The 64,570-nt window shown below is 36.5% G+C and overlaps 2 protein-coding genes across 6 annotated transcripts; both read right to left on the bottom strand.

The window, feature by feature from the left end:
- Positions 1 to 11,586: 11,586 nt before the first annotated feature.
- On the bottom strand, positions 11,587 to 31,662 carry LOC120347010 (uncharacterized). 3 transcript variants are annotated; one of them, XM_078118005.1, is made up of 20 exons: positions 31,504 to 31,662; positions 29,473 to 29,586; positions 28,843 to 28,992; positions 26,396 to 26,506; positions 26,137 to 26,298; positions 24,649 to 24,759; positions 24,390 to 24,551; positions 22,901 to 23,011; positions 22,642 to 22,803; positions 21,165 to 21,275; positions 20,906 to 21,067; positions 19,385 to 19,495; positions 19,122 to 19,283; positions 18,748 to 18,858; positions 18,489 to 18,650; positions 17,093 to 17,218; positions 16,518 to 16,673; positions 15,971 to 16,243; positions 15,036 to 15,236; positions 11,587 to 12,378 (listed from the first exon to the last, which is right to left on the bottom strand). In XM_078118005.1, exons 2-20 carry the CDS (start codon positions 29,549 to 29,551, stop codon positions 12,200 to 12,202), a joined length of 2,802 nt encoding a protein of 933 aa, XP_077974131.1. In that variant the 5' UTR covers positions 29,552 to 29,586; positions 31,504 to 31,662; the 3' UTR covers positions 11,587 to 12,199. The 3 variants fall into 3 exon arrangements, with proteins under 3 accessions (XP_077974131.1, XP_077974130.1, XP_077974132.1); XM_078118004.1 differs by lacking the exon at positions 31,504 to 31,662 and adding an exon at positions 30,150 to 30,328; XM_078118006.1 differs by lacking the exons at positions 18,748 to 18,858; positions 19,122 to 19,283; positions 31,504 to 31,662 and adding an exon at positions 30,150 to 30,330.
- A 6,569-nt stretch (positions 31,663 to 38,231) lies between these two features.
- Positions 38,232 to 62,127, bottom strand: LOC120347012 (uncharacterized). Of its 3 annotated transcripts, XM_078117724.1 has the most exons (15): positions 61,971 to 62,127; positions 60,609 to 60,722; positions 59,806 to 59,958; positions 58,553 to 58,663; positions 58,306 to 58,455; positions 53,415 to 53,525; positions 53,160 to 53,327; positions 48,520 to 48,639; positions 46,125 to 46,286; positions 44,708 to 44,833; positions 44,122 to 44,280; positions 42,553 to 42,852; positions 41,742 to 41,942; positions 41,079 to 41,260; positions 38,232 to 38,940 (listed from the first exon to the last, which is right to left on the bottom strand). In XM_078117724.1, the coding sequence occupies exons 1-14, from the start codon at positions 62,086 to 62,088 to the stop codon at positions 41,082 to 41,084; spliced, it is 2,172 nt and encodes a 723-aa protein (XP_077973850.1). In that variant the 5' UTR covers positions 62,089 to 62,127; the 3' UTR covers positions 38,232 to 38,940; positions 41,079 to 41,081. The 3 variants fall into 3 exon arrangements, with proteins under 3 accessions (XP_077973850.1, XP_077973852.1, XP_077973851.1); XM_078117726.1 differs by lacking the exons at positions 46,125 to 46,286; positions 48,520 to 48,639; XM_078117725.1 differs by lacking the exons at positions 53,160 to 53,327; positions 53,415 to 53,525.
- Between the last annotated feature and the right edge of the window lie 2,443 nt (positions 62,128 to 64,570).

Raw genomic sequence — 64,570 nt, 5'->3', positions numbered from 1 at the left:
CAGCCATTTTATCCACTTAATGCCGGAATTATGATCCGCTGAGAGAAAAAAATCGCCGCTTCGGTTATTTGCTAATTCAAGGCCGTAGAATACGAATTCAAACTTATTTTTTTTATTTTACCCCCCATTTGGGAGAAAAATTTTTGTCACGAAATCGATACACTCGTCCACGTGATGAATTTATTGTGTCAATACTCACACGTATTGCGACTGATACGAATGGAAATATAACAAATTCAATTCAAAATAAACGAAATCGGACAACAGAAAATGTTCAGTGGACCGTACTGTTGGTCATTAATATACGCCATGGTACCACGCAAAGCAATTTTTGGCTTTGTTTAAGCATAAATATACTCCGCATTTGGTACATCTGATTACCGGCTTGCTATCACACCCAGGGAAACGACATCGCTGTCTCTTAGCTTCTACCACAGGCCAATGGCCAGTGGCGTCGGTTCTAACCTCATTGTTGGGATGTGGAGTAGCTATTCTTCTGATTCGTGGTGGGGTAGTAGACAATGGCCTGCCTCGCTTAAGCGGAGTCGATATTTTCCCAAGCTTGCAAAGAGATTCTGCCACCGAACTTCGAAACGATAAAAGATCTCGCTGCTTGTTACTCGCAACTCCCAGGGACTTACAATCTCTTCTGTATAGGATCCAGCTGTTTACAATAGCCAAATCAACCAGGTGGAAGAAGATCCTCAGGTAGTACTTTTTTGACCGAATGCGTATTCTATAGTAGGCTATAAGCGCATCTAACAAGTCTACGCCTCCCATGCTACGGTTATAAAAATCTACCATAAAAGGACGAGTCACCATTATGTGCTGTTTCGTGACGTTGTCCCATCTTCGGACTTCTGATGTGGGCATGGCGCTGGCAAAAGAACTGGCAATAGCTACACTTCGTTTATCATACCACTTCACAACTCTTATTTCAGTCTCCTCAAGACATGACGTCTTTTCCTGATAACATCCCCGTCCTCTATTTTTCAAATCTTTGTCAGATTCCAGCTCGCATCCCAATAACCGATTTTGTCTCGCCGTCCCTATACAATAGATCTTCCTTTTGGCGAGAACGGACATCAAAGGTATGGATGTAAACCAATTGTCAAAACAGAGTATGTGATTTACATCATTCTCCACATTATCGGTCAGTTTGATGACTATGTTAGCACTAGCTCCGAGATCAGGGTAACCAGAAACAGGATGTATCTTTCCTGTATATATTTCAAAGTTGTGTACCAAACCATCTGTTCCACACAACATAAAGATTTTATACCCCCATTTGTGGGGCTTTTTGGGAAGATATTGTTTCAGCCCTGACCTCCCAGTAAACGGAACCATCTGCTCGTCGATACATAAAACTTGCTCTTGATGCAGTGGTTTGAATTTTGCTTTAAGCATTTCTAACGGGGGTCTGATTTTAAACAATCGATCTTGTGGAACATCAGAATCGCCATGAAGTAAATCGTTGTTATTGAAATGGAGCATCTTTTTTATTCTTTCCCATCGATCACGGGTCATTACATCGGCAACGCAGTTAACCTTTGTTTCCACAGCCCAAAACATACGTGTTCTCGGTAGACGAAAAATAGACATGTAAACGACACAACCAAGAAACTTCTCTATTTCTGGAATTGTAAGGTTTAGTTGTTTGGAGGGATCGCTTTGGCTCGCATAGATATTGGTTTCCGCAACTATTTGGTGCATTACATCCGAGTCAAAAAAATATTTGAAATATTCAATTGGTGCTCGCACTGTTTCCGATTCATACTCACGGCCTTTCCATGCAGGCAGCTCTCGTGCTGATTCTGGGTCACTTTCCTGTACAATCCTCCATACGGGCTTCCTACGTGGGATATTGATTCCAATACACACCTCGACTTCAACCACGGAAGAAACTGACATCTCGCCTGACCCTCTTGCTTCCTGATCACTTTCTCCTCCCTGGTCAATGGATATATCCTGACTAGCAGCTTCGTCATCTGAACTTTCTGACAACAAGGCATAGTCTCTAATCTTTTTCGGTGGTACATATTCATCTTCGCTACTGCTGCAGTCACTGTCTTCGCTAACATCCCCACTAGGTGGAATACGGATTCTCCAATTCTCCATCTCATCCATTTTTCATTATTTGAATAAATTACTTCTACCACTAAACAATTTGAAGAAATTCCTGCATATTACTTTAGCCAGTCAATATCAGAAGCAAATCTTGATCAAAATATTATCATTACTTTAGGCTTTAGCCAGTCAATATCAGAAGCAAATCTTGATCAAAATATTATCATTACTTTAGGCTTTAGCCAGTCAATATCAGAAGCAAAACTTGATCAAAATATTATCAGGTTTAGAGGGAAAGACATTATTTTAACTAATTAAACCTCACTATATATAAATTTCGATAACAGAGTTACACATACTTAAAACATATTAGATTATGTTCCTATTTCTGCTCTTCAATTTCAAGTGTCTTGGTTTATGAAAGACAACTTAAACTGCAAAACATGGACGGATGGGACGATTTAGTGACAGTTGGGAAAACTGGCGTTAGCAGTAAACAACTTATTGTTAGGCAAAACTCTTTTTACCAAATGAAAGTACACATAACGGCCTCTTACTGTGATTTTTTTCGACTCTCTGGGGTAAAGCTTTATACCCCAAAAAAGACGACGAAATCCGACTGCTACCGACATCACATTTCAACCGACATCAATGTAAACAAAGATGGCTGACCACAAAATATGAAACATTTGGTGGCGCTAAATAGGCTCAAACGAGAGAGTGGGTACAGACGATTTCGGGACAATCGCCGCTTTCTCTCTAGCTATCCTGGTTCGTACTATGGGGTGCAATAAAGTCAATGTCCCGAAAACGACCCCGTCGTCGTTAAGTGGTTATTGTAACCACGAATGTTAAAAGCAAATGGCGTTTCGCGGAATTTTGCGATATTCAGTATTAGCTAGTCTAGTCATTCACGATAAATCAAACTCAGACCAGGGTCAAAAATCGATCTAAACTATTTCCTCATTAATATGCGAGTAGGGGTGGGCAAAATCGAATATTTTTTCGAATTGAATATTTTTAACGAATAAGGAATATTTTTTATGCACAGCAGGAGTCTAGACTCTAGAACGTCGGTCGAAAAATTAGCAAGGAAGCCTTTTCTACTGGTTAATTTCGTTATTATAGCTAATTGTTTTTGTCACCGCAATCGTTTTGGCGACTATATACTGGGTTTGGCAATCCAGGCTTACGCGTGCGTTCACATCGGCAACAGCTGTTAAGGGCATTAACGACAAATTTCAAAACCAAAATAAACATTTGCGTTGACTTGATATTACCTATCAACGTTTGTAAATTCACTGTCCCAATTTTAAGCGAATGGTATTATTATTATCGATGCCGGAATGCAGATATTTAAGACGATAATTAACTTTTATAATTTTTTTATGGTGTCTGCATTAATTTACAGATAAACCTCGCAAATCTCAGATTGTGCCAATCCTGAATGTTGATTTAAAATTGTGATTAAATAATTCGGCAATAAAGGCATTTCTGCGTGGCCATAAGACGAGATGACTTTAATAAACAGCACTTCTTTAAGGATATTTGACATATGCGACTAATGCTAAAAACATTGGGCTCGAGTGCTCTGGTGCCTAATCAGGCGCTAATTGCAACTAATTCAACTCAAGTTTCAACGACTTTTTTCGTCTTCACGATATGTTATCTTTTTTATTCGGTACTGATAATGATAAATAAAAAATGTGTAATTGTTGATTGCAATTCCGGAAAACGTATTTTCCTTCCTCACCATGAAACGAATTTAACCGCGGTTAACCGCGCATTGGAAAGCAAAACACAATTTATTAACATTACTTCACAACGAGTTACGGGTAAGAATTAACCAGACGGCTATCGCTAACATGTAGAAACAATAAATTTGAAACGATTTTGTATAAAGCGTGTCAACATCGTTTATGTAAATTTAGAAACGTCGATAAGTAAGACAAGTAAATAAGTATTTTATGGAACTTTCATGAGATATTGGTGAGAAATATTATTTTGACCATGTCGAAATGCCATTATTGCCGATTTATTCACGTGTTTAGTTACTATCAGTGTTTTAACCCAAAGCTGAGATACGTAAATACTTAACACTGAGTTCTCAAGAGATAACCAATTTGCGGAGTTTTTCAATTATTATTTAATACGAAAGTAACACGGACACGATCTAAAATTAAAAGCATAGAAATGTCAACTATCTGCTTCACAAATATCCCATCCCGGGGTCAGTAATAATATTATTGTTCGCTTAAACTCGGGACGGTAATTTACGAACTGATACAAATCCTACACAGAAGATAAAAATCAGAACAAAATCAATTTTCGTTGTGAATGTGCTCATTAATAGTTGTCTTTAAAATCTTCGCCGATGTGAATTCACAATTCTATCCGAAATATAAAAACCAAACTACGATGTCCGCCGTTACGTGAGAATTAATATTTGCTAGTGAATAAAAACATGCTTTAATATAGTTTAACAACACGATCGCGGCGACAAAAAATTTACTGCAGCCTTCGATTATGACAAAATTATGAAATAATCATTGAATGGCAATAAAAATTTAACTCCATTAACAATAATTTTCAAGTAATAGTTTCACATTTTCATGATTTTGATCGTCGCTACATGCGAGCGTGTTTTTGTACATATAAACCATGATGACACTACTGACATCTGCGAGTTATAGATCTCTCCAAATTTAATTTTCGCGATTTTTAATGTTTCATTTCTAGATGCGGATGCCCGCTGACTACGGATAAATGGTCGATGTTTTAAAATAGGACTTCGCACCGTTGGGCAAAGAGAGGCGGGCTACACGTAACTGCGAAATTTCGCCGTGAACGACCTTACATTTTAGTTATAAACGCATTACGTCGTCGCGAATTGCAGTTTTGGTGTAATGTTTTAACTTCCCCCTAATCCTGGCTGCGCCCCTGCCCGGTGATAATTCTAGCTAAAATGTTGCAATTTTATTTACGGAATTTGCAAATTCACCATTTTGATAATCACGCCCTAATTATTGGTGCAAAAATACTCAAAATATAACGAATTTAATCATTTCCGATGTTAATAGGCGCAATTCATGACGGCGACAGTGTGCGTTGTTACATCGAAATTCACGATTGATTTTACGTTATACTCTTGTTCACGATTTCAACACTCCACCGCCATGCATGGCTGAGTGGAAGGTTCACATTTTCGAAACATTACTTGGCCAAGGATGGGAGGAATCACTAACGAGCTAATTGAAAGCACATTAAAAGGATTATGACTTGTCATTTTTTTCTGGTTATAGCCTGTACATGTTATACCATGTGTGGGCTCTCGGAACGTCAATTTAACTTTTAATTTTCGACAATCAATTGTATGTGCGGCTCCTACATGAAACATCTAATTCATGCTGCCAATATACGGAGTTTGAAATCTGGGATATTTATTTCGAATAGTCTATTTATTTTGACTCTTCTAAAATTAGGAAGCTTTGTTGGTACCTTTTTTGGCGCAAAGTATGGAATTGAAACGATACGAATGAATATTTTGCCCAGTCCTATAGGCGAGGTTATGATATTGACGCAGAGAATATTTGTAAGCATATCACTGGATGGAAATATTTTGCACCAAGACTGTTTGCAGAAGTTGATTTATCGAATACACGGAAAGTATTTATTTATCATCTCACTTGCGAACATCGGGGTTTGGGCGGAATTATACGATTATGTTGTTGTTCTTAAATAATAACTTTTTCGATGAATGTTTATTTTACTTTTGTGTATTATTTATGATATGTTGAGTTTTCGTTTATTTCAAATTCGAAATTGTCCGGAATACTCAAACAGGTGTAATATTGATAGTATAGTGTAATCGAGTAACCAACTTAGAAGTCTTTAGAGATGTCTAATGAACTTGATGTGTTACGGGTGTCGTAACTCCCGTTTTTTTTTTATTAAATTTGATTGTTCTACCTTCCGCTTATAATACAACATCGTTATACAGTCATCTAAGGTAACTCTCGCGACCAAATCTTTTTGTTCTGTATGGCATCACCTTAGCGCCATTTATTACCGACTGAATTTTAATTGTGTTTTATGATAAGTTATTTTCTGTTAGTTGGCGCTGATAACGTCGCTAATTTATGTATAAACATGGAAAATTTTAAATATGTTCCTTACGTCTCTGCTATAATTGACAAGCGATAGCACAAGATTCAGCAGCAAATGATAAGCAAAGCTATTTTATTATCATGGGCTGCTTAATAAAGATTTGCTAATTATGGCAGGATATAAAGAACATGGCCTGAAATATATAATTAACAGAACGATGTTAATTTTTCAGTCGACGAAAACCCTTAATAATAACGATTGCCGAAATCGCGAAAAAAATGAATACCGATTTTCGATTGTGATCAGATGACTGAGAGGGCACATGTTTTTTTCTCTGTTCAAAGCAGATATAAAACGAATACCATGTTGCCGAAAAGGGGTTACGTGTTATCTTTCTTTAGCCAATCAAAATAGTGGTAATGGTATATACAAGCGGTTTCTAAACTTTACAAACTCGGAACGCAATTAATATTAAAATTACAAGTAATGGTGCATGGAAAAACTAATTTGATTTTATTGAAATTGAAACGCACACACATAAGAGTTTTACATTTCATGCACAACTAACCGATGCTACATGTGAGATATGTGCACATGAACGATTATATATCGCGATTATTTATGTGAGAATGCGTACTTCTCTTTCAACTTTAATTTCCAGGATTTCGGCGTTCACGTGGTCGACTAAAAAAGATTTATCAAATGGATTGGTATTTCGCGTCACACTCAAAATTATTTGGGAACCAACCATCATGTCATTCGTTTATTTTTTACATTCATGTTTTTTTCAAGAATCACCCTGTTGTATCTCCTGTACCTTCGCAAAGGAAAACTCTTTGGTGTCATCATTACTATTAGTGTAATTGAAAGTGGCGTTGAGATGCGAATATTTCATATTAGGTCTGCAGCATTAGAGAGAGCGTTATTTATGAATGCTGGAAGTAAATGGCATTTCTAAAAAAAATTGCAAATATATGATGTTTTCTACCCGATTTGAACTAACTGGCACGCAAACCAATGCAAGTCGATATTTGGAAATTACATGTCTTAGCGTAATCCGTGAGACAGTATAATATAAATTAGGCCAAGCTAGCTCATGAAAGGGATTTCAAAGTGATCTTGCGTAATATTTCGGAAAAAAAATCTTCGATAGAAAGTAGGTCACTCTATTTATAAAAACAGCGGTACTTTCATGGTGATCTTGGGTTATTTCCCAAAGAAAAACTGGCCGGAGAAACATGACGTTAACCAATCTCTTAAAGGGGAAGAGGGCGGACTACTTTCAAGCATATTCTTTCGGACGAGGAAGCGTGTTATACTAAAGCGATATTGGTGATGGGTCATGGGGATGTCATTTTGCCCGGGTTTTGTACAAATGATCCCCCTCCCTAGCTATGGCCGGTAGTAACTAATATCTGCATTTATCAATCGGTGTCTGTTAGATGGAAGATACAAGTTTGCAAGGCTTGTCTGTTCAGACGGGAGTGCGCTTCCTTACTGACGCTGGTGGTTGATTGCACGAAACTTTTATTCCCGAGTCCCGACAAGTGTGCTTATCAGGTGTCCTTTGATGAATTCGCTTGTTTTTAACAATAGTTTAAACGAAACTCCGTAAACGGAAAGACTTCAATTCACAATATTAACGGAAGGAGCGCTTTTTCGAGTATCTATGCTGTTTGAAATGAGTTTAAACGAAAGCTAGGGCACCTAACTAGTTAAAATCAGAAAAAGCACTTTCGCACTTTTTTTTTCGACTGCGAAGCACTTTCGCACTCATAATTTCCTTAGAGTTAACACTGTTGTGCACCATCTACGGTAGCACCCTACTTGGGCCTCAATTAAAAAACTATGCCGACCACTAGTACAAGATAACTTGACAAACACACTGGAATCAAATTCAAGTAAGCTGCCAAAACTTCATATTAGGTACTAATACACAAGTACTAACGACGTGGCCGGTCTCATCTGGTCACATACTGGAAAAGTAAACAAAAAAACACTAAGATCCCATCTAATTGGTCTTCGAACTCATACTACACGAATATATGTAGAAAAACACGATAATATACACCTAAATCTAGCGTTATGCCTGGAACAATTGTAATACACGCCGGTTACATGCACGAAAAAATGAAAATACAAATTAAACTAATAACTGCGGGTACATATTAGCACAAGCATTCTAGGGCTAGATTGACCTCAAAACCAAACTGAAATATATTGCAATCATAATTCATACTACAAATTTAGAGGCAACGAGCAAAGTTTGCGCGAAAGAATGATGATAATGCTGTTAACTCAGATGATGGTGTGGAACCTATGGATGCAAGTCTAGCTTCGCCATCCAACTGGAAAGACGTCTCTAGATTTACACCAAAATTTTATATATGCGGAATATTTTTAAGAATGTGACCATGGAGTTTATTTATACAAATGGCATACTACACAAACCAGAGATTACAAATTTTGGAAAAACAGAAGAAAAAATAATCAAAAAAACTAGTCCACATAAGATGATGTCATTGGTTGCTTGTCTCCTTGTAATGTGCTTCGCCAAGCTTCCGACAGTGAACTGCTACTGGTCAACTAAACCTTCCATTGGAAATGCTGTGATCAAGGCTACGTTTTCTAGAAAGAGGTTCAAGCTTCTTTCCTTCAAGGTGTATTTCAACACACCAGAAAAACCCACCGATGCTGCTAAGACGTTTTATGTGGAAGAACTTTTATCGTGTCTGAAATCAACTTTTCAGAGTATTAGACAAGACAGCGTTTTCCAAAGCTTAGACGAGTCAATGACAAAATTTAAAGGTAGAAGTTCTTTCAAATACATTCAAGTACATGCCAGCTAAACCTGTGAAAAGGGGAATCAAAGTCTGGATGTGTTGCGACTCGCTGACTGGATACACCTACGACATGGATATTTATGGGGGAAAAGAAGCTGTCAGCCAGTAAGGAACTCTTGGTGAAGAGTAGTCAAACAGCTTGTTTCTTCTATAAAAGAAAGCGATGTCACTTTGGCCTTCGACCGTTATTTTACATCTGTAAATTTGATGAGGGATCTAAATTTTGCTGCTGTTGTTACCTGCATGAAAAATAGGAAGAACATGCCCAAGGACGCTGTTGCAATAAAAAAAGGTGAAGCTAATTTCCTGGGCAATGATGTGGGTGTTCTTTGCGTGAGATGGATGGATTCAAAAGAGGTATTTCTTTTGAGCAACTGTCATGGTGGTGAAATGAACACGGTGCAAAAAAAGATGGCTCACGAGAAACCATCGGTTGTCCTGAAGCCATTGTCTTATACAGAAAAATGATGGGAGGTGTCGATTTGGCCGACCAAATGGCAGGTCTATATGATCTTGACCGTAAATCATTGAAATGGTGGAAAAAGGTTTTTTATCGTTTTCTTCTCTTTGCTGTAGTGAATTCGTGGGTAGTCCACGGAGAACTGCAGCTATATTCAAAAAGTGCATATTTGGATTTTTTTTTTCGGATTTAGCTGAAAGCCTTGTAGCTAAAGGACAAAAAGGCAATCTTGTAAAAAGAAGCTCTCGGTCAGGAAGACCCTCGAAGCTTGTAAAACGCATGAAGAGAGAGCACCACCTTCTGCTCGAAAACAAATTGAGAAGAGGACAAAGACTTTATGCAAAAGCTGCTATCTTCCGTACTGCAAAATGTGCTTCGCTAAATATGCTTTCACAGCTATTTGTATTCAACGGCTGTTGGGACATCATTGTCCCGGTAAAACCCCCTCTCCGGGTCTGCCGGGACAGAAATAACCCATAAAAAAACAAACAAACGAACAAAAAAATTTTTCAAAATTTCGTTTTGTTACAAATCTTTAATTTAAATTCATGTTTGAATTTCTATATAAAAAATATTAAATATTGCAAAAATATTAAAAAAACAAAATCAGTCACGAAAGGGTCATGAAATCTTCCAAAACCTAGTAATCGCTGATGTCACCGTGATCGAAATCTACGTTCGTACTGTGAAATACAGAAAAACAAAATGCAAAGCTGCATGAAAGGCGAGGATAAATTTGGATAAAGTAAACACGTACAAAAAAAGTACGCGCCCGACCCCAAAACAATTTTGAAAAACACGGTAAAGTAAACAAACACGTTATAAAATCGGACAATAACTTTGGAACCAATTTAGGATGCAAATAAACCAAACAAAACATGAATGTTTTATGGCCACGGCCCATGATCGTCATACCGTGGAGCATTTTTTGACAAATAAACAAATATGTAACACATATGCAGAGAAACATTGATACATTGTCAAAAAATACAACATTTCAGTGTGTAGCTGTATCATTTTTGTTTAAACCATTACACAACCTGTCAAGACATAATATCAGTACGGAATCAAATTCCGGACATTCTCCGCATCTATCTGATTACGCCAACTAGGCAAAATATTTACGAAAATGCGATTATTCGAGACCGAATGGACTTTTTGTTATCTTGCAAAGTAAAATAGAGCATTGCTGAAGTATATGATTACGAAAGCAAAACGAAGTAGCATCAACACCAATCAGCAAATCCGAATCCCTGCCCAGAATTACACGCTGCACGATCTCTCAGCTACGCTTTGGAATGCGGAACCGGCCCGCATGACTTCCCACGTATATTTATCTGTCCAGCCAAACCAACACACTTAAACACAAGGGACCAATGGGAAAAGCCGATCGAAGCCGCTGTGTTCCTTCCTGGGTCTTCAATCGCAGAAAGACGAAGGGTATTGACAACGACAACAAGTAGCGTCAAATCTTCATAGTACGAGTAGTCCGACGAAATCTCTAAATGCGGTCACGGAACCATGGCTCGGTGCTCATTTTGTAATATCGATGACGTCAGCACACAACTGAACCCATAGAGCCCTCAAAAATTTTTAAATCAAATAAAAGTAATAGCCTCCTAGTGACAACTACAATTTCTAAACACTGAAAATGTCAAGGATATTTGGTCCCATTGTTAAAGAAAAAGGAAAGTCCCTAGGTTTACTTTGTGTCCAATAACATAATCCAGTCGTGTAGTGTCCATGCTGTGTGTTTGTGAAATACCGCTAGATGTTGATCAAGGATTATAACTTCACCTTCTACCACGTTTCCTGCGGCTTTCTGGTGGGAATCATTCGTATAGTGGAGCTGGTCACGCTGACTAGTCTCTCTTAATCTGGTTGTACTCTAATATACGTTGTAGTTACCGAACTTACCGTGTATAGTTTGAATGAATGCTTTATTTGTAGATAATAAATAAACACTACATATTTTTACGTTTCCATATATTAGAGGTGGCCAACACGTCCGCCTCGAGTGGTCGGACCACGTCTGATTTTGAGTGAACTTATTATGCCGTAATTTTTTACGTAATCGCTGCAACTCGCAAAAACAGCTATTAGCAGTACTTCACCGATTAATGTGTTTATTGAAATATCCTTTCTACAATAAAAGAACGGCAAATAAGTCTGCAACGTGCAATCAGGTACAGGAGATATTAAACAAAAATACACAAAATGAATTCTCCTGATCGAATACTTGAATAAATACGAGTATTCATTAAAATAATACATAATGTATATGAAATACTAAATCTTTCATTAAAGATTAAATAACAGTAAATGAGCTTGCTATATTCAATAATAAACGGTCGAAGTTCATAAAAACTACAAAAAAGCAACTCTTCTGACTGGCAGACAAATAAGAAACAAAGTATTTATTAAATATCTCATAAGGTATATGAATACTAAATCTTTCATCAATATACATTACAATGTAAACCCTTTACTGGATACACATTTATAGAACAGCAATGTTTTAACGATTTTTTGGCATGAGATCGCACACGTAAATTATCGAGAATAGTAGGGACCGTGTATTTTTAGGATTTTTGAATCATGGGTTTCCGAGGGTCTAACAACCGTTTCAAGCTGCGAAAGATTTTTGTGTATGATACAGAAAAATGGTTTTTTTTACATTTTAACGGGGTTAGTGTCCAGCGCGAGTGTTTTCCAGCCATTCTTATCCCACGACTTGGTTACAACCTGCTGTGACATCTCTTCGCTGGTAGGTGTACCTTGCCGTGCACCCATTACAAGCTCGAACCGTACAAGTTGCATACGGATAATTCGGGCACTTCGTATGTCGACATATATCTGGACATCTAAGAATCGGCATCTCCCAAGGACCACATGCTCCACCTAAAATATATTGAATGATAAATTGGGGAATATACTATTTGAAATAGCTAACATCAATGATTCTTCATGAATAATCTTATCATATTCATAAACGTTTGGCCTAATTTGCTACCACTCAGGCCTCCCATATCCCATTCAAGAAGCGCAATGATCCAGAATTATCATTTACTAACAAGCATTCCCAATGCTACCTCTTAATTGATCAACTTCAGAGTTCAGAAATTAGGTGGGGCCAGGATATGGCTCTGTGTTTCTGCGCGGTTACTCGCATGTCAATTAATATTCAGAAATTATCATGCTAAGGGTGCTTGTGTATTGAAAACTGTTCAAATTTTGCGAAGCGGAGCGTTTGGGTCGAAATTAATCGTTTGTGAAATTCAGTCTAATGAAATAATTCCCAGCATCATTACTTTCTATTTGGTACTCCCGAAGTATGGGAACCAAAATGGCGGACATCAGTAGGTAGTACGTGTATCAGGTTAGAGTTAGGCAATAATTGCAGGTACAAATTAGGGATGGGACAAGATCCGGACTCGGGCTCGGATTCGTGGCCGAAACTCTTGTAATTTGATACTCGGATTCGGCCCGAGCCTTGGATGATTTTACCCGAGTCCGTGACGTCACACGTCACGCGATAGTCAATCGTAGACTGAAGGCGCATTCGACGAGAAATTCAATATTTTCGTTCTGTTTTGCCACGAGACTGACCGGCCAATTTTCTCTCACTATTTCTCTCTTTTATCCAACGATTAAACAGGGGGCTTGCCTAAGTGAAATTAAAAGATTACGTCAAAAGTGAAATTCACGACAACGTATGGCGTTTAACGAACTAAAAAGTATGCCTCGTTAGCAGCGAAATTCCGCATGACGGTGTTTGGTGAATATTTTGCTAAGTCCTATTTTGAACATCTACTAATCATCGACCATTAATCCGTAGTCAGCGAGTACTCACATTTATAAATATAAATAAAAATCGTGAAAATTGATTTTTGACAGAAGTGCAACTCGGGAATGTCCGTGGCGTTATAATCGTTTACACGCTCGCATTCAGCGCCGATCAAATGCATGAAATATGAAACTATTACTTAATGTTAATCTGAGTCGATTTTTTTTCGTCATTTAATCAGTATTTACATATGCCATCATTATTGGGGGGCAAATCGAATTATTCGATTAACGAATACCAGAATGTGAAATATTGTCAAACCTATTTTCGAAATTTTCTAGAAGACTGTAAACTCGGTAACAACATGGCGTTTTTATTTCCTAATTTTGTCATAATCGCTGATTATTTTTTGTCACCGCGATCGTTTCGGCGGCCGACATTCCAGTTAATGCTGTTAAACTAAATTTAAGGCACTTTGTTACTAACAAGTAAATATTGATTCTCACGCCCCGGCGTACGCGTACATCGTTGTTTGGTTTTTATATTTCGGACATAATTATGAGTTCACATCGGCGAAGATGTTAAAGAGCTATTAAGGATTGAATACACAACACAAATTAATTTTCTTTTCTATCTTCTGTGTAGGATTTGATCCTCCATATCACAATTTGTAAATTAAGATCCCAATTTTAAGCGAACAATATTATAATCACTGTCTCCGGGATGCGATATTTGTGAAGCTGATAGTTGACTTTTTTATGCTTTTAATTTTATATCGTGTCCGTGTTATTTTCGTATTATAATAATAATTGAAAACTGAGAATTCACGCAACTCGGCTTTGGTTTAAAACAGTTATACTAAATACTTAAATAAATCGGCAATATTGGCATTCCTTAGTGATAAAAATAGTATTTTTCCCTAAAATCTCGGAAAATTTCCATAGAATCTGTTACGCCGTTTCTAAATTAAAAAAGCGGTGTTTACCGGCTTTATGAAAAATTAGGAATTGAAAAGATATGATAGTGGCAGAAAGAAAACAAAAAACAACAACACAACACACACGGTTTCTCACATTTGTCGTTTCCGTCTGTTAGCGAGAGCGGTAGGTATATTCTTACTCGTAATTCGTTGTAAATTAGTAAATTAAATGTTCATAAATTTTATTTTGCTTTTCGATGCGCCGTGAATTGTATTATTAAAAGTGGTTGCGTCGGAAAAAGAGAGTCCTTCTCTCCTTTTGAGCTCCCATAACGACGTTGAATTCGTTTCTTATCTGTGTCATGGAGAGAAAGAAAAATACCACTTACTTAATTGCAACAACTCATTCTTCTTTATCATTATCGGCGCCAACTAAGAAAGATGATTGTCTTGAAAGCAATAGTGTTTATGTGCAACGTTATGAATTACCGATACATAGTCTCATTTTACACAATGTTTAATTTACGACCAATATACGCAAACAACAGCTTCACTTTAGACGTTTATTTCGGAGCTAATGAAAAAGTATTGGACTCGGACACGAGTCCAGCTCAAATACTCGGATTTCGGCCGAGCCGAAACTTTTTGGATTCGTCACATTCATAGTACAAATACTAAGGGAATCACTTGACTATTCCCCGAACTGGTAATTAACTAAAATAAGAAAAATTGGGATGAAATTATGGCCTAACCTCAACTTAGTACACATACGAGTTCCGTCCGCCATCTTGGTTTACATACTTCGAAATGACCTTTTATTTAATCTATAAAACCTTATTTAATTGTTAGTACCTGGGTTCACTGGTTGTCTTCTCTGACATGTCACTTGTTTTCCTGTATAAATATCCATCCAATATGCCTGGCATCTTCCACACTGAGTCACGCGGCATCTAGCATTCGGATGACCCGGGCACACTAATCGTCTTCCATACATGTCGAGACATTTATCTTTAGAGCAAGGGCTGTATATCTGATAACCTGGATTGCATTTGCCTGTAAAAAAAAGAAAGTGATAAGTGCATGATTGTTTCGGCTCGTTTAAACGCTGAGATCTGTAGTTTAATAAAATGTTGCTTCATCTGCTATTTGCGAGTCAGTTTCTGGGGTCTCAGGCTACGTAATGAAAAATGTTGGAACTGATTTGGCGAAAACTATTACCCTTATAACTAGTTGGAAAGGCGTATGTTAAGTTTATTAAAAACTATATTGGTTTGTGAACGACTGCTTATCGTCTGTCATTAAACGACGAGTATCAACAGCAGCGCCTCGACTGCTCAATCCTCCAAGTCTTTGCCAGACACTTTAACGAGGCAATGTCTTTATTTATCAGCTTACGATCGCGGTACAATACGATTGCAATACAAATACAATCGCAGTACAATACGATAGATAAATAGTGAACAATGACCAATTTATTTACTAAATACCCAACGCTTCAAAATGTCCTAATCACGCGTAGAACTGGGATAAAATATATTAAATCTGGATAGTTGTGGTGAAATTGCCTCAGGGCTATTTAACTCAATTATGTCTGGTAATAACGTGAGAAACATTTAACTATTGGGCTCAGTTTTATAAAAATTTTATCAAAATTACATAACAATCTCTATAGGTGTTTCGCGTGTGATGTCCTACCCAATTTTTAATGACAATTTTCAATGACCAATCACCGATTAAGATCGTAAATTTCACCCCAACAGTACATTCCTAGAATCCAGTATACTTACATAATGGCGTGATGAGTTTCTTGGTGTGCTGATCACGAATATTGGCGCCGCAACCTCTAATACTTGGTTCACAAATTGCACCGAGGTTCTTTGAACAAACACATCGGTTTGGTGGGCAACGAACTGGTGCCACTGGTAATATTGGCGATACTGGATAAATTGGGGCCACTGATACAATGGAAACTGCTGGTGCTACAGGAGGTCGCTGTCGACGTGTGGACAAAAGAAGTGCAATTAGTGCAAGGTTTGGCTTCTTTCTTGGTGGTTTTGGATCTGAAACAAAAACAGGTTTATAAGTTTATTTATTTTGTTTCAAAAAGTCAAGCCAAGCACCAACAGCTCAGTTCTGCATACCTTACTCAAAGTCCCAATTTCTCAGTTTGCCTACTCTACATGTAATCACATTGCGCCAACGCACCGAAAATGATATTGCCTGGGCTTGTTCAGTCTATTTGTGAAGTGATGTTTATTAATGTTTCATCCAACTAACTCGAGTGGAGAGATATCTCGAAATTAACTGAAGTCGGTCATTCCTTGAATTGCTTACCTGAAAGATCCACACAAGCCGTTCCACAACCTGTTGAACAGCATACTTTATCGTCTTCACACTCGTCAGTTTTCGTACAGGTCGTGGTTTCATACTCATCACAAGTATCTCCAGGAACTTCGGGAAATGGGCATTCCTCATCAAAACCGGCAAATGCTGGATGTTTAACAAAGAATTATTAGTCTTTTGGACGCCTAATTCACTAATGAATTCCAAACTGTTGGGCGGAGTGCGGAGAGATACCGAATAATAGTGAAATGGGAATAATAGTGAACTTGTTTTAAAAAACGCATATAATTTCGAACAAAATTACACTTTAAGAATTAATTTTTTTTTTCAGATAATCGTAATTACTGTGGTTTTCCATGGAAAATCGGTTTTAAAATAAAATGAGGAAAATTTGTTATCTAATGCTAATCATTCTGCTGTTAATTTTTTCCTAATATAATATAATTCCTGGTTACGATTCACGATACATTAATTATTCAGCTGTGGCCACTGGCCAGTCTGGTTTGAAAAAAATGCAAAAATATTATGAAAAATGATTTTGTATTCAATAAAGTATGGAAACTTACGTGTGGCGCACATGGTTCCGCTGTATCCGAAAGGACATCGACAATTGGAACCGTCAGTAGAATCGTCGGCTATGCAGATTTTGTTCTGATCGGTGCATGTTTTGCGATCAACGGGGTCTTTACAGCCTGCATAATAACAATATTTCATCACATTTAGCACTAACTTTTTAGTATCAAGATGAAATTATCTTAAACTTAATCTTACACTACGAAAGGCTATATATATCATGAAATCGGACACTAGTCTCCTGTGACGAATAATGTAGCAGTATAAGCTTCCAAATGTGTGACTTTTGCGAAAATGAAGTTCTATAAAATGAAATCGCGTTTACGCTGGCGAATCCTGCATCAAGTTTTGTTATAAATGTATTGGAAAATGTCGCAGTATTTAGCCTTTCCATTCCTGAGTAATAAGTATACATGATTTTCTCAAAACGTTTCTTTTTCTGATGAAAGACCTCGGTTTGCAATGACAAATCATACACTGAATTTTGTCCTTGTTTTAAATATTTAGAAGGATGTGACAATGTTTAGACTTGACATTCCTGAGCAATAAGTAACTTGAAAAGCTAAAGTATCGTGCACGTTCCCGACACTCTCCACGACCCGCTGTTTTTAAAGAAAATCTCTAGTCGTGTTTAATTATATTGGTAGTCGTTTTAAACAATTTCGTGTCAAATGATTTTCACTTTCATGAGATTATCGAGTACAACTTGTTACGGGATCTTTATGGTAATTGTTGGAGCGTTTAAAATTAATTCCGATAAAATCAAATCTCAGACATCGATAGTTGATCTGAGTATTAATTCATTGTGAAAAATAAATGTGACATCGGAGATATTTGGTGTGTTTGTAAATAAACAAATTAAAATATAAAAAAAACCTGAATTAGCAGTCACGCACTGTACTTTACGTTCATACTATTGAAGCTTCATACTAAACTTGAGATATAAAATGAAAGAAATATATATATACCCTAACCCGGCGAATTGTGTGCATAAAAAATCAAACTTATCAAATAGGCAATAGGGTATAATACTAATATGCCCACTACAGCAGAGGCTATTTGAATAACTATCGAGACCAAATCCATTATCCATAATAGTTTAAACGAAGTAATTGCTAGTCTACTACATAAAATGACTTTCGATTTGTTTTAAAATCATAACACTAGCAAATACTTCTGTTGACTTTTTTTATACTAGTGATCGACTTGCTTCCGAAAACAAATAACTTGCTAACTAATGCCATACTCGACCTGGACAGGTAACCGGACGAGAGGTCGTGGTTCGCCATATGATTTAGCCGTCTTATCGGTTTTCCTCTCCCAGGATAAATATGTGAATCCTATCCTATTGTAGTGATCGACAAAGACATTAGTATATATAACACTAACCTATTGGAACACAGTTGGTTGAACATCCATTTGCTCCTAGGCAACATATTTCTCCATCCGGACATGGGTTACCTTCAGAACATTGGGGGTCGACTTGGGAAGCCACGCAAAGGTCAATCAGATCATCGGGATAAGGGCATCTGTCGTCGATGCCATCTTGTCCTGTTGAACAATATATTTTTGTCTCACTCATTCTCACATCACTATACTAGGCCAGGTCGATATTCTGGGAAATGCAAACAAAACATCGAATACTCACGATCCATACAATCTTCTCCTTCAAATCCAAATGGACAATCACAAACATTGGGTCTTGATTGTGGTTGAAAGCATATTTTATTTCCCGGACATTCCGCGGTTGTTTTGCATTCTAAGAATTGATAATGGAAACGAAGTGACAGATCACAACATTAATAAAACAACGTAATATACAGCCTGAGCTATTATTGTGCTTTACAATTAAAACAATCAAATACCTTGATAACGTCACAGGAATTAATTGATGATGACACCCAAAATACAATAATAAAAATGTGATTTCTTGCCGATGGCAGAACGTCTGGACTGGAACCATCCGTAAAATCCTATCCTATTGTAGTGATCGACAAAGATATTAGTATATATAAAACTGACCTATTGGAACACAGTTGGTTGAACATCCATTTGCTCCTAGGCAACATATTTCTCCATCCGAACACGGGTTACCTTCAGAACATTGGACGTCGACTTGGGAAGCCACGCAAAGGTCAATCAGATCATCGGGATAAGGGCATCTGTCGTCAATGCCATCTTGTCCTGTTGAACAATATATTTTTGTCTCACTCATTCTCACATCACTATATATACTAGGTCAGGTCGATAATCTGGGAAATGCAAACAAAACATCGAATACTCACGTTCCATACAATCTTCTCCTTCAAATCCAAATGGACAATCACAAACATTGGGTCTTGATTGTGGTTGAAAGCATATTTTATTTCCCGGACATTCCGCGGTTGTTTTGCATTCTAAGAATTATTAATGGAAACGAAGTGACAGATCACAACATTAATAAAACCACGTTATATACAGCCTGAGCTATTATTGTGCTTTACAATTAAAACAATCAAATACCTTAATAACGTCACAGGAATAAATTGATGATGACACACACAATACAATAATAAAAATGTGATTTCTTGCCGATGGCAGAACGTTTGGAACCATCCGTAAAAACTTAAATTCAAGGATTTTTTTTCTACCAGAATTGGACAAAAGTAACGTTTGATCGATGGCTATTCGGATAATCATCTTTAAGTGACAATAGTGTCTGTCAGTATAAGTGCGATTTACGAGAATATTTAGTAACTAGGGCTGACGAAATCGAAATAAAATTTTGTCTTCGAAACGGAACGAGGCACAAGTTTGTCACAAACAGTAAGACATGGCACAATTATTGCGCTTCAAATTCAATGTACAATAGCTCATATTTTCAATATGTAGCTTCGGTCGTTTCTATTTATATTCGTAGTCGTTTTAAACAATTTCGTGTCAAATGATTTTCACTTTCATGAGATTATCGAGTACAACTTGTTACGGGATCTTTATGGTAATTGTTGGAGCGTTTAAAATTAATTCCGATAAAATCAAATCTCAGACATCGATAGTTGATCTAAGTATGAATTCACTGTAAAAAATAAATGTGACATCGGAGATATTTGGTGAGTTTGTAAATAAACAAATTAAAATATAACAAAACCCTGAATTAGCAGTCACGCACTGTACTTCACGTTCATACTATTGAAGCCTCATACCAAACTTGAGATATAAAATGAAAGAAATTTATACCCTAATCCAGCGAATTGTGTGCATTAAAAATCAAACTTATAATATGGGCAAAATACTAATATGACCACTACAGCAGAGGCTATTTCAAATAACTATCGAGACCAAATCCATTATTCATAATAGTTTAAACAAAGTAATCGCTAGTCTACCACATAAAATGACTTTCGATCGGTTTTAAACTCATAACACACACAAATACTCCTGTTATGGCTCGGCGGTGTGGCGCATCGTGATAAGCGTTAGGAATAAATAGGCTCGCCACCGCATCTCTGATTACCCTTTGTGGGATCGCAGGTTCGAATCCCATGCGAGGATGATCATGTGCGAGAGGGTTGCTGGACTCCTCGCTGCCGTAGGGTGGTTCATGTAACCGCTGGTCGGTAACGTCTTCCTCCACCATCAAGTCCGTGCTTGCGAAAACAAAGAACTGGTTAACTAATGCCATACCCGACCTGGACAGGTAACCGGACGAGAGGCCGTGGTTCGCCATATGAATTAGCCGTCTTATCGGCTTTCCTCTCCCGGGATAAATATGTGAATCCTATCCTATTGTAGTGATCGACAAAGATATTATTATATATAACACTGACCTATTGGAACACAGTTGGTTGAACATCCATTTGCTCCTAGGCAACATATTTCTCCATCCGGACATGGGTTACCTTCAGAACATTGGGGGTCGACTTGGGAAGCCACGCAAAGGTCAATCAGATCATCGGGATAAGGGCATCTGTCGTCGATGCCATCTTGTCCTGTTGAACAATATATTTTTGTCTCACTCATTCTCACATCACTATACTAGGCCAGGTCGATATTTTGGGAAATGCAAACAAAACATCGAATACTCACGTTCCATACAATCTTCTCCTTCAAATCCAAATGGACAATCACAAACATTGGGTCTTGATTGTGGTTGAAGGCATATTTTATTTCCCGGACATTCCGCGGTTGTTTTGCATTCTAAGAATTAATAATGGAAACGAAGTGACAGATCACAACATTAATAAAACAACGTAATATACAGCCTGAGCTATTACTGTGCTTTACAATTAAAACAATCAAATACCTTGATAACCACACAGGAATAAATTGATGATGACACCCAAAATACAATAATAAAAATGTGGTCTCTTGCCGATGGCAGAACGTCTGGAACCATCCGTAAAAACTTAAATTCAAGGATTTTTTTCTACCAGAATTGGACAAAAGCAACGTTTGATCGATGGCTATTCCGATAATCATCTATAAGTGACAATAGTGGGCTGACGAAATCGAAACAAAATTTTGTCTTCGAAACGGAACGAGGCACAAGTTTGTCACAAACAGTAAAACATGGCACAATTATTGCGCATCAAATTCAATGTACAATAGCTCATATTTTCAATATGTAGCTTCGGTCGTTTCTATTTATATTCGTAGTCGTTTTAAACAATTTCGTGTCAAATGATTTTCACTTTCATGAGATTATCGAGTACTATTTGTTACCGGATTTTTATGGTAATTGTTGGAGCGTTTAAAATTAATTCCGATAAAATCAAATCTCAGACATCGATAGTTGATCTAAGTATTAATTCACTGTAAAAAATAAATGTGACATCGGAGATATTTGGTGAGATTGTAAATAAACAAATTAAAATATAACAAAACCCTGAATTAGCAGTCACGCACTGTACTTCACGTTCATACTATTGAAGCCCCATACTAAACTTGAGATATAAAATGAAAGAAATTTATACCCTAACCCGGCGAATTGTGTGCATTAAAAATCAAACTTATCAAATAGGCAATATACTAATATGACCACTACAGCAGAGGCTATTTCAAATAACTATCGAGATTAAATCCATTATCCATAATAGTTTAAACAAAGTAATCGCTAGTCTACCACATAAAATGACTTTCGATCGGTTTTAAAATCATAACACACACAAATACTCCTGTTATGGCTCGGCGGTGTGGCGCATCGTGCTAAGCGTTAGGAATAAATAGGCTCGCCACCGCATCTCTGATTACCCTTCGTGGGATCGCAGGTTCGAATCCCATGCGAGGATGATCATGTGCGAGAGGGTTGCTGGACTCCTCGCTGCCGTAGGGTGGTTCACGTAACCGCTGGTCGGTAACGTCTTCCTCCACCATCAAGTCCGTGCTTCCGAAAACAAAGAACTGGTTAACTAATGCCATACCCGACCTGGACAGGTAACCGGACGAGAGGCCGTGGTTCGCCATATGATTTAGCCGTCTTATCGGCTTTCCTTTCCCGGGATGAATATGTGAATCCTATCCTATTGTAGTGAGCGACAAAGATATTAGTATATATAACACTGACCTATTGGAACACAGTTGGTTGAACATCCATTTGCTCCTAGGCAACATATTTCTCCATCCGGACATGGGTTACCTTCAGAACATTGGGGGTCGACTTGGGAAGCCACGCAAAGGTCAATCAGATCATCGGGATAAGGGCATCTGTCGTCGATGCCATCTTGTCCTGTTGAACAATATATTTTTGTCTCACTCATTCTCACATCACCATACTAGGTCAGGTCGATATTCTGGGAAATGCAAACAAAACTTCGAATACTCACGTTTCATACAATCTCCTCCTTCAAATCCAAATGGACAATCACAAACATTGGGTCTTGATTGTGGTTGAAAGCATATTTTATTTTTCGGACATTCCGCGGTTGTTTTGCATTCTAAGAATTAATAATGGAAACGAAGTGACAGATCACAACATTAATAAAAAATGTAATATACAGCCTGAGCTATTATTGTGCTTTACAATTAAAACAATCAAATACCTTAATAACGTCACAGGAAAAAATTGATGATGACAAACAAAATACAATAATAAAATGTGATTTCTAGCCGATGGCTGAACGTCTGGAACCATCCGTAAAAACTTAAATTTCAAAGAATTTTTCTCTATTAAAATTGGACAAAATTAACGTTTAATCGATGGCTATTCGGATAATTATCTATTAAGTGACAATAGTGTCTGTCAGTATACGGTAAGTGCGGGTTAGGAGAGTATTTAGTAACTAGGCCTGGCGAAATCGAAACAAAATTTTGTCTTCAAAACGGAACGAGGCACAAATTTGTCACAAACAGTAAGACATGGCACAATTATTGCGCAACAAATTTAATGTACAATAGCTCATATTTTCAATATGTAGCTTCGGTCGTGTTTAATTATATTGGTAGTCGTTTTAAACAATTTCGTGTCAAATGATTTTCACTTTCATGAGATTATCGAGTACAACTTGTTACGGGATCTTTATGGTAATTGTTGGAGCGTTTAAAATTAATTCCGATAAAATCAAATCTCAGACATCGATAGTTGAGCTAAGTATTAATTCACTGTGAAAAATAAATGTGACATCGGAGATATTTGGTAGGTTTGTGAATAAACAATTTAAAATATACCAAAACACTGAATTAGCAGTCACGCACTGTACTTTACGTTCATACTATTGAAGCCTCATACTAAACTTGAGATATAAAATGAAAGAAATATATACCCTAACCCGGCGAATTGTGTGCATTAAAAATCAAACTTATCAAATAGGCAATAGGGTATAATACTAATATGACCTCTATAGCAGAGGCTATTTGAATAAATATCGAGACCAAATCCATTATTCACAATAGTTTAAACAAAGTAATCGCTAGTCTACTACATAATATAACTTTCGAAAGGTTTTAAAATCATAACACACACAAATACTCCTGTTATGGCTCGGCGGTGTGGCGCATCGTGCTAAGCGTTAGGAATACGCTCACCACCGCATTTCTGATCACCCTTCGTGGGATCGCAGGTTCGAATCCCATGCAGGGATAATAATGTGCGAGAGGGTTGCTGGACTCCTCGCTGCCGTATGGTGGTTCACGTAACCGCTGGTCGGTTACGGCTTTCTCCACCATCAAGTCCATGCTTCCGAAAACAAATAACTGGCTAACTAATCCCATACCCGACCTGGACAGGTAACCGGACGAGAGGCCGTGGTTCGCCATATGATTAAGCCGTCTTATCGGCTTCCCTCTCCTCGGGATAAATATGTTAATCCTACTGACCTATTGGAATACAGTTGGTTGAACATCCATTTGCTCCTATGCAACATATTTCTCCATCCGGACACGGGTTACCTTCAGAACATTGGACGTCGACTTGGGAAGTCACGCAAAGGTCAATCAGATCATCGGGATAAGGGCATCTGACGTCGATGTCATCTTGTTCTGTTGAACAATATATTTTTGTCTCACTCATTCTCACATCACTATACTAGGTCAGGTCGATATTCTGGGAAATGCAAACAAAACATCGAATACTCACGTTCCATACAATCTTCTCCTTCAAATCCAAGTGGACAAGCACAAAAATTGGGTCTTGATTGTGGTTGAAAGCATATTCTATTTCCCGGACATTCCGCGGTTGTTTTGCATTCTAAGAATTAATAATGGAAACGAAGTGACAGATCACAACATTGATAAAACAACGTAATATACAGCCTGAGCTATTATTGTGCTTTACAATTAAAACAATCAAATACCTTGATAACGTCACAGGAATAAATTGATGATGACACCCAAAATACAATAATAAAAATGTGATTTCTTGCCGATGGCAGAGCGTCTGGACTGGAACCATCCGTAAAAACTTAAATTTCAAAATTGGACATAATTAACGTTTAATCGATGGCTATTCGGATAATTATCTATTAAGTGACAATAGTGTCTGTCAGTATACGGTAAGTGCGGGTTAGGAGAGTATTTAGTAACTAGAGTTGGCGAAATCGAAGCAAAATTTTGTCTTCAAAACGGAACGAGGCACAAATTTGTCACAAACAGTAAGACATGGCACAATTATTGCGCAACAAATTTGATGTACAATAGCTCATATTTTCAATATGTAGCTTCGGTCGTGTTTATTTATATTCGTAGTCGTTTTAAACAATTTCGTGTCAAATGATTTTCACTTTCATGAGATTATCGAGTACAACTTGTTACGGGATCTTTATGGTAATTGTTGGAGCGTTTAAAATTAATTCCGATAAAATCAAATCTCAGACATCGATAGTTGAGCTAAGTATTAATTCACTGTGAAAAATAAATGTGACATCGGAGATATTTGGTAGGTTTGTGAATAAACAAATTAAAATATACCTAAACACTGAATTAGCAGTCACGCACTGTACTTTACGTTCATAATATTGAAGCCTCATACTAAACTTGGGATATAAAATGAAAGAAATATATACCCTAACCCGGCGAATTGTGTGCATTAAAAATCAAACTTATCAAATAGGCAATAGGGTATAATACTAATATGACCTCTATAGCAGAGACTATTTGAATAAATATCGAGACCATATCCATTATTCATAATAGTTTAAACAAAGTAATCGCTAGTCTACTACATAATATAACTTTCGAACGGTTTTAAAATCATAACACACACAAATACTCCTGTTATGGCTCGGCGGTGTGGCGCATCGTGCTAAGCGTTGGGAATACGCTCGCCACCGCATTTCTGATTACCCTTCGTGGGATCGCAGGTTCGAATCCCATGCGGGGATAATCATGTGCGAGAGGGTTGCTGGACTCCTCGCTGCCGTATGGTGGTTCACGTAACCGCTGGTCGGTTATGGCTTTCTCCACCATCAAGTCCATGCTTCCGAAAACAAATAACTGATTAACTAATGCCATACCCGACCTGGACAGGTAACCGGACGAGAGGCCGTGGTTCACCATATGATTAAACCGTCTTATCGGCTTCCCTTTCCCCGGGATAAATATGTAAATCCTATTCTATAGTACTTACCTATTGGAATACAGTTGATTGAACATCCATTTGCTCCTAGGCAACATATTTCTCCATCCGGACACGGGTTACCTTCAGAACAATGGACGTCGACTTGGGAAGTCACGCAAAGGTCAATCAGATCATCGGGATAAGGGCATCTGACGTCGATGCCATCTTGTCCTGTTGAACAATATATTTTTGTCTCACTCATTCTCACATCACTATATTAGGTCAGGTCGATATTCTGGGAAATGCAAACAAAACATCGAATACTCACGTTCCATACAATCTTCTCCTTCAAATCCAAATGGACAATCACAAACATTGGGTCGTGATTGTGGTTGAAGGCATATTTTATTTCCCGGACATTCCGCGGTTGTTTTGCATTCTAAGAATTAATAATGGAAACGAAGTGACAGATCACAACATTAATAAAACAACGTAATATGCAGCCTGAGCTATTATTGTGCTTTACAATTAAAACAATCAAATACCTCGATAACGTCACAGGAATAAATTGATGATGACAAACAAAATACAATAATAAAAATGTGATTTTTTGCCGATTGCAGTACGTCTGGAACCATCCGTAAAAACTTAAATTTCAAAGATTTTTTCTCTATATCAAAATTGGACAAAATTAACGTTACCAGATAGCGATCGCCTATGCACATCTTTTTCTCATTGTGAAAATACAGAGAGATTAGCTATGGACATGTTTAATATTACTCAGAATCGTTGTGCCACTCGGTGTCAAATTTTTTCATTCAGATTATTGTGATGCTTGGCGCATTTAGAATTAATTCCAATAAAATCGAATAATCCCAGACATTGACGGCTTTTTCTAGACTTGGCTAATTACCATTTGCTCGGGGCGTTTATAACTTTTACCTCTCAACACGAATTTTTCAATGTCTACAATCTACCAATTTCAGCTAATTAAAATTGCGCACACCTCAATAACATATCTCATTTTTAAAATTAGCTTCAACCTTTTTACAGGCATTTAACCTGGTAATAAATATTTTTGCAAAAAATTTATTTTAAATCTTAATTTAATTTGTTATAACGTATAAGTGATCCACAAATTACTGTCATAACAAAACTATCAGACCGAACATTTGAAGCGGGATCCGTAAAACCTTTTTCAGAAAATGGGTTCCAAGATGAAATTTGAGGGCGTGGGATATCAGTCGATAAATATCTTGTTAGGCGTAACAGTCAATAAAAAGTAGACAGCATAGATCAAATCTATCGACGTTGAACGCGGATACTAAACCCTACAAACATGTGTTAAAGAGGACCGATATATCTCCGACACGAAATGCTTACATATAGGAGTAGTCAGTGAAGAGAATATTATTCTAAAAAATCTATATCTTTACTCACTGACGAATCTGAAAATTGAGTCAATTTGAAAAATAAACGTTATAGAGGTGCAATAGGTCTTGATGTTCTCAAACCCAAAGTAACATCAACCGTTTAATCCAGGGGTCGGCAAATTTTTATCGCTCGCGGGCCAAAATTTGCAAATCGCAAGGGTTGCGACTCATTGGCCGGCCGCGCATATTTTTTTATAAAATTAAAAACCGAACGGAGGCGGCCCATCGTTGTCAACTTTTGTATTTTTTTTTTTTATTCACGTTTTTTTTTCAATTTTTTTTTTTTATAATTTCGTTTTTATTTTATTTTCGTTTTTAGTTTTTTTTTGCATTTAATTTTTATTTTTTTTTCATATTTTTTTATTTTACTTTTATTTTAAGTTTTTTATCCTTTTTTTTTCAATTTTAAGCGTGACAACGATAGGCCACCATAGTGGCGTAATCGTGGCAACTGTTTCAAAAGTAGTTACACGGAAATTTCCGATTTTAAATCCTGGCGGGGCCACTATATTTTTCATTTATTTACAGTGTTTTTACATTTTTTATGTGTGCCAAAGATTAGAAATATGCAACGAAATACAGGCGCACGTACACGCAATAGTTCGCCAGATACACAAACAAACGCGGATTTTCAAGATGACGTAATTTTTTTTCCGGCAAATATAATACATTTCTTCTATCTCACACGTGTTGGCTACGGCGCTCAGTGCTCGCTCAGACTCTTTTTGTAAAAAAAAATTGAATTTTCCACGCTTCTGCTATCCTACCACATCCCGTTATTATAAAGAAAAATGAAAATAGCAGCGGTCGTGTATATTCGGATTTTGGTTCATTAGTTTCGGTCAAATGTTTTTTATTTGATAACGATAATGAATATTTATTGTGATGGCTATCGAGGTCAGGTCAACATTGATCCCTGTAATATCACTCCTGAGACATCGTTAGCTTTTATCAGACCAAATATTATTCTCTGTGAACGCTAATTTTAATTCTGGAGGTACTTGACGAGTGTTTTATTTTTGCCAAACTAATTGCTGTATACGCCTCATAGCACTTCCTATCCAATATAAACACGAGGTATTAATTAAAGAACGATTATAACCTTTTCATTAACCTTCTTATTTGGTGTTTAATACCGGTCCTTATAAGACTCCAGACAAATAGTCGTCGATGAATAAGGAAATACCGTGTTTAGAAAGTCTAAAAGCTCATCGACACAGTCTTGGACGTTTATTACAAAACGAGTTAGGTTCGTGGACATGGGTGAGCTTAGCGATTTGGCTCTTTATGATATTATCTTGCTATGTGAGGGTGAAGATGTATAGATGAAAGCATTTCTTACCGTCACGAGATTTGCAAGTTGCTGCGCATCCTACTGAACAGCATATATGTCCCGGAGGACAACTTGGTCCGCATAAGTTTAATGCTGTTTTACATACTGATGGTAATGATTCTGGTAGTTCGCATTTTTCGTCGATGATATTAGTGTTAGCTGAAAGTGTAAATGGAATGTAAGTTGGGATTTTTTCCAATACGAGGTTCATTTTTAAATCTCTATCATCGAGCTCTTGCTTCTATCAAAATTTCTATCGAGTTTTAGTTGTACTAAAATATGACTTCAGCTGTGATTCAAAGTCGTTTAGAGAAATGAATTTTCTATTTGTTTTGAAAAATATTTACGATCCCATATTTGGCTTGTTTTTATTATAAATGGCGTCCTGCCATAATTGATTTGATAGTAAATTGTTTACATTATGTTGGAACGAAGGTGATAATTTCACGACGATAATCATTACATTTCTCCGTGTGATCTGTATCATCGAATCGTTAATTGATTACAAGGTTTAACTCAAAATAGCAAAAACAATACCCGTCTATTTTCAATATAACGTGAGTATTTAATGCTTCTTATATTAAATTACGCATGGATATGCATATTTGAGTAACTTCTACAATATTTACTTCCACTTACGTTCTTTGCAGTCGACTCCTTTGAATCCAATTGGACAATAACACTTGGATTCTTTTAGTTCAAAGCAAATTTCATTCATTGCATTGCAATCGTTTCCCGTGATGCATGTGTCTCCTAAGATTAAAAATACGGTCGGTTTATTCGGTCGAATAACACGATCCCAGCGATAATTCTCCAGTACGATGATAACCAGCACTTTGCTCTTAGTTTGATCAGAGGCGAAAGAATAACTGGACTTTCCGGCACCAAAGGAAAAGCATAGGAAAAAAAATAATAAAACTATTGGAACTGTTTACGTCTTCAGTTGCACTCAGAAAAACTTTTACCATACGCACTAGTTCGCAATCTGTAACCTCTATTTAGCATATCTAATAATTTGTTAGGCCAACATTAACTCGCGCAGACGTAAGCCACGAAAACTTAGAGTTTGCAACAACAGCCTCTCATCGAATGTTGAAACCAAAACAAAAGTCAATTGTTAATCTCCACTGCACATACATAATATATATCATACATATATATATCATCAATCCTATATGTTGCTCTCATAACGTTTAACATACGCACTTGTTCGCAACCTGTAACCCCTGTATAGCATATCTGACCATGTGTAAGGTCAACATAAACCGATTACTAAATTGATAACTAAAAAAGTTGTGATATTAAAAAACACAAACCCGTGCCAGATAATTGTCCATTTCCAGCAAGAGCAAACGAGAATAGGATTGCAAAGCAGAAATATTTGTCCATCTTGTCTGAGTTTGACGAAGCTGCTCTCATGTCACTAATAAATAATATCTAAACCCGGATCTCAAATTATTAGCCGGTCTTTGAGGATATATTTGCCCTCAGGACTAAGCAATAAAAGTAAAAAAAAACTTGATGATTTATTTACAAACGCTGAATTAATTCAAATTTATCGTCGCCTTTCAGGCAACTCCGCATTTTTTTTGTATTCCACACTACAGCAGTGGTTCTCCAACGTTGGGGCGTAGACTACTTTTTGAGTGGGCGTGAATCTATTTAAAATTAAAAATATTTGATAGATTTGATCTTTCCTGCTTTATTTTGAATATTTACATTTCTATTTATTCAATTTTGGATTTTTGCGTTGCATCCACGTATACTTGGATACAAAACATACTTTCGCCATACTATCTGTTATTTGTAGCTTATTGCTAACTAATAACTTTTGGAGTGGGGCGCGAGACTTGACAAATTCTAAAATCGAGGCGTGTATTAAAAGATTGAGAACCACTGCACAACCGTGTGTTTCACAGGAGAGATTGCTGAGTTTGGAAGATGTAACCATAACTTTACGTCTAAACAACCTATCTACTCTTATTTAAGTTTCCCCGCCTTTATCTGATTACGCGAACTATGCAAAATATAAAAGAAAGGGCGGTAAGTCTTATTCATAGCAGGTCATACTTGTAAGTGCCAACCATGCTTGATCAGTTGCAATCAACGCGGTATAGCCTTAGGTCACGAGCATTTAAATCTGGAAGTCGATCGCGACTTTCTGATTATCATTAAGCAAGAATTTAACTTGTTTTACTCACAATAATAAAAGATACGCTACTTTGCTCGGACCATTATAATTGCTGGGCGAACTCAGCAGGTGGCTGATATATTTCGAACTACGACATGGTGCAAAATAGTTCAAATACACAAGACAATCACACAGGAGAAACGTTGTAAAAACTTCAAATTCGGTTTAAAACATGAGACATAAATGTATGGGGGATGTCACCTTGTACATGGTGACTTTGTAATATTGCACGATTATTTGTGACGACGAGATACTCTCAAATCAATAATACAGGCCCTTGACATAAACATAGAAACAATGGAAATACATATAAATAATATTGTTATAAAAGCGGACACATATTAGCCCGGACATTCTCGCTATCACATTGATCTCAAAACCAAACTAAAATATTACGTTGGAACTAAACCAACATAAACGGCAAAATGAACTAACTAAAATATCTCGTAAATATGTGATGTACACATTCCACGACAAACCTCACACGAAGTAGGCAACTTCCATTCTCTGTAAAGTGTTCACGCGTCTATGAATATCCTCTTGTCATCGGATTCTTATGAACTTAGCTACTTTGTCAATCAGCAGGCTTCATTTCTCCAGGCAGAATTGAGAATATGAGTGCGATTTGAACATTTTGTACTACAGTTGTTCACCTATAACGTCGGCATAAGCTAATTATGCAGAAATTTAATTTAAAAATAACGTATTTATATGCAAAGTGAAAGAACCGAATTGACGTATCAGAACGTTATTTTAGTTGGTATGTGTAAAAAATTAAATTCTTGCTTAATGATAATGAGAAAGTCAAGATCGGCTTCCAGATATAAATAGCCGATTAATTACGACCTACGCTGTACCATGTTAATATCACTAGATCAAGCTCGGTTAGCGCTAGCAACGGTCGCCGGGTGTTGTGCTCTTTCGTAAATATTTATTCTAATTCGTAGTGTCAGGTGAAGGCAAAGAATGTCCGGAATCTGATTTGAAACTTATAATAATATTAGATAGGTTGTTTAGATGTAAAGTTATGGTTTAATCTTCCGAAACTTAGTAATCTCTTCTGTGAAACACACTGGTGAGAAATACAGAAAAAAAGGTAGAGTTGTCTAAAAAGCTGATAAATGTGGATTAGTTTGGATAAAAACGTACAAAAGAGTAGTCGTCCGACCACCAAAACCAGTGGCAGCACACGGCAAAGTAAACAAACACAATATAATAAGTTTAGAACAATTCAAGATGCGTATACACGAAACGGAAAATGGCAGCCGTTTTTACAAACTAGAATTGACGAAATGTATCGTCGTAAGTTTCGGCATTTTAAAATAAAGATACATAGTGTTTATAATTTGTAACACATATGTAGAAAACATCATTGGCAAAAAACGATACACATAGGTACTAAAATTTTGTCATCAATTTTCGGAGTACCATCATAGCGGCGGTAACGAAGCATCGTTAAGGTATTGACGGAAGAATAAGATTCGAATAGTATAAACTACTTTCGCGTATCTTTACCCGTTGGAAACCTGTCATTCACATTCCATTGAAATATTGCTGAAAATAGGTCCGTTTTCGAATTTACATCAAGCTTTCAGGCAAAGATATTTGGAGACCGAGTAATTTTAAAAATAGTTCCACAAAATTTAACATTTATTTATATTATTGAAATTACGAAAATTCTCTCAAACAGGCTGGAACTGGATGGTTTGTCCAACAAACAAGAAGTTATCTGGGCCAAATTACGAAACATCTAATAATCTCTGCTGATCACTTTTTCTACTATGCCCGACGATTGTTCGTTTATGCCACTTTTCCCCGAGTGTGATTGATTTTACATGTTTGTCAGGCCTTATTTGTAATACTTGTATTTACATTAAATCATTTTTAAATTAATCTCTGAATCCCAGCGTTTTCTATCGGAGATCCGCGGTACAGAAACAAATGTATAGCTATGTTCGCTTTTTTTCTGTAACCTGGCACGTTTTCTCACCGACTTTCGTGAATTAACAGCGTCATTTTGAATGAGATACGACGAACGTTCGTTGCCGTTACGTCAAGCGAAAACTTCGAAAAATTATCAGATACCAAACACTGAACGGACATATGTTGTATCCTACTTCTTTCCGCTAGTAGGCGCTATGGACCGGCTCATAGAATGATTTGTTATTGTTGCTTTGTGGGTAATAGCAGCGGAGCGCATGTTGCAAGGTGCTATGGGTTACTGGCGGATTAGTTGTTTTGTAGAGAGTGCGTACCTATGAATGCTTAGCTAAAAGAGTGGATTTGTGCGTCGCCCCATTTTTTTTTTATAGTATAAATTTTTTTTTCTGTGTCATACATAGCATTTTTTGTAACTTGAAACCCTTTTGGACTTTCAAAACTCGTGAAACACGTTTCCGGACCCTCTAGTTATTAAGATCTAACTTGGCAAATATTTATACCCCCCCCCCCCTCCCCTCCCTGGAGATTCCTTGCTACGCCCCTGATTATAGCTAATCAGCGACTACTAGCTTGTTTTCAAGTCCAAATCACTGCTTGACGACAGAACGGGAAGTAAGATTTTTATTTACAATTTTCATCTATGACATAGATTCTATGTCATGCATCTTCCTGTCAGTTGCCAGTGTATTTATTGTATCCGTGTTTGTTCATTTTGGTATTATGTTGTGTGACAAAACAACCATATTTATGTACTATTGATATGGACCCACCACCATTGCTTCCGTTTTATTGTTTTTGTATATTTATTTAATTATGATATAATAACTCCAGGAAGCCACGAATATGCACGCACCTACGATTGACTGATCATGGAAAATTTTGTAAAACATAGAAATAAACAAATGGTGCTGTTGTTCTGGAGTATTGGCCTATGTGTACGGAGCCCGCGCTCCTCGGTTAAAGTTTTTGCCAAGGCCTTGCGCCCATTCGTTTTACGAGTTGATTATTTTTTAATCTTAAGTAAATTTATAAGATGTTTTCACACCTCTCACTGATCATGGAAAATTTTGTAAAACATAGAAATAAACAAATGGTGCTGTTGTTCTGCAGTATTGGCCTATGTGTACGGAGCCCGCGCTCCTCGGTTAAAGTTTTTGCCAAGGCCTTGCGCCCATTCGTTTTACGAGTTGATTATTTTTTAATCTTAAGTAAATTTATAAGATGTTTTCACACCTCTTACTACGAAAAGAATAAATAAATGTAAAAAGGATGTGTTAGCAATTTAGCATGTAAGTGATACTCATAGACAGAGGAAGAGATGGAAGCATTCATGACATAATTCCTTAATCTGCAAACATTGGCAATAAGATTGTGTGTGACAAATGAGACAACTGTTGTACAGATATTACATCTCACAATAGCAATTAACAGAAAAAAATAAAACAATTCAGTCGGTGTATGTGTCACAAACCAGAAATTTCCGTATTTGTGTTGTGTTTTTTGTGTATTTGAGTTACCGCTAGACGTCAAGAGTTACAGCGTCATCTTCAAACCGTTGCTTTGCGGACTTTCTTGTAGGAAACCATACGAGTAGTGGAACTGGTCACGCTTACTTGTGATGGGTTTTATTTATGTTTATTAATTAAACACCACATATTTTAATGTTTCCATATATTATGATGCTGCCCTTATTCGATGCTGATTTGCCCGCTCTCACTGTGCTAATACCCGTAATAGTAGTACGAGACTTCGATCACTCACTCTATGTGCGAGGGAAAATATATTTTTTCGGTCTGTTTCTTACTGTGGCAAATGCTCATTTCAATTTTCTTCCGAATTTTTGCTACATCTCGTAATTATAAGTTTTTCCAAATTCATGATCAGCATAATATACGACAAAATATTCGATGAAAGTAAACAAATAATAATTAAAAAATGATAAAAGCAACGGGTCTCATAGAAATCGAAGGAAATCTTAGAAACCGAAAATTAGCATCATTTTTCATCTTCAAATACTGAAAATTAAATAAACATAATATTTGTGCATAAAAGTATACTTGTAATAATAACAATCACTCTCCCCATGCCTGTATTCTATCAGCAGTTTATTATCGATCATTATTTACTCGAATAAATATCTGGCAACGGAAAAATATTACTTTCAGCTCACAGTTACAGTGTTTAATCTGAGACGGGTCAGGGTGAATTCCGAGGTGTATGGTATTTGAGTGTTTTATGGATTTATACATTATGTCAGTATGTGGATGGATTAATAAGGAATCGCTACTACTTGGTGGAATCATATTCTGGTCAAGTTGCAAGAACAAATTGAAAGCAGGTACCCATTGATAATTTCCTACCGGTACCATTTTAGGTATGTATCCTAGTAATCCTACTCGTTTCAGTTTAAAAATTAATAAAGCGTGATTTGCCAGAATAGTAAGAGCCTAGTGAGATAGTAACAATGCTGCCATTTTACTTCATACATGTCGCTGAGAAAACGTATAAAAATTCCGCATGTAAGATTGTTGTGCTACTGTAGCAGAGCAACACATCCACGGCCACATCTAGCTGACGTGGCATTTTTGCACATTTCATTCATCACCCCCACCTGATTACGTCATCCAAAATATACGCCACTACAGAGGCACATACACGTCAAAGAGCTTTAAAGAGTATAATTGATTGTCTTCAATGTCGAAGCAAATTCTCATCTCTCTTCTCGGGATTATTACGCAGAGCTCAAATTAATTGAAATCGCTAGCAAGAAAATTGAGAGTAATCGACAATTGTTCATCAAAACGTCATCAGGGCGTACTTTTGTTGGAATGTTTTTTTTATTGATGGCTGTCAGCTTTTTCATAAGTGGCTATATCTTTTCGCTCACAGCAAGGCCCTTCACAAGCAAAACCGGGTATATTACTCTAACGAATATAGCGATGGGTGTGAGAAACCTCTTATCTCAAATCTAGCGTTTGGCAACTTATGGTACCACACTTTTACATAAGGCGTTATACATTTTCGATAATAACGAGACAAATGACAAGCAGAAATAGACTTCTTCACTCAAACATAGCTATGGATATAGTATAGCGCCACACAGGGATGGCCATTTCCGAATACTAAACTATTCCGAATACATTCTAAAATAATGTTTTCGAATCTGGAATTCCGAATACATTCTAAAATCGAAAATAACACATTTTTGTTTTAGTTTATAAAACCCAGTAAAATAGGAAATAAGCTTCAATAGAAATATCATAGTAAAGCCACAAACCAACAGTATATGTATACAAAGTAATTGATAGTTTGTGGTTATTATGTTTAGAATATTGTTAAGTCTGAAATTAGCAATAAGTTAGACTTAGAGGATAGATGACCACCACTGCCAGGCGCACAGCCAGGATTTTCAAAATCGGAAATTCCCATTGCCGCCTGTAACATCCACCGCGATTCCGCGCTCGTTAAAAGAGCCGTCTTTTCAGCGTATAATGATCATCCTGTCACGTAAATTATTCAATCCATCACAACTACGAGATTCTAAATTATCTTTATATATTAATTTAATGTGTCCAACGTAACTCGCGGTTGCTTCTTCTGACGTCGAAATAAAGACATTACTATTTGGTCCACGGCAATCTGTGGCATAAATTAACGAGATAAACTGCCTGATGTATTTAATTTTAATACGTATTTTTGCAATCTTGCCAAGAATGCCAACTCGTTATCGCCGTTAGAAAAATCCTAATAACTGATATAAAATCCTGCAGAGTACAACTTCATTTCATACAATGTATATACATATAAAGTTTAGCAGTAAATTAAAAATACATATTCATCGCCGTGATTACTCCACCTGTTAGAAGAGCCGACTTTTACAACGAATAATATAACAACGAATATGTATTTTTCTGTTGTGCAAAGTGATTAATTCAGGACCGATACGGGCATATTTAAAATGTCTTGCTTTATAAATTTAATTGTTTCCAATTTAACCTTCGGTTGCGTCGAAAAAATAAAATCATCACCACTCTAATAGGCCATGGCAATCCACGGACATAAAAATAAAAATGTGTGGTAAACTGCCCGATTATATATTGTTTTGATCCGTATTTTGCGAATTCGGCAAATTTGAAATGTGTAACACTGACTCCGCTCAATCGAATAGCCACTCCGATTATTTTTGAGATAAAACCATTCGAAAAATCCATAAATCTGCCGTAAAATCTCAAGAGTAGAATTTATTTCAGCACAATACAAATTGATTGAATATACGTTGGATTAATTATATTATATACATTCTCACAACCTGGTTTCAGTCGCGTTTCAAACCTTGTATAATGTTAACACAAAAATTAAGGTAATGGATAATCAGGCAAACCCCGCCCTCAATTAGTGACGATATGTTTCTAAACGCGGACCAAACATAATGTGGAAATTTTGCGATTTTCACTGCCTAGATAAGCGTTTTTTAAACTGTCGCGGGCTTCAATAAAACATATTTTGTTCACGGTTTTATTTTCAGTTTTTCAAATTGCCGCTTTTCAATCAAAAAATTCACGTTCTCTTTAGAAACTCGCCGCCGATGATCGTATTCACCGGATTCACAATTCTGTGCGAGTACAAAAATAAGATAATTGTCATCGTTATCGCGGAACAAATTTGTGGGAAATTTGCCTTTTAGAGAAAATAACACAAACGTAAAGGCGTTTACGGCCTAAATAACACGTCCGCTGATAAAGCAATCGCGCGCAAGTTTCTATCGAGAATGTTTTCACTCAACGGAAACGTCTTGAAAGCGGCGTCGAAAATGTGTGACGTCACACAAATATCCGATATTCTTATGAACGCTAATTCCGATATTCGAATAACGAGATATTCGAATACTTTATTCGAATTGGCCATCCCTGGGCCGCCACACATAAAGTGACAATTTTAGTACATAGGTGGATCAAGTGTCGCACTTTTTCATAAAGCGTTTTAGCTTTTCTCCCAGATCAACCGGAAACGCTTTTTGATATAGCAATATACAACCTGTCTTATATAGACTCATACGACATAGGACAGTGGGTAAGGTACAAATGCTCACTTTCCACATGGGGTATTCTATGTTCTTGCCCAGACTTGGCCAACAGAGAAGCAGAAACGCCTTCATTAATTTAAGTATAGAATTGGTTGAAGTATAGTACCACGCCTATGAAAACTTGATTCTGTTACGTCTGACGATGGGAACGTCGAATCTCGCCCAAACAGCTAATAGCAAAACTTCACCAATCAATGTGTTTATTGAAATATTCTTTCTACAATAAAAGAACAATAGATAAGCCTGCGATGTGTAATCAGGAACAGAAGATATTGAACAAAAATACACAAAACCAACTCTTCTGATAAAAAATACAAGCATTTATTAAAATATTACGTACTCGTAAGATATATGAAGTACTAAATCTATCACCAATATATATTACAATGTTGACCCTTTACTAAATATACATTCATAAGACAGGAAATGTTTAACGATTTTTGGCATCAGACCGCACACGAGTGAATTATTGCGAGAAGTGTTAGGGGTTTACGGTTAGCCCAAACTTCTTTGTAAATGGCTTAAAACTACAAAAGGATAAAAAGAAACGGCGCGATTCCACATTTTTTGAATTCATCTCGCACGAGTAATTTATTGATCTCGATTTGCTCTTTAGCTCCATCTCAAAGAAAAGAACACAATCAGAAGTTTTTAAAAACACACACTGAAGTCTTAGGGTCTTATGGGTAGTCGTCTGAGTGATTTGGCCCGGAGTTGCATATTCCAAATTTAAACTGAATTTCCCAGGAAAAAATGAACATATCTCAGTTGCCGGGTTTAGGTTTTATTGTGTTTTTAAATAAACCGCAGAGTTATTAGCTCAAAAGAGTTTTTTGTTGTCGTTTGAAAGTGTTTTCCAGTCATAGCGTCCAGCGTGAGTGTTTTCCAGCCAGGGATGGCCAATTCGAATAAAGTATTCGAATGTATTCGAATATCTCGTCATTCGAATATCGGAATTCACGTTCATAAGAATATCGGATATTTGTGTGACGTCACACATTTTCGACGCCGCTTTCAAGACGTTTCCGTTGAATGAAAACATTCTCGATAGAAACTTACGCGTGATTGTTTTCATCACTCATCAGCGTTACGTGTTATTTAGGCCCGTAAACGCCTTTACGATTGTGTTATTTACTCTAAAACGAAAATTTTCCACAAATTTGTTCCACGATAACGATAACATTTATTTTATTTTTGTACGCGCACGGAATTGTGAATCTGGTAAATACGTTCATCGGCGGCGAGTTTCTAAAGACAACGCAACTTTTTGATTGAAAAGCGGCAATTTAGAATACTGAAAATAAAACCGTAAACAATATAAGTTTTATTGAGGCCCGCGAAAATTTAAAAAACTCTTTTCTAGGCAGTGAAAATCGCAAAATTTCGTGTGCCTCTGGGCGCTCTGGCACACATGTTTGGTCGGCGTTTAGAAACATATCGTCACTAATTGAGGGCGGGATTTGCCTGATTATCCATTACTTTAAATTGCCGTCGAATATTTCCATGTTAACACGATACAAGGTTTGAAACGCGACTTTTTCCCGGGTTGTGAGGATGTATATAATATAATTAATCTAAAGCATATTCAATCAATTTTATTGTGATGAAATAAATTGTACTCTGAGATATTACAGCATATTTATGGATTTCTCGAACAGTTTTATGTAAAAATAATCAGAGTGGCAGCATTTCGATCGAGCGGAGTCACTGTTAACAAGTACATCTAAATATTTGCCGAATTCGCAAAATACGGATCAAAACAATATTTAATCGGACAGTTTACCTCACGTTTTTATTTTTATGACCGCGGATTGCAATGGTATATAAGAGTGGTGAGGATTTTATTTTGTTGACGCAACCGCAGGTTAAATTGAAGACAATTAAATTAATAAAGCAAGACATTTTAAATATGCCCGTGTCGGTCACGAATTCATCACTTTGCACAACAGAAAAATATATATTCGTTGTTATATTATTTGTTGTTAAAAGTCGGTGGCATAATCGCGGCGATGAATATGTATTTTTAATTTACTGCTAAACTTTATATGTATATTCATTGTATGAAATGAATTATACTCTACACTTAACAGGATTTTATATAATTATTTGAGATTTTTCTAACGGCGATAACGAGTTGGCAAGATTGCAAAAATACGTATTAAAATTAAATACATCAGGCAGTTTATCTCGTAATTTTAGGTCACAGATCGCCGTGGACCAAATAGTAATGTTTTTTTTTTTGGCGTAAGAAGAAGCAACCGCGAGTTACGTTGGACATATTAAATTAATATATAAAGATATTTTAGAATCTCGTAGTTGTCATGGATGGAATATTTTACGTAACAGAATGATCATTATACGCTGAAAAGACGGCGGTGGGTGTTACAGGCGGCAATGGGAATTTCCGATTTCGAAAATCCTGGCTGCGCGCTGGCAGTGGTGGTCAGTTATTCTCTACTAATTTATTTCTAATTCCAAACACAACATTATGTTACACATAATAACAATATACTGGTAGGTAGTAAAATACCTCAGGCCTAAATATTAAAATTTTTAAAGGCATAATTTTCGATTGTTGTTGCCTGTATTGCCAATAAATTTTATTACTCTCAGAAAATATACACAATTATCTGAATACAAGTAGTATTTTTGTCAATAGACTTGACTATTATCGTAATATCATGGTACCAATGATAGAAAGCGTCAGACAACTCCTTGGCTATTATTCATATTGTCATTTGTACAAAGTGAATAATGTTAATAAACTGACTGTGTCACAAGTTGCTATTATTTTTTATTGATAGCTATAAACTATCAATTACTTTGTGTACATATACTGTTGGTTTGTGGCTTCATTCTGATATTTCTATTGAAGCTTATTTCCTAATTTACTGGGTTTTAATCAACTAAAACAAAAATGTTTTATTTTCGATTTTAGAATGTATTCGGAATTCCAGATTCGAAAACATTATTTTAGAATGTATTCGGAATAGTTTAGTATTCGGAAATGGCCATCCCTGTTTCCAGCCATTCTTATCCCACGACTTGGTGACAACCTGCCGTGACATCTATTCCCTGGTCGGTGTATCTTGCCGTGCACCCATTACAAGCGCGAACTGTACAAGTTGCAGACGGATAATTCGGGCACTTAGTATGGCGACATATATCTGGACATCTAAGAATCGGAATCTCTCCAGGACCACATGCTGCACCTAAAATAAATCAAAAGATAAATTAGGAAATATACTATTTGAAAACAACTAACATCACAGCTTCACACGTCATGAATAATGTTATCATATTCATAAACGTTTAATAAACAAGCATTGCCAATGCTACTTATTAATTGATCATCTTCAGAGTTCAGAAATTACGTGGAGCCGCTTATGCGCGGGTAACCTCATGTTTACTACTATTCTAAAGTTCTTTATTTTCATCATTTTGTAAGTTGCTCTCCCACGAAAAATGTGAAACACTAGCGATGCTATTGACCAGCGCGTGCGTAGTTGTAATTTCACTCTTCAAATCGATTACAACCGAAACGAAGGATGCTTAGAAGTTTCTAATTTTCAAATTTCGTTTCCCGAAGCCGAGGGTTGGCCTCTAAGCTAATCGTTCATGATTCTCAGATTATGATTTCCATTGTCCAGCTTATGGTTTTCTATTTACTTGTAAAATCTTGTTTAGTTTTACCTGAGTTTACGGGCTGTCTTCTCTGGCATGTAACTTGTTTTCCTGTATAAATATCAATCCAATATGCCTGGCATCTTCCGCACTGAGTTACACGACATCTAGCGTTCGGATGACCCGGGCACACTAATGGTCTTCCATTTATGTCGAAACATTTTTCTTTAGAGCAAGGGCTGTATATCTGATAACCCGGATCGCATTTGCCTGTAACACAAAAAAATGTGATAAGTGCATGATTGTTTCGGCTTGTTTAAACGTTGAATTCTGTAGTTTAAAATGTTGCTCCATCTGCTAATTGCGACTCTATTTCGGGGTCTCAGGTCACGTAAGGGAAATTATAGGAACTGATTTAGCAAGGACTATTGCCCTACTAACTATTGATGCCAGAAAAGGCGGATGCTTAGAGTATTAAAAATATATTTGTTTGTTGGTTTGTGGACGACAGCATATCGTCTGTCGTTGCATGACGAGTATCAACAGCAGCACCGCGACTACCCCATCCCCAGCGTCTTTGTCAGACACTACGAGACCATGTCTTCAATTATCAGCTTCCAACTTACGATCGCAGTACAATACGATAAATAAATAGTGAACAATGACCAATTTATATACTAAACAACCAACGCATGAAAATGTTCTAATCACGCGTGCAACTGAGATAAATTAAAACTGGATAGTTGTGGTGAAATGCCTCGAGGCTCCAAATTAACTGATTTGACTTCGTTGCATATTAATGGCATTTTTAATTACCAATCGCCGATTAATATCCTAAATTTCCAATCAACAGTACATTCCTAAAATCAAGTATACTTACAATATTGCGTGATGCGTTCTCCAGTGTGTTGATCACGGATAGTGGCGCCGCAACCTCCTATACTTGGTTCACAAATTGCACCGAGGTTCTTTGAACAAACACATCGGTTTGGTGGGCAACCAACTGGTACCACTGGTAGTATTGGAGACACTGGATAAATCGGGGATACCGGATAAATTGGAACTACTGGTACAATGGGAACTGCTGGTGATACAGAAATTATAGGAGGTCGCTGTCGGCGTGTGGACAAAAGCAGCGCAATTAATGCAAGGTTTGGCTTCCTTCCTGGTGGTTTTGGATCTGAAACAAAAACATATTTTTATAAGTTTGATATTTTATTTCGAAAAATCAAGCCAACTACCAACAGTCTCTTAGATAGATAGATACCGTAGTTTATTTCGAAAACTCCATAACAAACATAAATTAAAAATAGAGAATTCTGGAGGGCAAGCAAAACCTATAAAAAAGTTTATAACATGAGAAGTATCTCATGTGCCTGCCCACCAGCACGCACACAAAAACACAAGCCCAATTAAATGAGGCTTGGGCCAAACTTAACAAACAAAATGCACGATAGTATTAAACTTTCGGGCTGTCGTACTTTTAACAATTACGTTGATGATGCCCAATACGTACAATGTCATGCAAAAATAATGTCGGGAGTGGAATGTAATAAATTCGCGACGATAGTCATACTTATGAAGCCATGAAAGCTTTAAGAAAAACTAAGCCATGAAAAACTACACTGATTGCTAGATTGGGCATTGCGGAAAAGGTGATAAGTGGTTTAATATACAAACAAACGCAAAACCATGGCGGCAAATTCGGTGTGCGGACATTCATAAAAGTAATTATCAGGAAAAACACCTAATCGCACGTGAGCAGGTCTGTAGCCTAATTGATACATTGACGTGGAAAACATTGTTAAACAGTACCGGTTTCCGGTATACACACAGAGAAAACAAAACAAAGATATGCCATTAAATGAATGTTTAAAAACGTTGCGCATTGGTATGGTCATAGTAATTTACACTACAAACTATTTACACATATATATATAGTTGAATACTCATTTAGTTTACAAGCGGAATTTCTAGAAATAGCAGTATCTGCTGACAGTCCTCAATTCTATATCATACTCTTCTTCACAAAATAAAATATCTGAATCAATCCCTGATGTGATTCTGTTATGATGTCCGTATGTTGCCTTTATGCTGCCATGTAATTTCATATTTCGGTCTTTACTTGTTGATATTCATTCAGTGCTAGTTCATTGTTGTCAATTCAGTCTTTCTGCACCGTTCAAAAATGCGACCGCACCCGACGACTGCCAAACGCGAACTTTAAATCCAATCTTTTATCCTTAAACTTCTTTTATTCCGGTGGATGGGCCTTGATCATGTTGAAAAAAACTCTTGAACATAGATAGCTCAGTTCCTCATAACCCAACCAAATTCCCAATTTTTCAGCCTTTTTGTAAAGTGATGTTTAATATTGTTTCATACAACTAACTCGAGTGGAGAAATATCGCTAAATTAACTGAAGTCGATCATGCCTTGAACTGCTTACCTGAAAGATCCACACAAGCCGTTCCACAACCTGTTGAACAGCATACTTCCTCGTCTTCACAATCGTCAGCTTTCGTACAGGTCGGGGTGGTTTCAAACTCATCACAAGTATCTCCAGGAACGTCGGGAAATGGACATTCCGCGTCAAAACCGGCAAATGCTGGATGGTTAATAAAAACTTATTAGTCTTTTGGACGCCTAGTTCACTAATGAATTCAAATCTGTACGGAGAGTACGGAGAGATACCGAATAATAGCGAAATGGGCCGAACTAATTTTAAATAAGACATCAGGTGTTTATTTTTATCATTTATAATTTCGAACAAAATTATACTTTTTGAATTATATATTTTTTATTCAGATAATCGAAATTACTGTGTTTTTCATGGAAAATCGGTTTTAAAATAAAATGAGGAAAATTTGTTATCTATTGCTAACCATTCTGCTGTTAATTTTTTCCTAATAATAAATAATTCTGGGTTACGAATTACGATACATTAATTATGCAGCTGTGGTCAGTCTGGTTTGGAAAAAATGCAAAAATATTATGAAAAATGATTTTTTATTCGATAAAGTATGAAAACTTACGCGTGGCGCACATAGTTCCGCTGTATCCGAAAGGACATTTACAGATGAAACCTGCAATAGAATCGTCGTCCATGCAGATTTTGTTCTGATCGGTGCATGTTTTACGATCAACGGGGTCGTTACAGCCTGCATAATAACAATATTTCATCACATTTAGCACTAACTTTTTAGTATCAAGATGAAATGGGGAAGCTGTCTTAAACTTAATCTTACACTACGAAAAGTTAACTCATAAATGGGCGATATATTCTGCTTATAGACAGCTCTCACTCTGCTTCAAGCATACTGGTATATTGGAGTACTGTGCAGCATCAGTCATTCTAATTGGTCGATTAAATCTCAAGACAACGAAAGCCAAAAAGTATTGCAATTATGAACAAGATAACGTCGGCATGACCGAATAAAAAGTAAGAGAACTGCGCAGAGAATTTATTCAACCAATGAACAAAACCAACGGTTAATCGGACACTAGTCTCATGTAACGTATAATGCAGCAGTATAAGCTTTGAGTGTGTGAGTTCCACAAAAATATAGTTTAATAAAATTAAATCGCGATTACGCTGGCGAATCAAGTTTTCTGATGGTTATAAATGTATTGGAAAATGTCATTGGTTTGGAATTGATATTCCTGAGCAATAATTGTATATGTTTTCCTCAAAACGTTTTTTTTTAAAGTTTTGTCCGTTTGAATTAAAGCTCTCGGTTTGCAATGACGAAGCATATACCAAATTTTGTTCTTGTTTTAAATATTTAGAAGAATGTCACAATGTTTAGACTTGACGTTCCCGAGCATTCATTTATCGTACACGTTCCTGACACAAATCACGGCCCGCTGCTTAAAGCAAATAGAAAAAGCTTCGGTCGTGTTTATTTATATTGGTAGTCGTTTTAAACAATTTCGTGTTAAGTGATTTTCACTTTCATGAGATTATCGGGTACTACTTGTTACCGGATATTTATGGTAATGCTTGGAGTTGTAAAATTAATTCAGATAAAATCAAATCTCAGACATCGTTAGTTGATACGAAACTGAACTAAATGTTAATTGTGAAAAATGAATGTGGAATTGCAGATATTTGGTGTGTTTGTGATTAAACAAATTAGAATACAACGAAACCCTGAACTAGCAGTAACTCACTGTACGCTCATACTAAACTTGAGATATTAAAGGAAAGAAATCTATAGCCTAAACCGGTGAATTGTGTGTATTAAAAATCAAACTTATCAAATAGGGTATCCCAATATGCCCTCTACAGCACAGGCCAAAACTATTGGGGCCTTATCCATATTGGTTTACGTAATCTCTAAGGTTATTTACTGCATGAATTTTTTTTCTTCGGTTTTAAAATCATAACACAAGCAAATACTCCCGGTTATAGTAGTGACCGACAAAAGCATTAGTATCTATAGCACTGACCTATTGGAATACAGTGGGTTGAACATCCATTTGCTCCTATGCAACATATTTCTCCATCCGGACATGTGTTATCTTCAGAACATTGGAAGTCTATTTGGGAAGCAACACAAACATCAATCAGATCATCGGGAAAAGGACATCTGTCGTCGATGCTAACTTGTCCTGTTGAACAATATATATTTGTTTCACTTATTCTCACATCACTAGACAAGATCAGGGGCCCCATTCGCCAAACTTCGTAAAAAGCCACGTTTACGAGCACATAACCTTGTCTCTCAAAAACGCAGTTACGAAATCTCGTTAGGTGCGATTCACGAAACATCTCGTAAAAACTTTACGCACTGTCACGCAAGTTCTCTCGAAATCTAACGCATGGTCGTCGTTGAACAAAAACCACAGTATGATCACTCAACCGTATCACTCACTGTTGCTCACTGTCACCCCGTTCACTCACTGTCGCCCGGCACGGATGAGCCTATTTTGCAATGATCTCTGTTTACTTTTTGCAGCCTGTGATTTAAAGTATGGGGAATATAGCAGTAATCTATGGATGAATGAAATCAATTCTGAGATACATATTGTTAAACTACTTCTGTAACAGACAATAAAATAGATGAATATGTAATCCCATATTTGATGTTTGTACGCTGTTAGTTGGTTAGTTCTCGCGAATATTAACGATACTTCGAAAATACCATTTTTGCCTTTTACGAGAAAGTGGGTGCTTACTAACACGTTAAACCAGGGGTCACCAAACTACGACCCGCGGCGTCATTTTATCCGGCCCTCAGTAACACGCAAAAATGGCTAATTTTTTTCCAAAGACGATATTTCAGAGCATCGTCTTCCTTGTTTATTTCGTAACAATGGCCAATCATCAAGATGCTAAAAAGCGACGTAATAATTGGCCTTTTCGCATCCGCTCGGATACTTTTGTCACCCTAAAGGATTTTCAGTTGTGGTTGTAAACAATACTTCGTTTTTGCGATTTTGAATGCTAGTCGTTAGTTTTTGTTTGTGTTTCGGAAATTTAATTAGGAATCAAATAAGTCAATCATCATTTGCCTTCTTAGGAGTTGTAGTTTTAATAGTAGTAATGAGAAATTAGTCTAGAAATAGCTGTGACACAATAGGCTACAATTCTCAACCGATACGCAACATTTTCTGCGAGAGATGCACTTGTACACTCGGTGCGCGTGCTTTCGACGAAATTGTTTACGTTTCTTGTGATAAAATGAACGTCGAATGTGCATTTTGCGTCAAAAGTACTGTGATCCCTCGCGTACTGCTCCAATTTCACAAGTCACACTAACTTTTGTATTGCTCAAATGCGGATATATATTCATGTAGGTATGTTACAAAAAAATTAAAGTCCATCCGATTTAAATGAAAACTGCGCCAGTGGATAGATCTAAGTGAAAATAAGAAAACAATACCAAGTTTATAAAAAACGGTCAAGAAATAACAAAGATATCGGAATTTTACTTTACTATTTTTGTATTACTTTTTTCGATAAGAACTGTAATAAATATGGAAAATGACACATATAAATCGTTAATTCCGGTGTGCGCCACATCTATGGAATACTGAGACTATTTCAGGATTTTATTCTGGCAACGGTCATTGACACCGCCGAAAGATCGTCACAAATAAACGCCAGAGTTGATAGTTTGACAGTGGTTCATTGTGGGTAATAATTAACGATGATTGTACAAACTTCATAAAACTTGGTATGTTGCAAGTTAGGAAAGAAATATACACGTCCATATAAATTTTTCCATAGACAATATCATTAATTTGGACTACGTAGTAACGTAGCCTATAACTGGAGCGTGATTTTTAAAAGCTCCGAATGTTGGAAAATTTATGCGCTAATGAAAAAATCCAGATATTTTATCTAAATTATGTCAAAATTTCATGGAATTCCAAGCTACAGCAGTCAGTCCGTACTCGTTTTTATGGGCGGTTTTCTAACACGGCGTAACGGTACTTAGCAGACGTGATGCGTACGTACATTTTTGGCGCGAAAAAGCAGATTTTGTAACACTCCTAGCAACGTTTTGATAACAGCTCAACTCAGAATAGTTGTCTAGATATAGAAATCTTGTTTATTTGTTTCCTCGATCTATATTCTGCGATATAGATAGAATTTAATATTAAAGTCTTCAAAAATGTAGAATATATATTGTTGAATGGATTTCTCAACTTTTTATTATTGATTTATTGTATTGCACTGACAAAAATATTCATACGGCCCGCTTCAACACAGTTTGAGTCATACCCGGCCCGCGGTCAAAAAAGTTTGGTGATCCCTGCGTTGAACTATAAAGAAGTTTGGCGAATGGCGCCCCAGCTCGACATTCTGAGAAATGCAAACAAAATATAGAATACTCACGTTCCGTACAATCCTCTCCTCCAAATCCAAGTGGGCAACCACAAATACTGGGCGGCGCTGAGTCGCCTTGAGCGCACATATTATTTGCCGGGCAATCAGCGGATGTTGTGCAGGTTTTTTCTGAATATCAATAAAATGGAGTGAAAGATCACAACATCAATAAAACAACGTAATAAGTGGCCTATTATTGAGCTTAAATATTAATACACCTAAGGCTGTCCAAAATCGCATAATTTTTTGATTCGAATATTATTGCACAATCCTAAATCTGTCTCTATTGTACCAAAAATACTCCCTTTGCGAAATTGTAATAAAGTATATGAAGTTAGATCCAAAATACTGCTGTTATTTTGCATAACTATGTTTCCAGAGTTATAAATGGAGTATGGAAATCACATGCCTCCCTAAAAACTGAGTGTTGAAAGTTGAAAATTGCAGAGACACTCAATACCTTATTTACTCAATTCTAATAGATTCAGTTTAAATAGGGCATATGTAGCCTGTATGTACTCTTTTATTCCTATTATCATTAGTCTTAATTCTTGATTTTTTTTTTGTGTAATTTTAAGCAAAATGATAAATAACCATTAATATAAATACAACTGTTGCCCAAAAATTTCAAACTTGTAACTACTTTGAAGATGACATTATTATTTGATGAACTTATTGTCACTGTACACAGCCATCGAAATGCGAGGGTGCAATTATTTGTCTTGTTAATAGATGGTAAATCCTGGGTATTGTCATCACCACAATGTGTGCTTCATCTATGAGTGAGCAGTACCATGTTGCTATGATTACTGACTTGACATGCTCAAATTGATTCTATTTATAGAACTGTCGTTTTCTGTGGATACTAAATTGCCTTTTCCCCTTTGTGTACTCTCTCAAAAGCGATTTTGCCGATAATAACTTGTCAGTTATGACCATGCATGATATGGCTATTCACATGCCATGGGCATTAGGAGAGACACCTTTTTATCGCAAAATGAAGGCGAGAGAAATATCGGGAAACTTTAGGTGCCTCCGCTTGCCCGATAAAAAAAAGCTGTGCAAAACAAAGGATAGGATATTTCCGCTTTATGTAGCTAATTTTAGCGATTCGCAAATTAGCCGAAAAACGATTCGAATAATTTGCAATTCGATTTCGAATATCCGGTTCGCTTTGACAGCCCTAAATACAACCAAATACCCCAATAACATCACATGAATAAATTGTATGATGACAAACAAAACTACTGGAATTTAGCATTATAAAATCACTGATGAATCAAATCGTTAAATTTTACCAGGCCCAACTGGGTGAACCATTATTGTGATTTTGCGATAATTGTTTTATACCTTTGCAAAACAATATGAAGGCGAGCGCGCACTGAGACAATTGGGTGGGTTGATGTAAAAATGTTCGAATTTCTCCACAGTTTACACAATAGTATCGCTTGGCACTGAGAAATTGCCACATTTACTCGAGGTGTTTATAATTAGTAGCTCCGTAATGCCAATTTTACCAGTTTTAAATTAAATTAAAACTACGCTAAATTAACTACACTCTGAATTAAACTGCGCTATCCCGTAATAACATTCCTGAATTTTGAAGTTCGCTTCACACTTTTTACAGGCATTTACCCCAGCATTGAATATTTTACAAAACTTTGAATTTTCTTTTCAAATATTGGTTGATTTTTTTTAAGATAAAATATATATGAAAGCTAAAATTATAGTCTGCACTTCCAAATCGAACTTTATAAATGTGACATTAGAATTGACAATTTTAAACCTGTACGCCCAGTGCGAAATCACACGCTATCATGCGATCATCAGTGATCAGGCGATAATAAAATGAGTGAATCCGCAACTCAAATTTCTTTTGTGCTCGTGATGGACCTTTTTATACATTCTTAACTCACTATCGGGGACGCACTCGATTTCCTTCCGGCTAATCAGTGTTCGATCAAGTGTGTTCAATAAATTTTTTTATTGTACTAAAATAAATTGTATTCTCTGGGATTTTAGCGCAGATCTTGGGATATGTCCACGAACTGTCGTGATATTTTATAGTAGTAGTATTTTGTCTTCGATGCCACCGCGAGTTACATCAACACTATTAAAATAACATAGCAGAGAATTTTAAATGCTAGTATGTATTAAACATTTTGCGTAGTAGCGAATGTTTCAGAAGCTATTGTATAGAAATTTCCGATTTTACAACCTCCTCTTTGAAAATCTCGGCTGCGCACCTGGTTTCAAGAAAATAGGCAAATTTTAAAAATTACAAATGAAAGAACTGCTGTTTGCGCTCGATTCCTGATCAAAGTTCGAAGCTATGTTCACCAGAGTATGTCAATAAAATTCAGATGTTCAAAAGTCAAAAATATATATTTTTCGCAAACCGATTATTTTTGAAGTTTTGTTTTTTTGAATTAAAGCTCTCGGTTTGCAATGGCTAATCATACACCAAATTTTGTTCTTGTTATTTAGAAGAATGTCACAATGTTTGGACTTGACATTCCTAAGCAATTAATAGCTTGAACACCTAAAGTACCGTGCACGTACCCGACACTCTCCACGGCCCGCTGTTATTTATTTGAGAAAATAGTGCAATGCTTCGGTCGTGTTTAATTATATTCATTATAACATTTCGTGTCAAAGTTTTCCTCTTTAATCGGATTATCGTGTGAGTACTGCTTACTACCGGACATTTATTGTAATTCTTGGGGTGTTTATAACAGACATCGTTAGTTGTTACGAAACCGAGCTGATTATTAACCTATGGCAAAAAATAATTTTGGCATGGCATTGTCGATATTTAACCTGTGTTTTTGATTTTTGCAAATTTTTTTGCCTTCAAAGATCGTTTTGATAGAGATCTTTAAATTTTATAAGTTCCGATTAGGGGTTTGCAAAATCGAATATTTTTTTCGAATCGAATAATTCGAATATTTTTAACGAATAGTCGAATAACGAATATTTTTTATACACAACAGGAGGTCCAGAACGTCGGTCGATAATCCCCTTGGAAATTAATAAAGAGATTGAAAAATCGGCTACAAAGCGTTTTTTAACTTGTTAATTTCATCATAATCACTGATTGTTTTTGTCACCGTGGCCGTTTTTGCGACGATATATAATCTATATTACCGTCCTTTCTGTTTTTTACAAGTATTAATTCTTTCGAGTCGGCGGACATCGAAGTTTATATTTCGGGTTTACCCGTGTGTTCACGTCGGCAACAGATGTTGAAACCACCATTTTTATCATTTGCGTTGACTTTCATATTACTTATCAACGTTTGTAAATTTACCATCACAATATTAAGCGAACGATAATATTATTATCGATACCGGGATGCAGATATTTATTAACACAATACCGTAACTAACTTTGCTATGCTTTTCTATGGTGTCTATGTTACTTTACAGATAAACCTCGCAAAGCTGCGATTGCGTCAATCCCGAATGTTGATTTTAAATAGTGACTAAATAATTCGTCAATAAAGGCATTTCTGCGTTGCCATTTGACGAGATGACGTTAATAAACAGCGCTTCTTGAACAATAATTTACATATGAAAAAATTGCGCTTTTGTACTTTCATGCCTAATAGATGGTCAGGCGCTAATTATAACTAACTCTTTCAAGTTCCGACGTTTTCTTTCCACAAACCCCGCAATCATTATAGCTAATATCGTTACCGAGTAATTCACAATTTTATTTAAGGAATTTTGATAATGTCACGCCCTATTTATTAGTGCAAAAAATGCTTAAAATATAACGATTGTAATAATTTCCGATGATACAACAATACGTGAACGAGACAGCGCGCGTGGTTACATCGAAATTCACAATTGATTTTACGTTATACTTCTATTCGCGATTTCTACACTTCACCCGCCATGCATGCCCGAGTAAAATGTTTACATTTTCGAAACATTACTTTGTCAAGAATGAAAGGGATCACTAAAGAATTAATTTATATTACATTAAGAGAACTATGTCCTGCCATTGTATGTGTATGTATGGTTTCATGCGAAAGTTATTTCAACTTTCAATTTTCGTTAAACAAATTTATGTTTGGTTCATGCATGAAACGGCTAATCACCAATCATACGGAGTTTAAAATCTGGGATATTTATTTTAAATTTGACGTTTCTAAATTTAGGAAACGGGGTCGGTACCTTTTTTAGCAAAATAGGGAATTGAAATGAACGCTTGAAACGAAAAGAAAACAAATAACACCACGACGCAAAAACGATTTTTCAAATTTGTCGCCTTTGTCTGTTAGCGAGCGTTGTAGGTGAATTCTCGCGCAATTCACAATCGGTTCAGAGACGTACTGTGTTCTAGTGGAGCGGCGCAGATCAAGTGGTACCCGATATTCGAATAGTAAAATGCCATTCGAATAATTTAATATTCGATTCGCTATTCGTTATTCGAATATTTTGCCCAGCCCTAGTTCCGATTACATGAGGAAATAAAATCTTATGCAATTACTTTGAACAAAGCCTTGAACGAGTTGTACTTATCATGTAGACATATATATTTGCAATCATGGTAATTGGTCATCTATTGGTTTTAAAATCATAACACAAGCAAATACTCCTGTATAGTAGTGACCAACAAAAGCATTATTATCTAGGACTGACCTAATGTCAAACAACGGGTTGAACATCCATCAGGTCCTGGGCAACATATTTCTCCATCCGGACATTTGTCAATACCATCATTAGAACATTGTACGTCTAATTGGGAAAAGTCGCAAACGTCAGATATATCATCGGGATAAGGGCATCTCTCGTCGACGCCATCTTGTCCTGTTGAACAATATAATTGTGTCTCACATCACTAAGCTAGATAAGGTCGAAACTCTGAGAAATGAAAATAAAACATCAAATACTCACGTTCTAAACAATCCTCTCCTCCAAATCCAACTGGGCAATTACAAATATTTGGCCCTGATGGGGGTTGAACGCACATTTCATTTCCCGGACATTCCGCGGCAGATGTGCAGGCTAAAAATAGTAATGAAAAACTAAGTGACAGGTCACAACATCAATACAGCAACGTAATATGTGGCTTGAGCTATTATTGTGCATCACTGTTAATACAACCAAATACTCCAATAACGTCGCAGGAATAATTGGATGGTGACAAACAAATTGCAATATTAAAAATGTGGTTACTTGACAAGGGAAGAACGCCTGGACCATCCATAAAATCTATATTTTTAAAGATTTTTCTCAATCAGAAATGGACAAAATTAACGTTCAATGAAAGGCTATTCAGATAATTATCTTCTAATTAACCTTTTTTCGTCTGATTCCCCAAGGTCATTTTACATGAGTCACTTTCGAATGTTTTTTTTTTTATCAACTATTAGGTCCTAAACATTCACACACGGCTTTTTACAAGCGTATGCTAGAGCTCTATCTGGCTTTACAACTGTAAAAACCACCCCTCTAATCAAAAAAATATTTATGCGACCAAACGCCAAAAAATTTGTAAAAAATGACCCTGAACTTGAGAGTAAGTGTGCCTAGTAGAGGGTTAAGAATTAATTGTAGCTGATTAGTTTTCATTCCAACGTTTTCTACTGCTATTTTACAACAAAAACTCCATCGCAACTATTATTATATACTAAATAGTTACTTTGAAATTGACATTTGTATTACAAATTTAGCAACTCAGTTGGCAGTTTTGATGACGTCACACCCTAATTATTACTGCACCAAGGCTCCCTGATGCAATATATGTTACTTATTTCAACAATAAAACGCGTAGGGAGACGTAAACAAGCCAATGTGCGTCGTTTCAGTGGGATTATCGATGAATTTTACGTTCTATTATTGTTTACCATTTTACCACCATTTACCAAGCCTGGCCGGGTGTAAATTTTTTTTTATATCATTATATGAACAAGCAAGCATGATGCTAGACCCATAAAAAGTCCATTAGAAGTAGTATATATTGTCATTTCTTATCTAAATACAAGTGGTTTCCACCACCCTCACAAAGGTCTGACAAGCCATTTTCAAATCGATGCTATTCATAGAACTCGCACTTTGCGTTATGCCTGAAACCGTTTTTCACTTCTCTCATTACGGCACTAAAAAAGGTACAGAGGCCTAAATGGGCGTTCCGGCCTTAAACAATAGTGTCAGTCAGTATCAGTTTATACGGTTGATGAGAGTATATAGCAATACAAAATCAAACCCCAAACATCGAGAGCTTTTACTAGAATTGGCCAGTCATTATTCCACTGTAAAAAATTATCGTGGTATTGCAGACGAATTAATATTCTATTCCCAGTTGGATGAGGTAATGGATTTTCAATTATTCCATAGTACCGTGTAGTACATAGAACTTGTTACATTTTCTCGAGGCGTTTATAATCAATACCTCTCAACACGGTTTCCGCGATGTCTCCAACACTACCGATTTCAACCAATTAAACTTGCGCTACCCCGTAATAACATTTTGATTTTCAAAAGTAGCTTTCAACTGTATACCGTCATTTACCCTGGCACTTGATATTTTATCTTTTGTACCAAGCCCCCGACACTAATGAAATAATACAAAAGAGATCGATGCCCAAATATATGGATACGAAGTAGTACGGGTATGCAATCTGTCACAACGGACTACCGTTATCGACACGGCTATCGCGAAAGCGGGGCCAAAACGTACCGTGGAACTTCACGACTAACACAAACGCCAAAAGGTGCGCGATTCTTGATGACGTCATCGCACACGGAAAAAGAATCCCAAAGAGCCCACAAAAATCTTTGAAATAAATAAAAGTAATAGCGAAAAATACAATCTTTAATCAGTGAAAAAGCCAAAGCAATTGGTCGAGTAATTAAAGAGAAGTGATTTCTTTCACAATGATAGGAAGAACAGTTCTAACGACAACAACATAATAACAAAATTATCCATAGATCCACTTAGTGTCCAATAAAGTTTGAATGAGCCACAAAATTAGTGTCATACCAAAATCATCATATCAAACATCTGCGAGTTTTAAGATTAATTACGGTTCACCGTAAAAAGCATATTCAGAAAATTTAAATTGAGGTTGTGTCAACTCATGACCAAACAAAAAAAGAAATACAGTCTGAAATACCACGGCAATATGCGGACACAAAATACCTGGGGAACTGCCTGATCATATATAGTTTTGATTCTTGTGTTTGCTCCGCTCATTCGCAGTGCTGCCACTTGATATTATTTTTAATATATCACCGTTGGAAAAATCCCAAGATCAGCGATAAAATATTGATACTAATTAGCTTATATATCATCATATTCCGAGAAAATATTCTGTTTCGGCCCGATGGTAATTCAAGAATGGGCACTTCGCACAATTAGCTGTGTTTCAAATTACGTGACTGTGCCGTAGTTTTCAAAGGCAACTAAACATGTATTCCGTAGCAATAACACACGAAATTTTGGCGATTCACGGTGTCTAAAATAGCGTTTTTTTTTATCTGGCGTGGGGCTCCTGAAACAAAATGTGTTTTTCAATTAATTTTTTACTCCACCGTTTTTCACCTTAGTATTTAGTCCTTTATTTGCAGTCGGAAATTGAGTTGCGGATTCACTCCTTTTTATCATCTTTAACGTCTCCTCTCCGATAAATAACTACGTCACACTAATGAAAACAATCGGCGAATTTAACAAAATTAGTCCCGTGAAATTCACACGCGCTATCAGCGACATTTTTGGTCTTTCGAAAATTTCGAACCGCCGCCGACAGTTGATGTTAATAGAGTCACATAAACAAGTTCCGCTCGCTTTAATTGTAGGACTTTTTCAGATAAAGAAAAAGGACCCCGAATTTTGAGGCTCGAGTCCGAGTAAGCAAGCACGCCATACTGGTCGAATGAATAAGAGATTGAAGGGGAATTGTACGGAACTCATATTCGGCGCCTCATGTGGGGTTTTGTCAATACTCTCGCGCACGGCCTTTACCCAAACGAACTTTTGATTGCGATCGTTTTCATGCTCTATAGCAGGGGTCACCAAACTTTTTTGACCGCGGGCCGGGTATGACTCAAACTGTGTTGAAACGGGCCGGACAAATATTTTTGTCAATGCAATACAATAAACTCACAAAAATTGGGAAATCCATTCAATTTATTCAACAATATATATTCTACATTTCTGAAGACTTGGATATTAAATTCTATATATATCGCAGAATATAGATCGAGAACATCCTAGGAAAACAAATATACAAGATTTCTATATATATATATAGACGACATTCCTGAGTTTAGCTGTTATCTAAACGTTGCACGACTACGGACTGCCTGCTGTAGCATGGAATTCCATGAAATTTCGACATAATTTAGACAAAATAAACAACTATTATCTAGTATTTGATTTTTATTCATTACCGCATAAATTTCCCAACATTCGGAGCTTTCAAAATTACGCTAAGGTTATACGTGGTGCAAATTAATGATATTGTCTATGGACACCAATAAAATTAATGTGGACGTGTGTATATCTTTTCTAACTTGATACATGATACTTACCAATTTTTATGGAGTTTGTACAATCAGAACATCGTTAAATTTTACCAAAATGAACCACTGTCAAACATCATGCACAACTCCAGCGTTTATTTGCGACGAACTTTCGGCGGTGTCAAGACCGTTGCCAGAATAAAATCCTGAAATAGTCTCAATATTCCATAGATGTGACGCAGATTGAACGATTAGTGATTGATATGTGTTTTTTTTTCATATTCATTACAGTTCTTATCAAAAAAGCTTTTTATAAACTGGATATTGTTTTCTTATTTTCACTCCGATCTATCCACTGGCGCAGTTTTCATTCAAATCGAATGAACTTTATTTTTTTTTTGGTAACACACCTACATGAATATCCGCATTTAAGCAGTACAAAAATTAGTGTGACTTGTGAAATTGGAGCAGTACGCGAGAGATTACAGTACTGTTAGCGCAAAATGCACACTCGACGTTCATTTTAGCACGAAGACGTAAACAGTTTCGGCGAGTGCATCTTTCGCAGAAAACGTTGCCGCCACCCGATAGAAAATTTTAGCCTATTTTGTCACAGCTATTTCTTAGACTAATTTTTCATTACTACTATTAAAACTGCAACTCCTAAAGAGGCAAATGATTATTGACTTATTTGATTCATACCTAAATTTCTCAAACACAACCAAAAACGAACGAATAGCATTCAGAATCGCAAAAACGAAGTATTTTTTACAACCACGACTGAAAATCTGTCAGGGTGACGAAAGTGTCTGAGCGGATGCGAAAAGGCCCATTATTACGTCATTTTTTTTGCATCTTGCTGATAGGCCAATGTTACGAAATAAACAAGAAAGACGATGCTCGAGAAAATTTTTCTCGGAAAACTATTTGGCCACTTTTGTGTGTTATTGCGGGCCGGATAAAATGAGGACGCGGGCCGGATCCGGCCCGCGGGCCGTAGTTTGGTGACCCCTGCTCTATAGTCTATGACTATGCTATGCAATAGTCATAATCAGTGTGAATTTTTTTCTGTCGCGTACCATGTTCATGGTTTCAGTCAAAAGTTGAGTTATTGAATAAACAAAATATATAGTCTTACCCGTTGAATTTGGTGTATTAATGGGGTGAAAACAATTCAAATAACAATTGGGATCATATCTATATTGGTTCAGAAGCGGTTACTTACTACGTAAAAGGACTTTGTATTGGTTTTAAAATCATAACACAAGCAAATACCTCTGTATAGCAATGACCGACAAAAGCAATATTACCTAGCACTGACCTGGAATACAACGGGTTGAACATCCATCTGGTCCTGGGCAACATATTTCTCCATCCGGACATGCGTTATTTTCAGAACATTGTGCGTCTAATTGGGAAAGGACGCAAAGATCAGATGTATCATCCGGAAAAGGGCATCTGTCGTCGAATCCTGTTGAACAATATAACTGTGTCTCACCTATTCTCACATCACTACACTAGATCAGGTCGAAATTCTAAGAAATGCAAACAAAACATCGAATACTTACGATCCATACAATCCTCTCCTCCAAGTCCAACTGGGCATCGACAAAAATTGGGCGCTGTTGAGGGCTGAAAGCACATTTTATTTCCCGGGCATTCCGCAGATGATGTACAGGCTAATAATTAATAATAAAAAAACGACGGTTAAAAGTGTATAAGATAATGATTTTTTTTTCAATTATTCCATAGTACCTACTGTGTGGTACATAGAACTTGTTACATTTGCTCAAGGCGTTTATAATTAATACCTCATAACACGTTTTCGTGATAACTTCGACTACCGATTTCAACCAATTAAACTTGCGCTACCCCGTAATAAAATTTCTATATTTGAAAAGTAGCTTTCAACTTTATACTTTTATTTACCCTGGCAAGAAATATTTTTGATCTGTTTCCCCCGCCACTAATGCAAAAATGTTAGGTTTGAGAAAAACACCCCGTCACGTTTTAAAATAACAAATTAGTGATTATCCAGTAGGGGTTAAGGTTTAAAATGATTTGAGAATCTGAATTTTCAACACAATCTGCATTCCTAACCCGGAACCTAACTGGATAATCACAAATATTCTCACTTTAGGCTTTGGTGGAGGCTACCTTTACCGGTACGACAGTCTTCACGAATATCGCGAAAGCAAAGACAAAACGTACCGTATACTTCACGACTAATACGAACGCCATAAAGTGGGCAATTTTGATGACATCGTCGCACACGAAAAGCGAACCCCACTGAGCCCACAAACATTTTTGAAATAAATAAAAGTAATAGCCTTTCAGAAAAGATAAACTTTCAACCATTGAAAATTGTAAAGCAATTGGTCCGGTAATTAAATAGAAAAGCGATTTATTTCATATGTATAGAAAAAAAATTCTAACGACAACAACATAATAACAAAACTATCCATAGATTAACTACGTGTCCAATAAAGTTTGAATGCGCCACAAAATTACTGTCATAACAAAATCATCAGATCAAACATCCGCCAATTTAATTTTGATTACAGTTCACCGTAAAAAGCATTTTCAGAAAATGTAATCATCTATCAGTCGATACATTTATCTAAGGCCTTCTTAGGTGTGAATATGTGACACACCCAATAAAAATAGACAACATATAATCATGAATAAATTTACCAGTGGATCGTAGGTCAACCGCGGACATTTTAAATGCTTGTATCATCATAGATTGCATGCATTATCTGCTGAAAAGGTCGTCTCTCATAACGAGCGACGAAAATGGATTCACAAAAGCAATTCTTACCGGGAGGATCTACACACTCTATGACACATCCTGTTGAACAGCATATAGTCCCATCGGTACAACCCCCAGAGCAGTAGTTCACATCTTTAGTAGAACAAGTATAGTCTGGTAGCGTTGGTAGTCGGCATCGTTCGTCGATGATATCAGTGTTAGCTGAAAGTCGTATATGGGATAAGAATTCATATTTTTTTCAATAGTAAATTTTTTTCGAGCTCGTACTATTATCAAAAATAGAAGTGCAATTTGACTAAAAAAAATCATTTAGCTATTATTCTACAAGACTATGGTAATATACTTTATATTTGTTTTGGAAAACATGTACGATCCCATATTTCGATTGTTTTTTTAATATAATTGACGTCCTGGCATAATTGATTTGATATAAAATTGTTTACAATGTGTTGAGTGAGAGGTGATAGTCCCGTCACGATAATCATTATACGATAATCATATATCTGTATCATCGAGTCGTTATTGAATGCAGAGCTTAACACTAAATAGAAAAATCAAAACATATTTATTTCGGTACCAAGATGGCGGACACCGGAATGTAGTACGTGTACCAGATTAGGGTTACGCCATAATTTCAGGTACGAATACTTCGGGAGTCAAGTGGTCAGTCCTCGAACTTGCAATAAAACTAAAAAGAGGGAAATTGAAATAAAATTATGGCCTAACCTGGTACATATACTACGTTCCGAGCGCCCTTATTTCAATATACCGTGAGTGAGTATTTAATGTTATATAACCCATGTCTATGCATAGATAGAGTATCTGATATCATATTATTCATTTCCACTTACGTTCTGTGCAGTCGTCTCCTGTAAATCCAGCTGGACACCAGCATTGGTTATTATCTGTTTCAAAGCACACTTCATTCGGTTCTGTGCAATCATCATTATCAGTGCAAGTATCTCCTAAACAAAATACGGTCGTTTCATTCTGCCATACAATACGGTAATTGTCTTGAGGATGGCCAGTTGGTACATTTCTCTTGGTGTGATTAGATGAGAGAGAATTACTGGACTTCCCGGCCATAGTTGTACTTGTAGTATAGTATCGCAAAGGATGCTTCGCTACATGTGAGTGACAATGCACTGCGCCACCGTTTTGTAATGTCTTGAAGCTTAAGAAATCCGATTCGGTTTAAAATTCAAGTTACTTCAAGTACGCACCTAATTCATATATACACATTAGGATAAATCAGGGCATTATTCAGTCATATCTGCGAGAATCAGCAAAATCTGACTGCCCACTGCACGATAGCCGAAACTTTGGGCCCCAAAGACTCACATTGGCTCGCCTCGCATTGCGTATATTATCGAAGTAAAATGGCGTTAAAATACAATGGGGAAAGTAGGCGTGAAAGAAATGAACACAGCGATAAATTCGAACAAAAAATGATGTCTTGTCTGTGAATGTATAATTCAAATAATTCTACAGGAGTTAACGGAAATGGCCAAAAAACTCTACCAGAAGTCAAACGGAATGAACAAATCGGAATATGTCCTAAAACGGCAAATTTTGATTCATAATCTAGTAATAGGCAAACAATTTGTACCAATAAGATATTTTGAGTATAAACAATTTCAACATTTTTTCAAATAGATAACAAAAATATGAACAACATGTTACCAGAGAGGGAATAAAATACTTACATTAGTAAAAAAGCAACGATATAAATTAAACTATAATTACGAGAAAACATATAAAATCAATAACAACTTGGTGTAATCTTTACGAGAATCCGAACAAAATTCTTGCAACAAAAAAGTAAATAAACTACATATTTTTAAGATATTATTATGGCCGTACTTGGGGCTCAGAAAAGAATATATTTTTGTTCACCCATGTATATACTTTTAGCCATCGTTTGTTGATAGCGCGAAACCTCACTATAAGATTGTATTAAATTTAGTTCACTTGATATTTTGATACAAATTTCTTAGTCCAACCTATACTGATACTGTGGTTCGGTTTCAATAGTTTACCATGTTACTTTTGAAATTGACTGGGTTGAAAAAAGCGCCTATCCAACGGGAATCCTACAGAAAACTTTGTTCACAAACCGTAATCCCTGTATAATACTGTTAGACCGGTAAAACCACTTTCTAATAGAATAGGGATGCTAACTAAGGAAGAAGCTTGTTAATATACCCACCCACCTGAACCATCCAATAACTCATTCGATAATTGTGCATTGATAACAACAGCAAACGAGAATAAGATTGCAATGCAGAAATATTTATCCATCTTGGCAGAATTTGTCCAAGCTGCACTCATCTCACTGACATTAGGAAAAGCTTGAGCGCCAATTTAAATCGAATTAGGGCGATTAAACTTGCCCTCGGGGCAATGCGTTGAAAAAATTGTTTTTTTTTTCAATTTCACAATTATTGGCATTGCCAAAACATTCGATTAGTTTGAGCAGGGTTTGTGGGTACGGAGAAATTATTGTAAAAATTGTTTCTACCCGGGATGATACAACTAACCACATTAGGAAACGCTGAAATTCAGAAATTAATTTTTGAATTAATTAATTAAGAACAAAACCAAAAAATAATATCTGACAAATAATAGTCATCTAAAATTCATCGCGCACAGGAAAATAAAGTGGCATAAACGAACAACATTAGGCATAATGCAAAAGATTTTTCGTAATTTTTTTCGAATATCTTCGTGTATTTCGGGAAGTGTAACAAAGTTCAGATCATTATTTTTTAAATTTCCCTAATTTAAGTAAGATAATTTTTTTTGAAATATTTTCAACGACTTAAAGAGAGATTTATGTGGACAAGCGCACATTGTTTTATCATAGTTGCAAACGTGTTTTTCTGCCTTTTCTGTTTTGATTTTATGACGTCGGCCTATTGCTCGGATTCACCGAATCCCAATAATACCGGGTTCGCCCATCCCTACCAATTTGTTCCACACATTCAGGGAACTCGTGTGATATTTATGTCATTTTTGCCGAATCCTCGATTGATCAACTTGTGCCAGGTTACAAAAAGACAAACACTCGTTTCTGTACCGCGGATCACCGTTAGAAAACGCTGAGATCCAGAGAATAATTTAGAAATGATTTGATGTAAGTACAAGTAGTACAAATAACGCTTGACAAACATGTAATTCTATCGCACACGCAAAAAGGGTGGCATAAGCCATAAACGAACATGTATCGAGCATAATGGAAAAAAGTGGTCACCAGAGATTAGATCTGGATATTTCGTGATTTGGTTTAAAAACTTCTTGTTTGTTGGGCATCTCATTCAAGTTCAGTTTGTTTGCGAGTATTTCCGTGATTTTGTAGGGAATATTAGTTAATTAGACCATATTGTTAACAGTTTAGGAAAAAGGTAAAACTGGTCAACCCACGATTTCCTGACGTCAAGTATTTACTTGGTCCTTCATAATAATCGCGTCAGTTCAAAAACAAATTATCTTGCCCTCGAGCAAAACCGGTCTGTGAAAGACAGTTTTAGCCTATAATGCGAATCACGTCCATGATGCTGTATGTGCGGTACCGGTACTAATACCACCAAAGTGACTATAAACCAAGTGAGGACATGCATTGGTAACGTTACAAGCGCTTGTGCGACGTCATGCCCGCCATTTTGTGTTCAGAGTTCTATCGCTGTATGATCCTAACTAAGTGATTTAAACCTGCGATCGTTAAACAGTTGGATGAAAAAAAAAGGATGCTCAATAATTCGGACCAAACTTTTGCAGCGGCAAAACGAATGAAGATTTTACCAAAAAATTTATTTTTCGCAAATGTTTCTCAGATAACTCGGCTCGGCGGTATAGTCAGCAGATACGAAGTTAGGGTTAAAGTCATCCAACTTCACTCGATAAATCAACACCCAATAATACCAAAAATATTAAACAAAGAGATACACATTCTATTATAAAAATTCCTGATGTTCGTATCGTTACTTGCACAGAACCTATTTTAACAAACTGGCAGAACTACAATACAAATTACACTACAGAAAACTGCAACTAATAGTACGGTGCATGTCATGATATTAAAATATGCGTATCGCAAATTTTCAACAAGGTGTAAATTGCCAAAATATATTAAAAAATATATATATAATGCATGCTCGGTATGCAGGATAACGGCATATATCAAGGTTACAAGAACATCTAATGATCTGGAGTGTATAACATAATATATTATCTATTTTACTTGAGCTTCTTTTTGAGTTAATATTTAACGTCGTATTGAGAAAACGTTTCAAAATTTCAATAGCGACATTGTGACAAGATGGGAAATTATATGTCAAGCAGTCAACTTTATCTGTCAGAATAGAAACTGGCGAACATATATTATGAAAGGCAATAATATTAGCGCGAAATATAAGATTGCTTTATCAATTTTCGAATTTTTATCATGTGTGTAAGACTGAAATAGAGTTAGTAACAATTGTGGGCATCTTCGGGGTTGACACTTTCCATTGAAACAAACAAACAATTTGAACCCCGCGTCTTTATAGGGTTCCGCCGGAAACATCAAGGCTAATTTTTCACTGTTGGATATCAATGAAATTACAATTAAGTTTTATCAACTAGAACGTGGAAGACATGATGGCGTCGCTAGATCACCTAGTAAATATTTTACATTTTCCGACGCAAAAGAATCGAAATATCCTGCCAGTAAGTTGTTAAGAGCTGTAACACCGCTGGCGGCGACTGGTCTGTAAATTTTGTACATCATAATGTACAACTTGTACGCTTCGGTGAAGTTCATTAGGGCGCACAA

Source organism: Styela clava, chromosome 11, assembly GCF_964204865.1.
Source record: "Styela clava chromosome 11, kaStyClav1.hap1.2, whole genome shotgun sequence".
NCBI classification, from domain to species: Eukaryota; Metazoa; Chordata; class Ascidiacea; order Stolidobranchia; family Styelidae; genus Styela; species Styela clava.
This window is presented reverse-complemented; position numbering and strand designations above follow the sequence as displayed.

What these genes read in the sequence shown, in the direction of transcription:
- LOC120347010 (XM_078118004.1), bottom strand. Translation starts at nt 30,252, where the DNA reads ATGAGAGCAGCTTCGTCAAACTCAGACAAGATGGACAAATATTTCTGC. An exon ending in AGGAGAAGATTGTATGGAAC is followed by an intron (nt 24,552 to 24,648) that starts GTGAGTATTCGA and finishes ATTGTTCAACAG; the next exon opens with AACAAGATGACATCGACGTC. An exon ending in GAAACTCATCACGCCATTAT is followed by an intron (nt 15,237 to 15,970) that starts GTAAGTATACTG and finishes TTTTTTTTACAG; the next exon opens with GCAAATGCAATCCAGGTTAT.
- LOC120347012 (XM_078117724.1), bottom strand. Translation starts at nt 62,088, where the DNA reads ATGAGTGCAGCTTGGACAAATTCTGCCAAGATGGATAAATATTTCTGC. An exon ending in TGAGTTATTGGATGGTTCAG is followed by an intron (nt 60,723 to 61,970) that starts GTGGGTGGGTAT and finishes TATTTTGTTTAG; the next exon opens with GAGATACTTGCACTGATAAT. An exon ending in AGGAGAGGATTGTATGGATC is followed by an intron (nt 58,456 to 58,552) that starts GTAAGTATTCGA and finishes ATTGTTCAACAG; the next exon opens with GATTCGACGACAGATGCCCT.